Source organism: Haliotis rufescens, unplaced genomic scaffold (genome assembly GCF_023055435.1).
Source record: "Haliotis rufescens isolate VD_foot unplaced genomic scaffold, xgHalRufe1.0.p SCAF_17, whole genome shotgun sequence".
NCBI lineage: Eukaryota > Metazoa > Mollusca > Gastropoda > Lepetellida > Haliotidae > Haliotis > Haliotis rufescens.
In genome coordinates, this window is record NW_025963857.1 from 6,956,088 (window position 1) to 7,016,143 (window position 60,056).

Below are 60,056 nucleotides of genomic sequence, written 5' to 3' on the forward strand. Positions count from 1 at the left end.
AACACATCAGCACTTTATTCATGTTATTCATTGTCCACACAGTCCCATTCAGGGATTTCAGGACAACAGGATGTATCGTGTGAATGTCCTGGCACATTGCTGTAACCATGTGTCTCAGTTTCTCGTCTACACCTGGTCAAATACCACTGACGAACACAGCATGGGTCTTGTCTATAATCCAAGACTTAGTTTAAAACAAGGAACGGTCTTCTTCCTCTCCTCAAAGCACTGCGTATTGTTCCTTTCAAGTGTTCAACAACTGGTCTTCATCACTTATCATGATTATTAGTAAGTTCTTTCTATAGTGATTCTACAGAGCCACACTGGAAGTGGCAAACCACCACTCTCAATGAGTGAGTGAGTGAGTTGGGTATAACACCGTTTTGAACAGTATTTCAGTTATATATCTAAGTGTCAGCTTGGTGTGTGATAATAACCTGAACAGACTCAGTTGGGCTTGGATATGGTGCTGACATACCTACAAACAAAATCAGGGTGAACCTGGATTCAAACCCACGATCATAGGTTTCTTGATTTTCTGGCATGCCCAAGGATCATTATAAACGAAAATACATAGTCCCTCTTTCATAAATATGTCTTTCAGTTCGAACACATCTCTCTCTCTATTTGTGAGTCAACTTTAACATTATAATCAGTGAGTATGGTTTCACACCGTTTTAGCAATATTCCAGCAATATTACAGGGGGGGGGGGGGGGGGGGGACACCAGAAATAGGCTTCACTCATTGTATTCATGTAGGGAATCGAACCCGGGCCTACGTGTGATGAGAGAATGTTTTAACCACAAGGCTAACCAACCGCCCCTTACAGTATTATGAAATATATATCATAAACTACTTCCTGATTCTAGGATCAGCAGTAGAAACTAACATTTTTAGTCCACTGGTCCTTATAATGATAACATATACTATAGCAAAACTGTGGCAAATTTCTAATAGTCCTTATGATACCTTAACTATTTGGCAGTTTGGCCAGGACTATAGGACTAGTGCCAGTTTCTGCAATACAGTGAATTATCATGTTTGATTACCAGCTGTGCCACAATCAACAACCTCGTCTACTCATCCATTCAGCAACTTCTTGCTGTGCAGGTACCATTTCCTTCTAGTCCACCTGAAACTCTCACAAATTGTAGGCAAAGTGTTCTTCCCTTGCTTATAAGTATGTAACCATGGCAGACCGCAGCTCTACTGTCCTGGGAGTCCCTTCCACTGGTGCCGACCTAACCGAATATTCCTGGCCCGAGTTTTCAACCAGCTTGGCATCGACTTTGGCAAAGGAATAATTCCTGGGTACAAGGGTTTGGGTTTGTTTGGCCTGAATGGGGATATTCTTTTCAATTTCTCTTTTAAGACTTCTTCATTGATATCCTTCACATGTCTATACCGGTCTAAATATCTGAAACCAAACAACAGAATACATTAGTTCATACTTTATAATACAGATAGGGAAAAAAACAGAATTTTAATGATCGTTTCTATAATACTTAGAAGCTACTATTACTAGTACCTTTAGTCAACAATGTATAACATAACAAATGTGACATTTGGGATAACACTTTCTTGGTAAAGTAATTCTAATACTTTTTGGGGTTGAGTTCCATCCGGGATTCAAACCCACACTCTTAGAGTGAGGCACCAAATCGCCAGGACACAATGTCGCAATCTAACCCACTCAGCCACCGAGGCTTCCACAAAATGAACGACTGACAACTGGTAGTAAGTAGAGAATTTTAAGGATTCACAGTTTAAACATGTGTGCACAAAACACATGCACATCTATTGTTGCACGCTGCTGAAAGACATATACCGTATTCGACGTAATAAGCGCCCCGCTCTAATAAACGCCCACGGCGATATTTGCTAATATATTGGCTAGTGAACAATCCCAATTGGCACCCTTCCGATTGATCAATGTACACAAGACTTATTTTTTCGCTTATAATACGTACTCGTGTGTTATATGCACCCTTAATTATGGGCAATTAAATTCTGAAAAAATATATCTGTCGTATATAAACATTTAAGGCTGTCAGCATAAACCACTAAATTTATCTTTCAACTCTGTTTTTTTCGTCAAAACAATATTCTAATAAGAGCCCCCTGTTCCTAATTTTGAGAGCGCCCTGGGCGCTTATTACGTCTAATACGGTAACAGTATTTATTACGTGGTCTGAGAAGGATCCAGAGGCAGAGAATGTCCCCATCCCCGCTTACCGTACAGGACTGGGAGGAGCACCAGGTCGTCAGAATGGTAGCAGGGAATGAGGTGAAATGGGTCATGTTCAACATAACTGCACTTACACAGCAAGGGGCGTGGCTGATGGTAATAGGCTGGTTTTATAGCGCTAGCCACCTGAGATACCATGCCAGAGCTGAAGCACCTTCTTCACTTGGAATGACACAATCTTCTGGGGGCAAGGGAGTTAACTGACTGTAAAAGTCAAGTTTTCACGCTTGTCGAACTAGGCTGGAATTATGGAGTTATATTTTGGCTGGAATAAGGAGTTCAATCAAAATCGTGTAACGAATCAACATCCAGTTTGTCAAATGCCGTGCAGATTTCAGTCGATTGCCAGATTTGTCAAGCATGTGTACTGCCAACTCAGTGTATATTTTCCCAATCCTTTCTAATCAGGTGCTCACGTGATTTGAAGAACTTTGCGAAGTAAGACCTGTTTTATTACAATATAGATCTTGATTATCAATCTGATCATCTTGACTGAGCGCCGGCTTTTTGTTTGAAGCAAGTGCAATTGATATGAGAGGTAGAATCTTATTGGTCAATAGGAGGGACACAGAAGGGACATAACCCGTAATCGCCACTGGTGGTGCTATAATCGAGCCCAGAAATTCCAGCCTAGTTCGGCAAGAGTGGAATCTGGACTTTTCCAGTCAGTTAACTCCCTTGCCTTGGGAAGATGGTACAACACAGTCAGGAGATTGGACCACAAAGTTTCAGCTTTGACAAAGCATATATCGAAAATGGATGGATAGCGATTAACTGCTGCATCATTGTGATGTTCTAAGGATTGTTCGGATGAACACAAGTATATTTCAATCCATGATACCAGTGGTACGGGAGCATACTCACAAGTTAAAAGGTTCTTTGTGCGGGTATTTCACTTGTTTCGGATGGTACGGCGGTGGGTTCATGAACTCAAATACTGGTTCTGTCATTTCTGCAAGAAACATCAATCAATGAGGGACTTGCAGATGAACAATGGAATAACCTGTAAGTCATGATGCACAAACACTACAAATGTGTCGCAAGTCATGTAATTCTAGAACAAAATAATTCATGTCACCAATTTTCCAACTCAGTCTTAAAAAGTATCTCTCAGATATGCTTGCAAAGTTTCATTCATGTAACTTCAGTAATTTCGAGAAACAAGTCTCCATTTCACACAGTATGCACAAAGTTGAAAAGCATGGAGCAAGGGCGATAAATTTGTAAAACATGAATTTAGGACACCTGAATACATTTAATCCTTGCACAGCTAGCATTGGTTGCTGGGGACCTATTCTAACCCATAATCCCCATGAGCTTCAGCACAGATTGCTTGGACCTATTCTAACCCACAATCAGTACGAGGTTCAGCATAGGTTGCCCAAGACCTTTTCAAACTCATGAAATCCCCATGAGGTTCAGCACAGGTTGCTGGGGCCCTATTCTAACCCAGAATCTCCCCAAGGTTAAACACTGGTTCCCCAGGGACATATTGGAACCAAGAATCCCCACAGAAGGTCAACATCTATTGACAGAAGTATAGAGAATATCTGAGTTGTCAGCTACCTAGTTTATTTCGGAAGAAGTCCTGGACGGACGGGTCCCACTCTGACTGGAAGAAAGCCAGCCCTGCAGGCGTCAGAATGTCCTGTCTCTCCGAGTAGAAGCTGAGAGTGCTGAATGTCCTCTCCTGAAGAGAGAGGCTGAAACAGAAACAGACTGCACAGTTTCCTCCTGACAACCACACAGTAAATCAACTCACAGATGATCATCCATGCTGGTTTCAAAACTGAGAAAGTGAGAATCATATTCCTTAAAGGGAGACTACTCCATGGTTGTTAACACCTCATTCAGCAATATTCCAAACATCGGTCTGTTGGACCAGACAATCCAGTGATTGACATCATGAGCAGGGCACTGACCCACTCTGTACCATACTTTTGTTTTGAGTCCGATTCAAATAACACAACCCTAAAACCAGCCGTCCAATTTCATGATTGAAACAAACCCAGTATCATCAGTACTGGAGTCAACTTTTGTGTGCCATCTCATTTAAACAACAAGACATCTTGTCCCATGACTTCCCTCCCATCTTAATGCTCGGAAAAACCTCTTTTCCAGCTAAAAGTTCATATTCATGAAAGTCTGATTTGATTAAATACATCAAGGAATCACTTGGACGATTTAGACTAGATTTATGCCGACCTTACATTTAGAAGAAGGCATTTGATTGGTTTTTTATTTCAAGCTCTTGAGCAACAGAAATTTAGTGGCAAGTGGGTCCACTGTATTTATCGTAATAGAACAGAGATATGGGACACTGGGCAATCCAGGATGAAGGGGAATTTCGAGGTTGTGTGCTTCTAAAAAAATCCCAATATGATAGATAGAAACATGATACATCAACTGTTGTTTTCCCAGCAAATCAATTTTGACAAGAAATGGCTGCTTGGGACTTATTCTAACCCGGGCTTGTCAATTTAAGACAACTTACACAGCGGATCATGAATATTGTCCAAATACAGCCCCTTTTATCCAGTCCCCTTAGAACAACAAATGAGTATTAAACACCATATGTTACCCATTTAGTTACATGTTTTCAACACAATAACATTATTACTACACAAGAATTTACAAAGCCAAATCTGTATCCCTGATTTTTTCTAAAAGCTGTATCAGCACTTGAAGCCCTAATTCTTACCATCTTGGTGGCTTCTGTATACGACTCAGGTCAAGTCTTTCTGTTTGTTTGTAGAGAATGAACACATAGCGGAGATGTCCAGTGCCCTTAGGAGGGAAGGGCTGCATGTAGTCACAGATTACCTCCCCTTTCTCTACATCATTACCTGGGATGTTAGCACTGTAACAATGGATGCATGTGATGTACATTTATACAAACAACATATCAAGCATAATCAGCTAATTATGCTTGACAACTTGAGACAGTTGTGAGAATGGTTGCAAGTCTGTCTTTGTTTTGTGTGTTGTTTAAGACCCCAGTCCTTAAGACTCAAGTTATATCACAAAGTAGTAAATAGTAGTCTTGATCTGAAAAAGCAGGGATTGATAACATGAGCATTCCACAAGGGGTGCGATCACACGCAAGTCAACGAGTCTAACGATTGAGGGCTATTGAAGGTAGACCTCAGCATGTGGTCCTGTGCACAGCACACTTGTCACAAATCAGATGAAGTTAAGCATAGTTGGTCGCGGAGAGTCCTTGGATGGGTGACCGCGTTTCAGGAGCTTGGCTCCTGAGAGTTTCTAGGGCTTCGGTCATGCCCCACACTGAAGCACATGTACCACATGTGGTGTCTCCTTGGGCAAGTGACTTTATTCGAAATGTGCCTCTGTTCACCCAGCAGTGAATGGGTACCTGGTAGGATGAGATGGTAATGTGGTTGTTAACCTTCTAGCGCCTCACAGGCAGCTTGGGTTGTATTCTCCCCAGGGAGCTGAGAATGATTCTTAAGTACACACTGATCCAGTGACCTGGGTAATAATAGCGCTTTGAGCATGTCACTAAGTGGTGTGGAAATATGTGCAATATAAATGGCCTATTATCATAATTATTATCCAGTGTCCGATACTCACACCATCCAGTGCAGACACTCCTTGTCGTCGTCCTGAAGATGACCGTCAGGGCTGGACATCACCAGAGTCCACAGGGTCTTGTCATCAGTTTGGTAGGTCACATGAGGGCACACTGCAGCCTGGACAACACCACCAACAATTCAACCTCAAAACTCCTTTGTGCAAGCAGGTCAAATGTACTCATCATGATACGTATGTAAATTGTAATAGTAAAAATATCATACAAAAATATCAATCCATATGTTATAACACAATATCAATTCACTATGTAGAGTTGCGTCCCTTGGAAACACCAGAAACTTATGATGAGTTCAAATCCCAGTTCGGCCTGTTTATGTTTCTAGGTTTGTCAGCACTATACCCGTGTTTGTGGGTTTCACCAAAGTGGTAAATGTCTGAGTCCTGCATCACTTTTCCTGCAGGGAAAACATGTGATTCAAACCCATGGTTTCTGGGACAAGGAACTCAACTCTCCACAGCGAATTGCGGAGTCTCAGATGACTGGACCATCCGTGCCCTCAACATTATCATCATCATTGACATAATATTATGAAATAATGAATTTATCGGACATCTTACATCTGCTGGTGGTATCTTGTTCCCTGTGCAGACCACTGTGACAAAGTCGTCATCGTAGTCGTAGCTGATGTCGAGGTCTGTCGCTGGGTGGAAGAAAGCATGGTCAAACATGTCCTGGTAAATGCCGTAGTGTGTCGCTATCTGGTGGACATGCTTGCTTCCTTGTTCTTCCTGCCATTTAGCTTTCACATCCTCCAAGGAGATAATCACTGTCACAGAACAAAAAACATAGTAATGCAAGTACTCAACCGTTTTCCGAACCCAGATGTTGATTTTGTTTTATCAATAGGTGCGATAGTCCTCTCCCAAGCAAGTCTGTTTCAGCACAGAAAAGTTTTGAAAAGGCAAGGGCAAGATAAAGCTCCTTAGGCCTTGTAGTTTCAGAGGAGATGTTGAAAATGCAGTTACACTATTAAAATATGAATAAGAGAAAGTGAAAAAAGTACTGAGAAAATAATCAAAATATGCCATAAAATGGAGTTATATGTTTTTCCAAAAGCCACACATTTGCTGCATTTCAAACTTCTTAATGATATGCGCAGAAATGAGTTGGTCAAAAATGACATTATCAATATGTTTAAAATCATGTTTAAAATCGGATCGGAATTTTATGAGCAAAAGTTCAAGACACCTTGGCTGGCATCATTTATTCACAGTTTCAGTACCGTAGGACCTGTAGTTTCAGATGAATGTCCAAAATGCACAAGATAACGACGGATGGACAAAATGCCATGATGTAAGCTCACTTGACCAGTTGCAGACGTAACGTGTCATGTCATGTCATTTGATAACTAGTAGAATGATCAATAACTGTACTTAATTTTGTTTTATTATTTTCACAAATAACGCTTGTAGGGACATTTTTGTGCATAATTTTTGTGTGTGACGGTCCACTGACAGGCCGTCACGCATACGAGTGACCCCCTCTCAGGTGGTCACTTGTACGCGAGACAGGAGAGCCGTCTCGCCACTCTCGCGTACACGTTACGTCCTCTACTGTTGACTTTCAGTCAGGTCAGCTGAAAATATGTATTCTTACATTCTCTTTTCCGAGCTTGCTGTTCTTTTCCTTGTCTCTTCTTCAGCCAGACCTTTTGCAGATGGTCAGGGTTGAAACTGGCTGTTCTTTGAGGAAACCCAATGTTTATACCTTGATTCAATATTGGTTCTTGACTTTTCAGCTCTGAAACAATAGGTATCATGTTTCCCATTGATATTGTACTTATTTTCAAAGCAAATTTATTTTACATTGAGCCTTCTATTGTGCTTGACATTCTCCATGCATCAAGGCTGACAAGAGTGAGTGAGTGAGTATGGTTTTACGCCGCTTTTAGCAATATTCCAGCAATATCACGGCGGGGGACACCAGAAATGGGCTTCACACATTGTACCAATGTCGGGAATCGAACCCGGGTCTTCGGCATGACGAGCGAACGCTTTAACCACTAGGCTACCCGACCGCCCCCAAGGCTGACAAGAGGATATGTTGCTGTCAACCATTTCTTGCTTAATTTGTTAAAACAAGCACTGATTACATGTGATAGTGCTGGTGGTCCAGTGGTAGAGTGTCAGCTAATTAATACCTTATGTAGCCAAGCACATTTTACCGGCGAAGCACGTTTAAGCCCCCACAGCCCTAATTGGATCTGAAACAGTGCACCCGGTAAAGTGCACTACTCCCCTTGTAAATAGATATAGAACTAATGGTGCATGCTGTACGTGTATCTCATCGTCATGTGTAAATTTGCAATGCACTGATACATCAATGGATCGCACCATGTATACCACGCTGCAAACAGACCAATCATGCCCATGCTGGAAATCGAATCTTGGCCTTAGACGCGATGAGTGAGAGGGTGATCTAGGTATAATACTGCTTTGAACTGTATTCCAGCTATATTGTGGGTGATTGTCACTTGCAATTGTCTACAAACTATACATTTGGTATCGAAAGGGGGGGGGGGAGCTCTGGATCTCCTATGTTATACCTGCAATCCTGTCTTCGTAACTTCTTGCATTTTCGAAACTTTTTCCATAGGCCCTCTTCGCACGACGGAATCGTACAGTTTGGTAGGTAACGCTGGCCCTGTTTGCAAGTAATTTTACTGCATTACTTTGCACGAGTGACACCAAGGACGTCGCCATATTTCCAAGGGATGTCACTCTAAAATACTTCCTGTTCGGGAAGTGTGCTTGCTCCAAACAGCGTTCCTAAAGGTTCAAGAACACGGCGGGTGTTAGCACGCGCTAGTTGGAGCTTTTTGCGAAAGGCAAGACGGCAATGATTTTATCGACTACCACTCCAATAGCTCGGTACTCACGCTTAATGCTACATTTAAAATGCAGTTATGATGAGGATGTAATGAACACTTGGAACACGAAACATTTAATTAATACTTCGTTTTGTATGGACTAAGTGAACTAATCACGATGGTTTGAATCATCTGTGAGGAGACACTGTTTCCTTGTCGTTTTGGCTCAGTTAGCCTTATACGCGAGACATCTTTCAAATTGTCTCCCTTTGAAGATTACTTACCAGTCGATAAACTCGTCATATTCCATAAACACTATCACGTGTTTTGAATGTCACTTCGAGCAGTGAAGGACCGTAGAGAAACACTTCTCAAAATGTAAGTGGTGGAAATTAGTATATTCGTAGCCATGGTGACGAAACCATGGCCTCGGTCCCCGGTCTCATATTTGTATAACGGGAAGTGTTGATCTAACGAGTTGAGGGGCATTAGGGTAGCCTAGTGGTTTAAGACCAAGCTCGGCAATCCGGAGAACCAAAGTTCCATTCTCCACAAGTGCACAACATGTGCATCTATTTCTGGTGCCTTTCTCTCTCTAAATCAATTTAGAATTTCTTTCATACAGTGTATCATAATTGCCATTCCACTGATGGTATGGGAAAGCTGTCTGTTAAAAAGGCAAAGAGCGAATTTAACAAGTACAGATCTGCAGACATGGTAAATTGCAACTTGTAAAGTTACTGGTATTAAATCTTATCACAGTAACTACACAATTTATTATAATTATGATGAACGAATTACAATGAAATTGTATACGATACTTAACCTGATTATTACCTGCATTACCTTCATGTATGCAAACTTGCCTGTGCAAAAAACAAGGACAAACTATTCCAGTTAGTATCAGTCTTCTCACCCGATGTATTAGTTTGATAAACTCTCACAGTTTCATCAACAGCTACAATTTTTGTTCCATGTGCTGTACAGAGTTGCGTCCCTCTGGCACTCCAGAAACCTATGATCATGGGTTCAAATCTCAGTTTGCCCTGATTATGTTTCGGGTTTTGTTGGCACCATACTTCAGGCTTTTGTCCCATATTAAGCTGAGTAGAATACTGTTCAAAGCGGTGTTAAACCCAACCCATTCACTGACTTATTTCATATTATGTAAATGAAGGTACATATTTATCATGTGTTTAGTGTGTGAGAATTTTATAGTGGAAAACATTTTCCCGAAGGTTTTAGTATATATGTCAGGTCTGTTACGATTCACTTGCGTTTTTGGTGAATCGAACCATTTCCATTCATGAATACATGAATTGAATTCATTATTCACGGCAACTAGAATTAAATATTTATGAATATGCAATCATGTGCCTAAAAATATCCAAATGGAGATATTATATGCATAGATTTCTTCAAAGACAACACTCTTATACTATTTAATTTGACAGTATTGTGGTGACTGGTCATTGTCACATTTGAGCAGATCCTTGTACCTGGATAAGTGCAGTATATAAATGTATAATATATTAATAATTAACAAACCATGTCAAGTAATTTATGTTATTATTGTTTCACTTAATTTAACAAGTAATACATCAACTGCTGACTTGTTATTGTATTTGTGAATTAATATTCGTATTTGTAACCCTATATTCATTATATGAATCGTATTCGCCTCATAGTGTATTCATTGCAGCCCTAATATATGTCATCTTATTTTGCAGGTACAGTGAGAGGGGTTTGTGCTGGGGGGTGTAAGAGGCATTAATGCAGAGTTCCATACAAGGGTCCTGCTCCCTCCACCCAAACAATAACCCCCTCCTTGAAAGCTAGCCCCACCCACTGCCTGAAGGGTCAACTCCTCTACTCAGGCGACATGAACTGCCTGTGTCGCCTTCATCGGAGTTCCGATATCAAAGCTCTGATAAGGATGTGTGGAAGATACAGACTGTCACAATGTCACGTTAATATTACGAAAGAATTGTCTCCCTTTGGAATCAACACAAATCAAACTGCAAATGTATCAACACTACAGAAAAGGCAAAAGGTGACAGCTAACCAGGCGTCTGTGTTTCAGAAACAACATGTTTTCAGGGAAGCTACAAGTGATGCAGTAACAACTGATCCTAATTTTGAAATAGAAAGAATCTTTCATTATGTTCAAAGAGAACTGAAAGCAGGTAGGCTTACGGGGAAGGACTTCTCCAGTATCATTGAAGCCATACAAAAAGCCAGATACAGAGAGCTGTATAGTGTTCCTTGGCTCTACTCCCACTCCCCGGATGTAACATTGATGCAGATAGTTTTAAATAAGGAAGTGAAAGCGTTCCTCGGTCCTGTGCGTGATCATATGACTATGCAAGAGTTTCTGAGGGAATTGACTCTACGATCGTGTGAGATTCCTCATGAGGACTGCCTAAGTTTGTTGTTGCATCTGAAGTATTTGGGCATGGAGAAAAACGAGGTTGTGAGCAAGCTTCTTGATAGGATTCAAACCAGGATAGGACAAATGGACATTGAAAGTTTAGCCACACTTGCTGCGGGCTTGAGGAGTGTGAATGATGTAGATGAGGAAATACTTAAAAAAATGATGTCCAGAATACAAGAACTGCTCGACGAAGGGTTCGAAAAGGTTGATGAGCAGCTTGTGAGGAATATGTGTTTGTTTCACATCTCTCAGACTCCTTGGTTGAGCTCACAACTGTCCAGCAGAGTACTGTTCAGTGTCGTCGATATGCTTCAAAAGTTACCAAATGTGTCCAACTCTGACATTTTAGGAGATCTTCTTAGATATGCGAAGCGTCTTTTCCTAATGCATTCCATGCCAAAAAAGACGATATTTCAGTTGGTGGACTATGTTATTTGTCAACTTCCAGATCATATTGATAGACTTGACTCTGGTGATATTGCATCTTGTTGCAGATGTTTAAAGTCAGTTCATAGGTTTGACGGAGCAATAGCCACCGAATTGCAGAAAAGGAGCATGGAGCTCTTTGAATCATCATCAGCCACGATAGAAATCCGGGATATCGTGCAAGTGTGTCAGTCTTTCACCGCTCATACACCTCATCGAGTGAAAACTCGCATATATCCTCTGCTGTTGAGTAAAATGAATGATGCAGATGTCTATGCTCTCTCTTCTCTAGCGGAAATATTCCTTTACGCGGAGATAGATGACAAGAATGTAATGATGGCCTTTCAAAAACAATCTTTGCTTCTGTTTGACAATCTGGCTACTTTCAAGTCAAGGTTTCTTAAAGTTCTCCGACTCCTAGTAAGGAGGGAAGCTGAAAATGAAACTATTCGAACCGAGCTTGTGGAGAAACTTATTCAGCTTCAGGGAGATGAAGTTCTCTTTAGACGGGCACTGATGTACTCCAGCACGCTAATTATCCTTTCAAATCTCAGGGATGACTTGCCGGAAAAGTTTGTCAGAAATTTACAAGCCAATATTTCTTGGTTGCATCCAGAACAGATATGTTCAATAATGATCCGGATAAAAAATCAACCATTTGTGAAACAAAATCCGAACCTGGTGCTTCAACTCCACCTGAGTCTTCAGAAACAATTATCGGAAAAGTTGGAGACTGTGAGAGAGTTTGATATGATCAACCGAGTCATTCAGGGATTGTACCTTGACAGCTCTACCAAAGATATGACGCCTCTCCAAGTACTGATGCCACACTTCGGTCAGGTGACCAAGTACCTGACCTCGACGCAGGTCTCCCCTCTTCTGGACACCCTTGAACAAGTTCTGTACTACGATCCCCAGGTGTCGGAGAATCTGGAAATGTATTTCCTTGACTATGGGTGGAAAATTAGCCCTAGTATCGCTAGCAGGATACTGGACTGGTTTGTTGTCGTTGGGTATAACCCAAAGAACATAGAGGCTTTCAGTGGAGTGTGCTGCGAGATGATGGATACTGCTCTTCGGAAGAATGATGTTCATGTGCAGGTGTCTCTGGCTCTGAACCTCTGTCGGTACCAGATCTACCCCGAGGTGCATCTCTGCCAAATGTTCACTCTGGACTATCTGCACATGTTTGACAAGATGCGAGAGGGTAAGTGGTACCATTAAGGATGCTATCGATATAGATCATAGACATGATAGAGACCGATAATCACTAACTAAATATACCGCCGTCATATAGCTGGAATATTGCTGAGTGCGGCGTTAAACAACAAACCAAACCAAAAAACTAACTAAATATAGATCAATTATCAATAAATATTGGAGAAGGAACTGTCAAGAAACAATATGCAACAAAGTCCAAAGGAAATCAACAGATTTCACGCCACTGGAGAGCAGTGAGACATTTATGCATAGATTACTTTGTGGACATTTGAGATCTTACAAATACACCTGCTTTCCGTCTTCGACAATTGCCTTTTATTGACAATGACAAGTCTGTTTCGGTAAATCTAAACTTTATTTCATCACAATAGTTTATTTGTCAATTATTGACAAGTTATTGTAAGTTATTGTCAATGCCAACCGTTTCATATCGATAATCGTTAATATTTCTTCCCATTGACGATAATTGTGATTATCGATCTTCTTAGCCAGTCCTAGTTACCTGTGTTCAAAACTAAGCAAAGGGTCCTTGTCATAGCTTTAGTCTTAAATATTAAAGATTTAGGGATCCTTAGACGATTTGTAGACCCTTAGGACCCCAGGACCTCCTTATTTGGCACACTGGTTACCATGGTTACACTGGCAATGTGCTCCATCCATCTTGGACACATGATTGACATTTATTGTTCCCCATTTCTTACCATTGATTACTATTCCCAGAAATCATTTAAGATAATAATTATTATTGATTATTACAGTCGACAAATCAGGCTAGTCTAGTTCCTAGCATCATCATGATCACTGGTAGAATTAATCTGGGCAGTCTACCATGGTCATAAATGGAATTTTTAAGTCCGCAGTCATGATGTTGTCGTTGGCTGATTTGTTTTAAAAGTTCAAAGACAGGGCCACTGGCATTAATTTCATGACACTTTCTAGACCAGGGGTCACACTCGCATGAACTTGTTGACGCATTGATATCATGCTTGACAGTACATGATGTGGTCAATGCCTGAACAAATTGTGAACATGGGCCAGATTGCCTCTGGAGATTGACAAGTGTCTAACATCATGAAGTTTCACCTTGAAATGAAATCAGCATGCATATCTACATTTCCCAAGGGTACTTTTAATGATGGCCTCATGGTAATTAAGAAACAACCTCTGTCTGTTCCCAGTGGCTCTAGACATGGTCGTGGTATGAGTGACAGGGTGATGTTATAAGCAGCATTAGAAATGTTAAACGTCCATCACTTTGTCTGAATGACCCATGAAGATCCAGGTCAGAATAGGTCTTCAGCAACTCATTCTTGCCGTAAAAAACGACTATGCTTGTTGTAAGAGTATCAGGATTGGGTTGTCAGGCTCACTGACTTGGTTGATGCATGTCATCGTATCCAAAGTGCATGGATGGATGCTCATTTTTTTCACATTTTTCTCCGAATTTGACCGTTTATTATTTTTCTTATGACATTTTTTTCATGTCATACGATAACTTGTATGATTATCAATGACTCTACGTAATTTTGTTTTATTATTTTCACAAATAACACTTGTAGAGACATTTATGTGCAACATGCAGAAATCCATGGTCCACTGACAGACCGTCACGCATACGAGTGACCCCTCTCAGGTGGTCACTTGTACGCGAGATGGGAGAGCCGTCTCCGGTACACGTTACGTCCTCTACTGTTGATGCTCATGTCATTCACTGGATTGTCTGGTCCAAACTTGATTATTTAGAGACTGCCGTCATATAGCTGGATTATTGCTGAATGCAGCGTTAAACAAAAAACAAATCACATGATTAATAACAATTCCACTCATCAAAGCATGTTATACACAATACCTGACTTCATTAACGCTCTCAAGGGAGTTAAACAAACAAACAAAACTTTGTTTGACCCCTTCAGGTGCAAAGAAAAGTCTCGAGTCTTCAATGATGCTGCTGAACCGACACCTTGTGCTTGACTGCCCACACCTTGACATCCCCTGGTTCCACGAGGACTTCTACGTCCAGTATGAAAGTCGTGAGTAGCAAAGTACACACTACAGATGCAGGACATCCCCTGGTTTCAGGAGGACTTCTACGTCCAGTATGAAAGTCGTGAGTAGCAAAGTACAAACTACAGATGCGGGACATCCCGATGGGGATTCTGGGTGAGAAGTGATCCCCTTTAAGGCATGCTGGTCACAAGAGGAGACTTGACCAATCGGTTGGTCAGGCTTGTAGAGGTGTAACGATACGGTGGGGTCGCGAAACAATACGTATCCCGATACGATTTGTATGCGGATACATTGCTCTAATTTTATAAAGTTGGAATGGTACAGGAGCTGACTCGCCAGGTGGTCACAATGTGGACAGGTTGATGGTGTGTCATCTAGGCCTGACAGTGTGGATGTGTTGCTCCAGTCGTGTACTGATTGCCATGATGCAGCTGGAATAGAGCTGACTTTAGTGGGGGGAAATGAGTTTTAATGCGACGATACGTTTTTTCTCTATCGATACAAGATAATACACTGCTTAAAACAGATTACTTACTACTCGTTAATAAAGATGGAAGATGATGAATTCATAAACAGGACGAATACTTCTGATTTCTGTAAATCATGAAATGTGTATGTGTTGTAGACTACAACCGGTATCCACGGAGACTGGAGTCAATGGTTAAAGGTACCGTGGGAGGAAGGGAGTACTACAACACCAAGGTCTACACGCCCTACCATCACTGCCTCGGTACGGACACCATGACGCCTTAGACACAAACGTGTTTTTGTTTCCAATTAAGAAACCAATCTGTTTTTCGCGTTCCGGTAACCATTTTGTTTTTCTCACATGTCTTCATCAGGAGGTATTGGTGGACAAGTTGTGGAAGGTAACGCAGTTAGCTGTGCAGAGTTGCGTCCCTTAGGCGTGCCGGAAACCTATGATCATGGGTTTGAATCCCACATTTGTGTTGCTTATGTTTCACCAAAGCATTAATCACCAGGCCTGCACACCAGTGAAGATCCGGGTTAGAATAGGTCTTCAGCAACCCATGGTTGTCGTAAGAGACGACCACGTTTGTCGTAAGAGGCGACTAACAGGATCAGGTGGTCAGGCTGGGTGACTTGGTTGATGCATGTCACCGTATCCCAATTGCATGGATCGATGCTCATGCTATCAATCACTTAATTGTCTGGTCCAGACTTGATTATTTACAGACCGCTGTAGTACAGTTTCATAAAACTCCAAACAAGAACCTTCAACTCTCAGCATTTTTTGCAAGACTGAGGACATGTGATATGTTTGTTTCAAAATCATTGGTAGGGTTGGTAGGGTAGCCTAGTGGTTAAAGTGTATACTTGTCATACTTAACTTTCGGGTTTGATTCTCAACAATAAGTGAAGCCCAATGTGTAAAACAAACCTCACTCGGACATGAGTCGTCATGTTTAGACATCAAGTAATATGCCAGTTTTTGTAATTCAGATTTTGAGGTGTTGCTAGATTCCAGTGGTCAGCCTATGAGACACTCATCCCCTGAAGATGGTGAAGACCGAGAATATCAGAGGTATACAGGACAACTCATCAAGTCTTTTCAATTTTTTAAGTCATGTGAAGTCTGTTGAGACTTTAGTTTAGTTCTGAAGGCATTGGTTATTTAAGAGATTCAATCAATTTGAATCAATTTTTTTCCAGTCATTTTTTATACTACAAAGTACTTTAAAAGAATTTTTGTGGTTTATATGAAATAGCAAAATTATTTCATTTCATCAAATTTAATAATCACTCATCAGAATATCAGTGGAGTTATCCCCCTTGTTCAGAACCAGCATCATATTTTCTACACTTGGATTTTCTTTGTTGTTTTAATTATTTTTCAAATAATGGCTTTCTTACCCTATTATTGGAATATTTATTACTCTACCATGAATTTGGAAAATACTCGAGCTTGATTGGTCAATCAGAGGTTTCAAATTACAATAACACTCTTTGAGTTGATTTCCTTTCAGTTTTCTTTTCAACACCTATTGCCACACATACTTCGAATATTGTAGTGAATGAAACTGCATTTTGTTACCTATAACTGAACATATCATTATCATTATGATTATTTAAAAATGCCGTCTGACAATTATTGAAAAATAAGTTCTTTTCTACAAATAGTAGCTTCCACAGTGATGCAGTTGTCAAATCAGCTCTTTCAATCTAAGGTTGTTTTTCAAGTTGTTTTCATTTCCAAATTCAATTTAGTTCCATTAAATCTACAGGTAGCATAGCTCTACATTAGAAACATTGTATGTTTATCTCAAAATTGACTCCACCGTCAAAACCCAAAGTAAATTTTTGACAGTATCATCTCAAGTATATGTTGTTTTTTCAAGGTTGTTGTATATTATTACTGTCCACTGACTTCAGAGTTGCTATACTGTGGTATGGGAAGGACAGCTATCCCCTGAACAGCTACACGTTGGGCCACGACAAGACCAGCAAACAGCGCCACCTGGAAATCCTTGGCTACAAAGTTATCCCTGTATGTGTTGTATCAAGAGTGTGTAACGATGCATCGTGAAATTACCCCACAACACAATATGCCTTTCCATGTTCTGGTAGATATGTAATTCTGTATCACAAAGTAATATTGACAAAGTCTTGCAACAACCCATCCTGTCAGTTGAGGTGGAGTTACTTGTACCTCATCTCCAGACAAAATGCATGATCTGATGATATAATGACATGAGACCAAACTGGTGGCCTCTTCACGAAGTTGTCTTAGCTCTAAAATTGACATTAAGGTGTCGTCCTGAAAAAAATCTTAGCTGAGTCTATTCTTGGAGCTGTCTATGTTATGTTATGATGGTTATGTAAGTTTACGACAAACATTTAAGACAGGGATGGACCTGTCTAAGCTCAGGACAGGTAAAATGGTGGCCAAAAGATGGCATGTAGAGAAAAAAGAGGCAACAGTATGGGTCTACTGTATCGTTTCCTACCTCAAAATTGGGTGGTCTCCACTTGTATTTTCCAAACACAAACAACAGATACTAGCATACATGTCTGAAACATTGTTTTACCGATTATGACTTGTGCCTAACAGTGTCAATAACAAATGATAGGTTAGCAATTATTCCGTACAAAATGTTACATGAAACAACGCACCATTTACGTTTATTTCAGTTGAAACACAAGCAGGGTGTTTGCATGCTATTGCAATGAGGGGCGGTCGGGTAGCCTAGTGGTTAAAGAGTTCGCTCGTCACGCTGAAGACCCGGGTTCGATTCCCGACATGGGTACAATATGTGAAGCCCATTTCTGGTGTCCCCCGCCGTGATATTGCTGGAATATTGCTAAAAGCGGCGTAAAACCATATTCACTCTCACTATTGCATTGACCATGTGACCTTTTCTTGTCAGGTCAAGGGCAGTTAATTTATATAGATAGTGAGTGTGGTTTCCCTTTGATGACGAGTACTCTGTATGAAAGATATGGTGAGTGAGTGAGTTTGGTTTAACGCTGCTTTTAACAGTGTTCCAGTTATATCGCGGCGTGTCAGCTTAATGTGGGAGGAAAGCCCGAAGTGATGCAGGTCGCAACGTTTACTACTTCGGTGAAACCCACGAACAGGGGTATGGTGCTGATAAACCTAGAAACATATTTGGGGTGAAACGGGATTCGAACCCACAATCATAGGTTTCTGGCGTGCCGAAGGGATGCAACTCTGCACAGCGAATCACGGGGCCTTAGACGACTGGGCCACCCATGCCCCCTGAAAGACATAAAGTCTAATGGAGTGAGAACCTTGTCGAACCTTATAAATGGCTGAGTGATATTGTGTTGGTTGAGTGTAATGAGAGATATCGCGTTGGTTGAGTGTAATGTTTTTGCTCGTGTTTGTTCACAGGTGCCCTATTATGAATGGCAGTCGATGGGAGACAACAGAGAATACCTCCCCAGGAAGATACAGAAGTAGACATGTCGTGTTCCTGCATCTGTGAATTCAAACAACTCTACATCATGCCCGATGATCAGATTCAAAGCAAAATTGTAGAAAATGGCCTGAAGATGACATCCTTTTCTGCATGTATTTATATACAATTGTGTTCATATGAATATGAGTGTCTAGTCAGTGGCCTGTTCATGTGTGACTGCCTCCATGGTCTATTGCTAGAGCATCCGCCCAGAGAGTGAAAGGTCCGGGGTTTGACACCCCGGCCTCATCATATTAAAAGACAATAAAAGATGGTACCTCGGTACTTGTTGTTACCCTGCCTGGTGCTAGGCCACTCTGTACCATACTTTTGTTTTGAGTCTGATTAAAAAACACAACACTAAAACCACCCGGCCTCGTCATATTAAAAGACAATAAAAGATCATACTTCGGTACTTGTTGTTACCCTGCCTGGCGCTAGGCCACTCTGTTTTGTTTTGAGTCTGATTCAGATAACACAACACTAAAACCAGCCGTCCAATCCATCTTTTATGATTTAAACAAACCGCGATATCATCAGTACCGGCGTCAACTTTTGTGTGCCATCTCAAAACAACCATCTTGCCATATGACTTCCCTCCTATCTTAGTTCTTGGGGAAACCTCTTATCCAGCTAAAAGTTCATATTTATGATTATGTTTCTAGGTTTGTCAGCACCATACACGTGTTCATGGGTTTCACCGAAGTGGTAAACGTTGGAGACCTACATCACTTCGGGCTTTCCTCCAGCATTAAGCTGTCACGCAGTGATATAACTGGAATAATGTTAAAAGCAGCGTTAAACGGAACTCACTCACTCACTCATATTTATGAAAGTCTGATTTGATCAAATACATCAAGGACTCGCTTGGAAGATTTAGAGTAGATTTTAGCCAACTTCACATTTATAAGAGGCATTTGATTGGTTATTGATTTTAAGCTCTTGAGCAAGAGAGTGAGTGAGTGAGTATCATTTTACGGTGCTTTTAGCAATATTCCAGCAATATCACGGTAGGGGACACCAGAAATGGGCTTCACACATTGTACCCATGTCGGGAATCGAACCCGGGTCTTCGGCGTGACGAGCTAACACTTTAACCACTAGGCTACCCGACCGCCCCTTTGAGCAAGAGAAATTTAGTGGCAAATGGGTCCACTGTAATAGAACAGAGATTTAGGAAACCAGGCAATCGAGGATGAAGGGGAATTTCGATGATGTGTGCTTCTAAAAAATCACAATGTGATAAAACGTGATAAATCTACTGTTGTTTTCCCAGCATATCAATAATTTGAACAGAATAATGATGCCTGGATTTACACAACTTGCCATTGCTGTTTTATATATACTGTCAAGTACAAATGCCATGTGAAGTTTTAGAAATAAATACCATTTTATTTCTTAACAACTTTGTTTCATTATTGCACAAGAAAGATGATCTTTCAGATGGAGTCATTTCTAAGGCAAAAAAAAATAATAGTCTTGGTTCTCAGGCGCCGCTGCTTCATCACAAAGTCTGCCGCATCTTTATTTCCATTTTCAATTTTCTTAAAAAAGACAAATACTTAACACAATGCGATCCAATATAGCACGCAGTTACTTCCCTTGACATTGCTTCACTGTACATCTCGTGTTATGGTCATGGCGGCAATAGGAGTTTGAATGCTTGTTTATGTAGAGAGCCTATTTCCCAGGTTGATGGAACACTAGTGTTTAAATCGTTACATGCTAGTTTGAACAAGCAAACAACAAAAAAACACCACCCAAACTATATTTTCATAAGTCATTGCCTGAGCACCAATTCTTTCTCTCTTTTTTAAGCCTGAAATGAAAAGCAGCAATAGAATATGGTGGGCAAAGTAGCCCAGTGGTGTAAGGTGCCCGGTTCCTGGGCTCACCGAGCGGCTTACATCCACCATCTCCCCAAGGCAAGTGAGTTAACTGACTATCAAAGTCCAGTTTCCACCCTTGCCGAACTAGGCTGGAATTAACTCTCTTGCCACGGGAAGATGTACATCCACAACCTGCATCCTTTAACACTATGCCAAAATGTCTGCAATATTCCAGTTCCACCATGGTGGTCTGCAATAAGAGTGCCGGGACCAGGCAAACACATCACTGAAAGCATATGCACCCATGTGTTAGAATGTGTCTTCAGCAACTCATGCTTGTCTAGGACCGGCCGCGTCATACCAAAAGACGTTAAAAGATGGTACTTGTTGTTACCCTGTCTGGCATTAAGGGGCTAAAACAAGGACTGGTCGGCTCGGAGTCAGTATGCTGTGTCTGAGTGGGATATTCATGTTACACTGCGGCATGGTATCTCAGTGAGCTAGCACTATAAATCGGCATCAGTCCGGACTAGTACAAGCAGCCAAACAAACACACACACGTACATGCACGTCGCTATATAAGTGCAATAATCTTGGACGCGACGTTAAACCCCATTTCACCTCACCTCACCTCATGCTTGTCGTAGAGGCGACTATCAGGGTTGGGCTGAAATGGTTGTTAGCATGTCATTGTATCTCAGTTGCCTAGATTGATGTTCATGATGGCAATCACTGGATTGTTGATTTGTATTTACAGACTTTCGTCATATGTAGCTGGATTATTGCTGAGTTAGGCATTAATTTGTTTGTTTGTTGTTTAACGCCGCACTCAGAAATATTCCAGCTATATGATGACAGTCTGTAAATAACCAAGTCTGGACCAGACAATCCAGTGATTGCCATCATGAATCCATACAATAAAGGCCATCTATTAACCATTCCAGAATTTTCTTTTGATCAGTTTTCAAATTATGAAATCGAAAATGTTTCGTAGAGTAGTCGCCAGTTTGAAACTAATGCCGTAAAGCACACAAGAGCTGCCTTTTGATTAGACCAATGTCAACTTCTTGTCAGTCACTCCATTGGTCTGTCAAAATTCGCGAAGGGTCGGTCTGACGTGACCCATAATGGGATGTCCTCACATCTTTGTTTAGCGGTAGCGATAACAAAGATATGATTTTAATGAGATTGCCTTTTGGGTATTGGTATTGATTATTGCCTCGATAAACTAAACAATGTATATCTCTACAATATAAACCTTTATTCACATATTCATGTTCGTCAACAATCATAATTAGTCTTGAGGGTGCCATGGTACCAATGCACAGATTCTACATTTACACATTTTCATCATCTGCTGGACCAAATGCAAGTGACTGCAAAAACACCCCTGTTTGTGTGAATGGGCTGTCCTCCTCTCTTGTCCATCCCAGTCTACTTGAGATCCATAGGGGTCGGAAGCATGCTGGCACCCTTGACCAGTCTGGGAGATCTCCAACGAATTACCATGTGCTCCACAACCTACAAAACAGATCTCAGGATGAGTAAGTTAGTGAGTGGGCAGGATCTGACAATCATGATATTAGTAAATACAGTGTTCCTGTTTACCGGTAATTACCAGTTTTTGACCAGTAAAATTAGGCTTGGACTGTTCATTCTTGTGAATATTCAGACCTGTGAAGATCCGGGATAGAATAGATCTTCAGCAACCCATGCTTGCCATAAAAGGCGACCATGCTTTTCGTAAAAGGCGATTAATGGGATCGGGTGGTCAGGCTCGCTGACTTGGTTGATGCATGTCATCGATCCCAATTGCGTAGATCGATGCTCATGATATTAATCACTGGATTGTCTGGACAAACCAACCAAACCAACCCTGTGTAAATCTTTGTTGTTGAACAAAACATTGTTGATAGTCAAAAAGTAAATTTTTAGAAAGAAGTCAGCTTGCCTGTTATCATCAGGGCTTCCCACTGCCTATTTTTAGTCCAAGGAAATAATATTTCGCTTGTTTAGAGATTAATTATCTATTTGTAGTGACTTAGTCTTCAATCAAAGTGAAATATTTAGAAAAAATGATAAAATTGTGATTGAACTTTGTGTGAATCTTAACAAATTACTTCAGAAATGACGTCACTGAATTTGTCAGCCATGAAAGTACATTTAATTGAAACTGATGTTGAAAGAATTACAACTAGGTAACTTCATACAATTTTCACTTGTTCAAAGTTGGGACTGACAAAAATTGGGTGGGCCTGGTATTATTTAGAGTTGCCAGTCCACTGGCAGTTTCAAAAGCCAGCGGGAACACTGCACATGTGCAGCAGATCCAGGAGTGAACGAAAACCTATGATCTGTCGATGCACTTCCTGCACACCATCTTCCTGAGGCAAGGGAGATAACTGATTATAAAAGTCCAGTTTCCACCCTTGTCGATCTTGGCAGGAATTTCTGGGCGCAATTGTAGCGTCACCGGTGGCTATTAGGAGTTACGTCCCTTCTATGTCCCTCTTATTGACCGATTCCACCTCTCATATCACTCACATTTGCTTCAAACAAATTGGCGTCGCACAGTCAAGACGATTTGATCGATAATCAAGATCGATATTGTAATAAAACGAGTCTTACTTTGCAATGTGCATCAAATCATGTGAGCACCTTGATTAAATACATGAAAAGATTTGAAATGTATCCCTTAAAAGCCGAGCTGGCTGTTCCAGTACACATGCTTTGCAAATCCAGCAATTGACCGATTGGCAGTTTACCAACCGGATGTCTTGTTCGTAACGCGATTTTGATTAGACTATGGATAGACTCGTTACTCCAGCGAAAACATATCTCCATAATTCTAGCCTAGTTCGGCAAAGGTGGAAACTTGACTTTTACAGTCAGTTAACTCCCTTGCCTCAGGAAGATGCCTGCACACTCACACACTCTCTGGATCCGCCAGTGGAGTTGTGGTACTGTAGCTTGCTGGAGTTATTTCTATCTTTTTTTTCACAGTCTTATAAACTCAGAGTGACATCATCCAATTGTTCTTAAGGTTTCTCCAATAGTGGAAAACTAGTTTTCTGTACAAAAGTTACCTGTACTTAGACCATCAGATGTCTCTGGGAAGGTTCAGAACATCTCCGGCCTCTTCTTCATCTCCTCTGTAATGCGCTTCTCCACGACGGGCATGGTCAGCTGATCGTACGCCAGGTTACAGCTCACAAACACCTGCTTCCCAGTCTTCTTAGCTGCAAGAGGAACGAACAAATCATTAGTCCCACCACGATCCCCGCCACACTGCAGACCCTGCCACACTGCAGACCCCACCACACTACAGACCCACCACACTACAGTCCCCAACACACTACAGACCCCACCACACTACAGTCCCCACCACACTACAGTCCCCACCACACTACAGTCCCACCACACTACAGACCCCACCACACTACAGTCCCACCACACTACAGACCCCACCACACTACAGACCCCACCACACTACAGACCCAAATACAGACACTACAGACCCCACTACAGTCCCCATCACACTACAGTCCCACCACACTACAGACCCCACCACACTACAGTCCCCATCACACTACAGTCCCACCACACTACAGACCCCACCACACTACAGTCCCATCACACTACAGACCCCACCACACTACAGTCCCCTCCACACTACAGTCCCACCACACTACAGACCCAACCACACTACAGTCACCACCACACTACAGTCCCACCACACTACAGACCCCTCCACACTACAGTCCCACCACACTACAGACCCCACCACACTACAGTCCCACCACACTACAGACCCCACCACACTACAGTCCCCACCACACTCACCACACTACAGACCCCACCACACTACAGTCCCCAACACACTACAGTCCCCACCACACTAGACCCCAACACACTACAGACCCCCAACACACTACAGTCCCACCACACTACAGACCCCACCACACTACAGTCCCCACCACACTACAGACCCCAACACACTACAGACCCACCACACTACAGTCCCCACCACACTACACTCCCCACCACACTACAGACCCCACCAACCTGAAGACCCACAACCCTATAGTCCCCACTACACCACAGTCCCCACAACCCTACAGTCCCCACAACCCTCCAGACCCCACCACACTACAGTCCCCACCACACTACAGTCCCCACCACACTACAGTTCCAATCAAACTACAGTCCCCACAACCCTACAGTCCCACCACACTACAGACCCCACCACACTACAGTCCCCACCACTCACCACACTACAGACCCCACCACACTACAGTCCCCAACACACTACAGTCCCCACCACACTAGACCCCAACACACTACAGACCCCCAACACACTACAGTCTCACCACACTACAGACCCCACCACACTACAGTCCCCACCACACTACAGACCCCAACACACTACAGACCCACCACACTACAGTCCCCACCACACTACACTCCCCACCACACTACAGACCCCACCAACCTGAAGACCCACAACCCTATAGTCCCCACTACACCACAGTCCCCACAACCCTACAGTCCCCACAACCCTCCAGACCCCACCACACTACAGTCCCCACCACACTACAGTCCCCACCACACTACAGTTTCAATCAAACTACAGTCCCCACAACCCTACAGTCCCACCACACTACAGACCCCACCACACTACAGTCCCCACCACTCACCACACTACAGACCCCACCACACTACAGTCCCCAACACACTACAGTCCCCACCACACTAGACCCCAACACACTACAGACCCCCAACACACTACAGTCTCACCACACTACAGACCCCACCACACTACAGTCCCCACCACACTACAGACCCCAACACACTACAGACCCACCACACTACAGTCCCCACCACACTACACTCCCCACCACACTACAGACCCCACCAACCTGAAGACCCACAACCCTATAGTCCCCACTACACCACAGTCCCCACAACCCTACAGTCCCCACAACCCTCCAGACCCCCCCACACTACAGTCCCCACCACACTACAGTCCCCACCACACTACAGTTCCAATCAAACTACAGTCCCCACAACCCTACAGGCCCTAACACACTACAGTCCCCACCACACTACAGTCCCACCACCACACTACAGTCCCCACCACACTACAGACCCCACCACACTACAGTTCCCATCAAACTACAGTCCCCACCACACTACAGACCCCACCACACTACAGTCCCACCACCACACTACAGTCCCCACCACACTACAGACCCCACCACACTACAGTTCCAATCAAACTACAGTCCCCACCACACTACAGTCCCCACCACATTACATTCCCCATCACACTACAGTCCCCATCACACTACAGTCCCCACCACACTACAGTCCCCACCACACTACAGTCCCCATCACACTACAGTCCCCACCACACTACAGTCCCCATCACACGACAGTCCCCATAACCCTACAGGCCCCAACACACTACAGTCCCCAACACACTACAGACCCAACCACAGACCCCACCACAGACACTACAGTCCCCACCACAGACCCCACCACACTACAGACCCCACCACACTATAGTCCCACCACACTACAGTCCCCACCACACTACAGTCCCCATCACACCAAAGTCCCCATCACACCACAGACCCCACCACACTACAGTCCCAACCACACTACAGTCCCCACAACCCTACAGTCCCCACAACCCTACAGACCCTATCACACTACAGACACCACCACACTACAGTCCCCACAACCCTACAGTCCCCACAACCCTACAGACCCCATAACACTACAGTCCCCACCACCCTACAGTCCCCAAAAACCCTACAGACCTCACCACACTACAGTCCCCACCACACTACAGTCCCACCACACTACAGACCCCACCACACTACAGTCCCCATCACACTACAGACCCACCACACTACAGACCACACTACAGTCCCCACCACCCTACAGACCCCACTACACTACAGTCCCCACCACACCACAGACCCCACCACACTAGTCCCCACCACACTACAGTCTCCACCACACTACAGACCCCACCACACCACAGACCCCACCACACAACAGACCCTAACACACAACAGACCCTAACACACTACAGACCCTAACACACAACAGACCCTAACACACCACAGACCCCACCACACCACAGACCCTAACACACAACAGACCCTAACACACAACAGACCCTAACACACCACAGACCCTAACACACCACAGACCCCACCACACCACAGACCCCACCACACAACAGACCCCACCACACAACAGACCCTAACACACAACAGACCCTAACACACTACAGACCCCACCACACCACAGACCCCACCACACAACAGACCCCACTACACTACAGTCCCCACCACACCACAGACCCTAACACACTACAGACCCTAACACACAACAGACCCTAACACACAACAGACCCTAACACACAACAGACCCTAACACACTACAGACCCCAACACACTACAGACCCCACCACACAACAGACCGACCACCCTACAGACCCCACCACACTACAGTCCCACCACCCTACAGACCCCACCACATTACAGTCCCCACCACACTACAGACCCCACTACAGACACTACAGTCCCACCACACAACAGACCCCACCACACAACAGACCCTAACACACAACAGACCCTAACACACTACAGACCCCAACACACTACAGACCCCAACACACTACAGTCCCCATCACACTACAGACCCCAACACACAACAGACCCCACCACACAACAGACCCTAACACACAACAGACCCTAACACACTACAGACCCCAACACACTACAGACCCCAACACACTACAGACCCCAACACACTACAGTCCCCATCACACTACAGACCCCGACACACAACAGACCCCAACACACTACAGACCCCAACACACTACAGTCCCCATCACACTACAGACCCCAACACACTACAGACCCCAACACACTACAGACCCCAACACACAACAGACCCCAACACACTACAGACCCCAACACACTACAGTCCCCATCACACTACAGTCCCCATCACACTACAGACCCCACCACACTACAGACACACCACACTACAGACACACCACACTACAGACCCCACCACACTACAGTCCCCACCACACTACAGTCCCCACCACACTACAGTCCCCACCACACTACAGACCCCACCACACTACAGTCCCCACCACACTACAGACCCCACCACACTACAGACCCCACCACACTACAGACCCCAACACACTACAGTCCCACCACACTACAGACCCCAACACACTACAGACCCCAACACACTCCAGACCCCATCCCCAACACAACAAATACAGCCCAAGGCATCAATACCTCACACTACATTCACAGCCCGGAGCCCTACATATCCTGTACATTGATGTCCAGTATTGAGAGATAACAATTCGAATGAGATAACCAAGCTTGATATAATAATAGCCAAGTGTACCGACAACATGTATACACGTTAGCGAAGGGCCTGTCTGCAGGTCAGGAGGGGGTTTTCAAGGCTATTTCCCAACACACCATCTGCCTGCTGCATGTAGGAATACTTGCCAGTTTATTTTTAGAATTTCCCAGACCTTCAGTCTGAAAATATCCTCCATTTATAGAATGTTGTTGACATGCATGTTTTCAGCATCAGGAGCAGAACTAATGCCCCACAACAGGTATTCGGAGATTTCTTCAACTTTCTGTTTAGTTACCTCATAATCGTTTTTTTACCAATATTTGTCAGTGGTTCAAAGGACCAGCACATAGAAAGTCTACAGGTCCTGGTGGATCTCCATTAGACACAATGGTGCCGACCAAAAAAGGTTATAAATTGTATTATTTCATTCCAAATCTAGAGGCTCAACATGTACTAAATTTCAGTAATAAAATAGGAGTGGGCAACTACTGAGGAATGGTACCTGTGAAGAGTAGGAAGAATAGGTCTACAGCGACCCATACATGTAAGAGGCGATTATGCTTGTAAAAGGCGAATAACAGGATCAGGTGGTCAGACTCGCTGACTTGGTTGATGCATGTCAACGTATCCTAACTGAGTGGATTGATGTTCATTATGTCAATCACTGGATTGTCTGGTCCAGACTTGATTATTTTCAGACAGCTGCCATTTAGCTGGAATATTGCTGAATGCAGCGTTAAACAACAAACAAACAAACAAATTATATGATTACCGGTAATAACAATTCCACTAGTCAAAGCATGTCAGACGCTATGCCTGACTCAAGCTGTCAATGCTACTGTCAAACCCATTTGGCAGGCGAACAGCTTAAGGACACGCCCCAAATAACAGCTTAAGGACACGCCACAAATAAAAGTCGCATTAACTATTCACCAAATAGGCTTTGCATATGATCATCTAACTTGCATATGATATGCATATATCTCAGCTTGCTAAAACTTTCAGTAGCTTATTATTGTGGACTTTAATGAACCAAAACACTTGAATTAAGAGTTGTAGATTGTCTTTTATTGTATCCTGCATATTTAAAGATTTGATACATAAGAATAAACCCAATATTTTTTTTAATAATAATTTATTTCAAACATTTATAATTATTAATTTCAAGAAATAGTTCATATTTTACCAGTTTGCTATCAATGAAAAAAAGAAGGATTTAAACAAACTCAGTTAAATTTAAGATATCAGAGACGTGACTAATAAAATCAGTTGCACTTAGAACGTTCCTAATATGAAAAGCATTCCACCTTCAGTTATGTAATTCAGGTGAGACCAAGAAAATTTACAAATGTTACGTTTGATTTCGTTTTATTTTAACCTCTGGATGTTTGAAAATGTCAGGATATGTTCTGGGATAATAATGTGTATTTTTCTATCAAGTATTTAAATGTGCAAAGTATTGGTTCAATCGTCTTTCTTAATGAAGTCTTAACTGTTTGAAATCACCCAGCCTCTTTACAGCGCCCAATGCCAAAATAAACCCAGCAGGCAGAGGAGTGAAACAATTCAGCAGGCTAAAGGTTAAAGCCAAACTTGACTGAAAAATCAAACTGTTGTTAGACATCTTAGTTGATCACATCAATATGCTGTTGATTATGCTGATAGTGTCATGCACCGGGTACACCACAGTACATAAGCATTCTATAACAATATCACAAGGAGTGGTTTTGAGATAGTCCCTACCAGTGTATTAGTCATATGTAACACATAGTTATCATTGTGGTGACGTGGCTATCATATTCATCCAAACACCTCACACCCAAGTACAATGTATAACTTTTTGACCTAGATATCTAATTCTAGGCACCATCCATATCAGAGCAGACACCATCAAGAAATTTCATTTATTTGTTTTTGTTTGTCATTTATTAACGCCTCACTCAGTAATATTCCAGCCATACATGGTCAGTAAATAATCAAATCTGGACCAGACAATCCAGTGATTGACATAATGAACATCGATCTCGCAAGTAGGATAAGATGACAGTAAAGTTTACATTGCTTGTGTCAATATCTGTGACATATAGTTTCATGACAGGCCTTGCTTGCATTGTGGCCATCTGTGAAGTTGGTTGGTTTGTTGTTAAACGAAGCACTCAGTAAAATTTCAGCTATATGACGGCGGTCTGTACATAATCGAGTCTGGACCAGACAATTCAGTGATTAATATCATGAGCATCGATCCACACAATTGGGATCAATGACATGCATCAACCAAGTCAGCGCGCCTGACCACCCGATCCTGTTAGCCGCCTCTTACGACAAGCATAGTCGCCTTTGACGGCAAGCATGGGTTGCTGAAGACCTATTCTACCCTGGATCTTCACTGGTCCCATCTGTGAAGTATCACCATTAAAGCAATGGTCATAGTGACCTCAATATAATTCAACATGGACCTGGCCAAGACGGCTGACAGAATTAAATCCACAGTAGCCTGTAAATAATCATGTAAATACCTGGTAAAATTGTTTGTATGCAAAGAACAGTAGCAGTGCCCATCCCAACCAATTCCTGAATGTCCTATAACCATCCCACCTAAAACATGTTGGTTTCTTTGTTGTACGCCGCACTCAGCGTCTTTAAATAATCAAGTCTGGATCATGAGCATCGATCTACGCAATTGGGATATGATGACATGCATCAGCCAAGTCAGTGAGCCTGGCCACCTGACCCTGTTAGTTGCCTTTTACAACAAGCTTATTTGCCTCTTAAAAGCATTTTTAGCTAAAGACATGTTCTAACCCAGATCTTCACAGATCCAAGAAACATGTATCATGAACCAATTTGACATCACCACATCTGGTAACAGTTGAACTCAAACATGCCCAATTTCGTGAAATTTGCACCACGTTTCATATTTCACCTCTATTGACCTTGACCTCATGCTGAGCTCAACCCAAATGTTGATAACATGAAGACTCTGGCACAGAGATCATAAATACTGGTTTCATCAAGTTCCCTTCATAAATACTACAGTTATTGTGAGCACAAGATCTTTTAATGCACAGTTCATACTGAGTGACTTCGACCTTCAAGGTAATCCAATGAAATGCAAGAACAATACTTTATGCAAACTTTGTGGTCATAAGGAGGTACGAGTGGCTCAGTCTTAGGCACCGCGTGCAGAGTTACGTCCCTTGGTCACACCAGAAACCTATGATTGTGGGTTCGAATTAAGGGTTCGCCCCTATTATGTTCCTAGGTTTGTCAGCACCATACCCATGCTCGTGGGTTTCACTGAAGTGGTAAACGTCCGAGACCTGCATCACTTCAGGCTTTCCTCCCACATTAAGCTGACAAGCCATGATATAACTGGAATACTGTTAACAGCAGCGTTAAACCCAATTCACTCACTCATTCACCTAGTGGTCATACAGATATGAAATTTTCATATCAAATTGCCAAAACCTTCTGAATGAAACTGCTTACAAGACATTGCATGAGAGTATGACCTTCAAACTGACCTTGCTGAAGACCTATTCTCTACCTGGATCTTCACGGGTCCGGTTATTATAGATCTCAATAGGCAATTACAAAGGCATTCCAAACAGGTAGCAATGTAACTGGTAACATTGTCTGTAATGCGTTTGTGCCAATAGCTTCCACAATCATGTTAACACTCTCAAAGAACAATAAAACAAGAGATTGTATATCATCTATCATGTCTGTGGAAAGTGATATTTCATATCCCACACAATTCGATTTCAAGTGTGATCAGAGTGTTGAGAAAAGCTTTACACAAATGATCCATCAGGAATAAGGAATTCCAGGAATGTTCCCATATGTGATAATTCTGTGTGTTAATTCTAAATGACCAATCAAGCCATTAGCCACAGTCATGACAAATAAAGCAATTAGCAAGCAACACAGCCAAATGTCAGTCTCACCCAGCCTCTGTGCCAGACTCGCTGCAATGGGGTTGGAACTGTCTCCAAACAAGTGGGTTGCAAGTGGCAGAGATTCCTAGAAACAAGGAAATAAACCATGTTAACATCCTCAGCGGTAGCCAGAACTTGTATCTGGTTTTATTGATATTGAGGTAATCCAAGCATGTGATTAATCCTAATGTGTTTATTTAAAGCATTAATTGTTTATTGTTAGGCAAGTTTATCTCTGTAGCCATTGTAATATGTAGCTACCAGTGGACTTGTCTTGCATCAAAACACGGGCTGTGTACTCGCGGGCAGATGACAACAGAGTACGCTGATCACTGTGTCGGATTAACGAGACTGATTAATGAGTGATTTCGGTAATTCATAATTTGGTGTGTTGGAGTCGGAGTACGAGACTGTCAGATTAACGGGTCTAAATAGCACTGATTTAATCAGTTCCCATCATTAGTGTCGGATAAAGCCGATTGTCAGATTAACGTGTGTCGGATTAACGAGACTTGACTGTATATCACATGGAGGCTGAGGTGAAATTGGGTTGATCAAAGCATTCAAGAATATTGCTCTTACTCCGTTTATAGTGATGGGTGTGTGTGGCTGCTTGTACTAGTCAGGACTTATGCCAGTTTATAGAGCTAGCCACTGACATACCATGCCGCAGTTTAACATGGATACCTCACTCAGACACAGAATACTGACTCCGAGTCGAGCAGGCGTGTTTCAACCCTTTAATGCCAACCACCGAACAGGGTAACAACAAGTACCATCTTTTAACATCTTTTGTTATGATGCGACGTTGGGATCAAACCAACGAACCTTCTGCTTTCCTATTCAGGATGAATCAGTGATTAAAACCACCTATTATCAGATCCTGGCAGCCAAAGGGAAGCAACTATGCACTGTGAAATACAGATCCTTGACAACCCAGGGCTTGATTTACGAAACTTGATTTAACTTGCACCAGGTGCATGTTGACATGAAAACCTAGTTGCACTGGCCAAAACCAGGTTGCACCCTGGTACCATAAAATTATCAAAGTAAAAACATGCACATAATTTTGAAGTACAAAGTCTGACGTCAAGCCAAAAATAGCATGACAAATAACACAGGGACTAGTGATGTATGGTAAATAAAGTTGAGGTATTGAGGGTGTTCAAAGATTGAAGTTGTGTGGACAAGTAAGCGACAAATTAGGGTAAGGGTAAGCGACAAATTTGAAATAGTTTGTAGACATGAATAGTAGGTAGCATTTTTCAAAAATAGGTTGCAATCACTATATCGAGTCCTGTAGGAAATAACAGCATCTTGTTTTACTGCCTTTGATCTTGGCGTGTGTCATGGCAATAATCTAACAATAACATTATACATCAGCTGCACAGAGTGGCACCTTCATCTTGCCATCAAGCATTTTAGAATTATAAATTTAGGTATTGGTACTTTTTATTTGATCCTTGCACTCAGGTCTCATTAAAGGAATATGTCTAAGTGTATATAAAACTAATTACCTAAGTGTATATAAAACTAATTACAGATACTAACTGCCGACTTGTAGGGTAGATCAGTTTAGATCTCTTATCATGTTTATGCATGTCTACACATTCCAGTGAACTTGGCCCAGAGCTATATTACCTGTAGATTAGATAGACAACATTAATCTCGCTCAATGAAACCTGCAAAGGAACATATACCTGTTCAGAGGCCAATATTCGACCCAAAATCTGCAGCAACTGTCAGTAAAAATTCCCAAACAGAAAGAGTGAGTGAGTTAGGTTTAACGCCGCTTTTAACATTATTCCAGTTATATCGCGGCGTGTCAGCTTAATGTGGGAGGAAAGCCCAAAGTGATGCAGGTCTCAGACGTTTACCACTTCGGTGAAACCCACGAGCACGGGTATGGTGCTGACAAACCTAGAAACATAATCGGGGCAAACCGGGATTCGAACCCACAATCATAGGTTTCTGGCGTGCCCAACGGACGCAACTCTGCACAGCGAATCGCTGCGCCTTAGACGACTGGACCACCCGTTCCCCCTCCAAACAGAAAGACAGAAATTCCCAAATCATGTTAATATTGTTATAACTAATGTGTCAGCTTGGTCAAGGTGATTTGTATTTTATTGATAACAGGACCAGTAGTGCATTGAATGTAATCTCAAATTACCTTGGAAATTAAGAAAATAAGATCCTTGCAAAAATCTCAATATTAACTAAATATCAATTTATGCTTTGTTTGAAATCCTATAAAAATTCCTGATATTAGTAGCACACAGGCAACACTCGTCATTTTTTAATTTATAGACTTGACAGACCTGAGCAAAAATGACAACCATCTTAGATGTTTTACTCCTCTTTTATACCTCTCATTCATAGGAGACAAGCAAGAAATGAATACATGTAGTATTACTTCTATTTGTCTGACCTCAATATAACTTAATTTCATAATATTTAACATACACATTTCATTTATAGATTCTCAACTTAATTTCTTATATAACACTTAACACATGCATTCTATTCATAGACTGGACACTGCTAACACTTAAAGAGAAAGGAGTCATGTCTCTGACGAAGGTACTGCATATGGATATTTACTTTAAAAACGGCAAACATCCTGCACAGATTCAGCAATGTTTATTCAAAATATAAAAAATATTGAGCTCCACAAATGTTATTTGTATCATTTTCTTTTTTATCTACACAAATATTAGGGTAAGCAAACTTTGGCCTTACTTTCCCTTGTAACCATGGTAACTGAAGTGTGAAGTTGCTGACCATTAGCCCTGTGGCTAGAACTGTTTACAATGTATCCCCCACAGCTAACTACATGGACAATTGACTTCTGTGTTAGGTGATTGTGTTATGTAAGCTGTGGTTGTTGGTTGGTTTGTTGTTTAACGCCGCACTCAGCAATATTCCAGCTATATGTGTAAGCTGTGGAATAACAGGAATAATATACACAATGAAGCATTATATGCTGACAAGCTGACTTAATAAATGTATATTATATGTTTGTTTGTTGTTTAACACCGCACTCAACAATATTACAGCTATATGACAGCAATCTCTGTAAATAATCGAGTCTGGACCAGACAATCCTGTGATTGACATCATGAGCATCAATCAGGAACACTTCCGCCCGTACCCCCACCCCTTCCAAAAGTTATATACATTTACAGATAGCTTTTTTTTCCAACAAAATAATTGTTTGTTGTTTTAGGGTTTGTTCGGTTTTTGTTGTTTTTTTGGGGTTTTTTTGTTTTTGTTTGGGTTATTATTATTTATTTTATTTTATTTTATTTTATTTTTTTTGTTGGGGGGGGGGGGGGGGATACGGGCGGAAGTCTTACCATACAATATCCTAAAATGTCAATTTTCACTACAAACATTACTGTACACAATAACATTATTTATACACCTCCCAAAATTTGTCTCCCGAACGCATGAATCAGTAGTAACTCATAATAGTAATTAACACATATGATGTTGCCTGTATCGTAACAGTTTTCCTTTTTCATATTGGAACGTTAACTTACAAATCGGGTGTTCATTGCAAGTGCCATATTTTCGAGGGACGGTTTCGCTCCAACCCAAAGATGGAAACTGTCGCTCATTTTGATAACTTGATAAAACACGGTGGTATCCGTGACGCTTGCAGTAAATGTGTGCACTGTCACTTGGGGCTGTTCTGCTTTAATGTCTGAATCTGTCATCGTTTTAGTAACGAAGAGGATGTTCTACACAAAAATCTAACGACCGTCTACGACTCGTCGCTCTTCCGCCTCAATGAAAACACATGTTCACATAAATGGTTGTCTGTACAACTAGTTCCATGTCATGTGTAGAAATGTAAACTCGTGGTGTTGGAAAAAAGGGAAAAGGGAAAAGGAAACGCTGTGTATTTGCAACAATTTCATACTACTGACAGACATAGAGACACGGTTCGAACTGTTTATAAATACAAGGAGATGTGTAAAGTAATTCTTAGAAATTGATTCTTTTCCTCAAAACTAGCCATACATTTGTCAGTATACATTTGTGTGAATTCAAAAAAGTTATATGCATTCAACATGCTATCTACAAATATATAAACCATACGATCAGTCGCACAGATAATTACATTAATAAATGGTCGACAGAGGGATATTTTAAGACATCATTCATAGAGCGTTCGTATGATAGTAGTATATGGGCCATAATCACACAACACAAAGGTTGGCAGGAGCGACCAACCAATCGTCAGCGAGTTCAAATTCTCATGACGTCACGCTCAACGAAGAAGTATTATTACGCTTAGTTCGGTCAGACATAATAATTATGCAATAAAAATGCCGATATATACAAATACATCAGTGCATATCATCTCCATGAAACAACATAACTCTTAACTTAAGATTAGTAAAGATGAGTAGCCACGGATACAAATACCATAAGTAACGTTTTGGCTGGCGAATTAGTCCCTCAATCCTGTTCAACCAATGAAAAGCGAGAAAATTGCGGAGGAATTCCACTTTGCATATAAATACTCGTCCCGAACTTTCGAGGCCAGTTTCAACGGTTAAGCCGTCGGGAAGCACTGTGTGCAATACACATTAAACTGTTATCGCCTTATTACAACAATATGCGTGAAATCGTTCATATCCAGGCCGGACAATGCGGCAACCAGATCGGTGCTAAGGTAAGCCATGGACAAATATTGCAAGTTTTAAGGATTTACCATTATACAATTCCATGGAATAGGAGATGCTCCCTCCCACTTTGACATGCCAGATGGGTGCGGTATAGCTCAAATATCGGTAGATGACAACATAGAAATTAAAAGACCAAGTGCCTTCCACCTTATTCGTTTGTTTAATCTGGCCAGAAATAAGTAAACGTGTTTCATGCAGCTAAAAGGTATGAAATACGGTTCTAGTGGTCCATTTAAACACCCATCGCCTAGCTGTGACCTATTTTCATGTGTTCGTTCATTCTGTAACACATATTGAGGATGATATTAATATTAATGTGATGCTGTCTGACATAAATTATCAATCCCCGAATTAGAGATAAGATTCACCGAATAATCATGTTAAATATATATCAACATTTATGCGATCATTCAGTACTGAGTCAGTCCTAGGCGTGCTATCTTGCTTATCCTCATAACTGGTACAGTTTAGTCAACATGTACGACATTTTGATAGGAGTGATAGTAATGATAAGATGGCTGTTTATCATACTTGTTACTTAAGCAGCTCAAGTTTCGTGATTCAGACCAGTAGTGAATAATTAAGAAACAATAATTTGGAGTTTGCGCATTAGGTGATGTTGTGATGTTCGCAGTTAGGTCGACTGCACCAATGTAGATCTGGGGCTTAATCATCGCGCTGTGTCAGTTGGTTGTGAAGGATGGCCTTGTTAGTCAACTGTTTCCCTCCAGAAGGTTGATAATACATTACATAGTTTGAAGTACTAATAACTAGGAAATATATCATCATTATTTACGCAAGTTTCTAACCTACGTAGTAGTAAAGTACAGATTCTTTTACTTTAGGCTTTTACAAAAATGAAAGTCCGACAACTGGTAGATAGTGTACCCCTCTAAAATTGTAAATTTAAAATACATTATCACAGATATTTCTCTCTCTCTCTCTCTCTCTCTCTCTCTCTCTCTCTCTCTCTCTCTCTCTCTCGATCGATCGACCTGTAACGTGGGATACTCTTAGTGTGAGAACTGCGTGGCTATTATGACATCACAATACTCCGTGTGGTCTATAAACCCATTGTGACGCCACAAAACTGACGTCATTCTAGCACCGTTTGTAGACAGGGCAAATGTCATCAAGATTAGCCAATGACTACACGCACCTGCTCACACTCTCCTTCCCAGAGTTCCGTGCGACTAGCATAATACCTCTGCCACAGGCCAGCGCCATATGACGATTCTTCACATTTTACTCAATCCATTCAAGATATTGCAGGGATGTGAAATCTCCGCGGAAAACGCGGAAATCGCGTTTTTAAAACAGTAGTTCTCGTAAGAAATGATCGAAAACCGGAAAACCGTCGCGGATTGTCCTGTTTTCGATCGGAGCTTTCAGCAGTATAGGTTTTCGGACATCAAACGTTTTCTACCACGAATACTTGCTCTATAACGTGGGGTGTGGCGTCACACAGAAATTGTAAATACTCAGAGTCTGACGATGGCTTGTTTTTAAGATAAAGTTGTCTTTTAGCCTATAAGTGAATGAGATGTTTTACCGTTGTTCGTGTGATTAGCGAGAAAACTATGAATGTTTCGTCAGCGTCCGAAAACCCATAACATGGGGATATATGTTGTATTGATGTCTTATATTTGCAATGGAGTTTTGTTTTTTGTTTTTTTTCAACAAAAGGTAAGTAAGTACAAGGTAAGTTGCTTGTCCCCAGACCCCCCTAGACTTCTCCCGTTTTCGGAAACCTACTCACATCCCTGATATTGCATATATGTTTAACCTCTTTCATGTTTGACAAATCTACACATTTAGATAAACATAATTATGTCATAGAATGGTTTGCTTTCACTGAGAAAATGTCCTAAAACGTGGAAAAACTATTTCTACATGCGTAGTTATCAGTGCTTTACAATGGTTGTACGGCCGTCATCGAAGCCACACCGAGAGCTAGCGATGCGGGCACTTTGATTTATAAAGATATATTGTCATGCACCTCACTGTCGCAGTTGTAGTAGCATATCTATGTAACTATGCAAAACACTATGTGAAGTGCACCGAAAGGCTTGCATAAGCCCAGTCGGTTCTGATTTCGGAATAAGCGCGTTTGTTTATGAAGAGAAAAGTCCGGCCACGTGATATGTAAATTAGCCTGTGGTAGCGGTGCAATGCTGTCACCAGTGCGCCAGAGTGTGACCTGCTCACTGACGACGAACGGACTACATTTCGGAGTCAATGATACAACAGATCGCTAAGGTAGCCATACAACCGAAAAACACCGCTTGCTTACATTGTAAAAAGTTGTATTTGGATACTCCCAAACTGAAAACAAGTGTTTGTTTTTTTATCGGCACCAGGCTGCAGAGAATAACCGTAAATTAACGCAAGCTTCGTAATTAAATACAAGAAAAAGCCAACGAATAAGGTTAAAGGAATTATGTAGAAGAAAATGTAACGTAAACAAGCAGATGTCTGGAAAGCTCTTAAAACAACATTACAAGGAATAAGATTAATATAAAACTGCCTAACATAAGAAAAATACATGTATATGTAAATTCCAACAAATAAGAATATAAACGCACAGAAAATGTCAACGGTATGAACATGATTCATTTATTGTTATATTATTATTTTTTAAATTACTTCCGGTTTATCTTCATATGGAAATTTAATAGATGATCAGCAATTCCTGGTTACTTTTAAAACTGGACCTGGCACTACTTTTTTGGCATAGTGTAATAATACATGGCACTATACATGAAAACAAACCAATTTTAAAACAACATTGTCATATAGAAAGTATAAAATGATTGTAAGTCAGTTGGGATACATTAATGTCCTCGGAATGATTTTCATTTTGATTTTTTTCACTAAGTTATTACTGCTATTTTCCAGTTCTGGGAAGTGATATCTGATGAGCATGGCATTGACCCCACCGGCACCTACCATGGGGACTCTGATCTTCAGCTAGAGAGAATCAATGTGTACTACAATGAAGCCACAGGTCTGTACACAGGGCAAGCAATACATATGGTTAATGTGTCACCAATGTGGAATTGTTGAGATAAATATGAAAAGTTTTCTTTATGACATATTCAGAAATAATTGTCAGTGCAAATGGTAACTCCTTTTACACTTGTATATCCTTGGAAGACCATGTACTAATTTTATGGTCTCCAGCTACAGGTAACTCAATATATTGTCAGTCTTGTAAAGTCTTAATTTTGATTTTGATAAATTCTAGGCGTTTTAATTTAAAAAAAGACTGGTTAAGTCTTAATATTGTTTTTATTTCTCAGATTGATTTACCTTTTGTCCAAACAGTGAATCATTTACGTATGAAAGGTTTTATGGTCACTATACTATGAACAGTGTTAACACTAGGTGAATACGAATGTATGTTATATTGGGGATACGTTATTTGTTAAACATATGTTTTTGCAGGAGGCAAGTATGTCCCCCGTGCTGTGCTGGTCGACCTGGAGCCAGGCACCATGGACTCTGTCCGATCTGGTCCTTTCGGACAGATCTTTAGACCCGACAACTTTGTGTTCGGCCAGAGCGGTGCTGGTAACAACTGGGCAAAGGGTCACTACACAGAGGGTGCCGAGCTGGTAGACTCCGTGCTGGACGTGGTCCGCAAAGAGGCAGAGAGCTGTGACTGTTTACAGGGCTTCCAACTGACCCACTCTCTGGGTGGTGGCACTGGGTCTGGCATGGGCACACTCCTCATCAGTAAAATCAGGGAGGAGTACCCTGACAGAATCATGAACACATTCTCTGTTGTACCATCACCAAAGGCAAGTGCCCTCTAAAAGTCATATACTGAAAGGCTGATTGTGCATGTTAGTATTCATCTTCCCGAGGCAAGAGAGTTAACTGACTTTAAAAGTCCAGTTTCCACTCTTGCCGAACTAGGCTGGAATTCATGGGCTCGTTCGTTGTGGTACCAGTGGCTATTATGAGTTATGTCCCTTCTAAGGTTCTCCTATGGACCAATCAGATTCCACCTCTTGTTTCACTTGCATTTGCTTCAAACAAAATGGAGGCGCCCAGTCAAGACCATATGTTCGATAATCAAGATCTATATTGTTATAAAACGTGTCTTACATCGTGAAGTGCATCAAATCCTGTAAGCATCTTGATTAAAAACATGAAAAGATTTGGAACATATCTGTTGACAACGAGTTTTGCGAAGCACATGTTTTCAAATTTTGCAATCGAACGAAATCTGCACAACAGTTCACAAACCGGATTTCGATTTCATTGCGCGATTTGGAGTAGTATATATTAAAACATCATCAAGGTACCTTGCTCTATCTGTAGATCACAAGACGATTACCCAATGTTTTTCATCAATAGTATCAAAAACGTTCAGTTATAAACAAATTCATATCAACAAAGTTACCCACCTATTGACTACAGAGTGGTTGATAATTTCACATAATAAAACACATTATGTGCAGTCTAAAAATGCTAGATCCGGAGTGCCTATCAGCCCTTTGTGGTGACAATGGTTCTATTGTTGAAGAGAAGCTTGGCCTGCTGGCAGTCAGAGCATAATTCAAGTTTTTCGCATTTTATGATGTACCCAATGTTACACAGACAATGTCTAGGTAACACATGTGACGCTTATTACAATGTTAAGTTTGAAATGACCCCAGACAGTGTAGCATTGTAGGGTCCGCTTTAAGATCACCAATAAAAGCATTATCTTTTGAGGAATATAACGGTGATAGACTAGTTTCTCGAAGCATGGTAAAACGTGTTTTAATTCGTTTGTTTTTCACTGCAGGTGTCCGATACAGTGGTGGAGCCTTACAACGCCACCCTCTCTGTACATCAGCTGGTTGAGAATACTGACGAAACATACTGCATTGACAATGAGGCCCTCTATGACATCTGCTTCCGAACATTAAAGCTCACTACGCCTACATACGGAGATCTCAACCATCTTGTCTCCGCAACAATGTCAGGGGTGACAACCTGCCTCAGATTCCCCGGTCAACTGAACGCTGATCTCCGTAAACTTGCAGTCAACATGGTGCCCTTCCCCCGTCTTCACTTCTTCATGCCAGGGTTCGCTCCCCTTACTTCCAGAGGAAGCCTACAGTACCGTGCACTCACCGTGCCCGAGCTCACCCAGCAGATGTTCGATGCCAAGAACATGATGGCTGCCTGTGATCCCCGTCACGGTCGCTACCTGACTGTGGCTGCCATGTTCCGTGGACGTATGTCCATGAAGGAGGTTGATGAGCAGATGCTCAACGTCCAGAACAAGAACAGCAGCTACTTCGTTGAATGGATCCCCAATAACGTAAAGACCGCTGTCTGTGACATTCCACCAAGAGGCCTCAAGATGTCGGCTACCTTCATCGGCAACAGCACCGCCATCCAGGAGCTGTTCAAGCGCATCTCCGAGCAGTTCACAGCCATGTTCAGAAGAAAGGCTTTCCTCCATTGGTACACTGGCGAGGGCATGGATGAGATGGAGTTCACTGAGGCCGAGTCCAACATGAACGACTTGGTGTCCGAGTACCAGCAGTACCAGGAGGCTACTGCAGAGGAAGATGCAGAATTTGAGGAGGAGGGAGAAGAAGAAGCTGAATAAAGCTGAATTGCTTTCAGTCCTCCAGTTCCACGACCAAACTTACAAGGCTATCCAAGCTTCATGTGACAGTATTACGAACTACTTGCTTTCTTCTTGACATTTCTTGTTCTATTATTCTTCCTGTACTCCTTGGTCACATTTTACTATATGTGTGTGTCAGTTTACATTTTTTGTGTAAAGAACACAATCTTTGAAGATCTTTTGTCTTCCGTCTCCATGAAATGTTAAGTTGAAACTAATTTGAATAAAGCTGTCAGTATTGCAAGTTATTCTATCTGTTGTATTTGCATATGACTAGCGTCCTGGTGTAATAAGTCAGATCCAGGGTGTTCCTTTTGGGCCAAGTCGCCTAAGGCGCTGCAGTTCGCTGTGCAGAGTTGCTTCTCTTTGGCATGCCAGAAATCTAAAATAGTGTGTAAGAATTCTGGTCCACCCGATTTTGTTTCCAGGTTCTCAGCGCCATACCCAAGTTTCACCAAAGCTGTAAACGCCTAAATAACGTCGGCTTCCTACGACATCAAGCTAACACCGTGATATAACTGAAATACTGTTTTAGTGGTGGTGTACCAACCTACTCATAGGGCACATGAAATACATTCGATTCGTTAACCAAGCATACAATGGATACGGTATAGGATGAGAATGCTATATCTATTACTGGGATGCAGTTTGGGGTTTCATACTTCCTAGAGCTGAAAATTAATCATTTCAGGTGAATGGTCACACAGGTTCATGAACGGACCTGACTCGGCTAAGGGAGGCAATTCAGCTGACCACTGGGTCACCTGTGGTCTCTTTGAGATCTTAATTGCTTACCACAGACCATGTGATTGAGAAGGCAAGTAATGAAAACCACACTTGTTTCAGCCTGTGATATAGCTGTTACAGTTATTACAAGAATCCGCTTCCCATGGGTTCGAATCCCATATCCGCAAACATATTGATCTTTGATATGTCAGCACCATGCCTGTTTCCGTGGGCTACGAAGTCAATGTCAACAACTACTGGATCCACCCGTGAAGATCCGTTCAGGAACCCATGCTTGTGGTAAGAGGCGACTAACTGGAACGGGTGGTCAGGCTTGTTGACTTGGTTGATGCATGTCATCGTATCCCAATTGCGTAGGTCAATGCTCATGATGTCAATCACTGGGCTGTGTGGTCCAGACTCGATTTCTTACAGACCGCCGCCCCCTTCTTTCCTAATTCTACTGACGCATTTACATCAATGGAAACTGTTGAAAGCGGCGTAAAACATAACTCACTCACTAGCCTACTAACATTACCACGTGACCGTAAGGAAGCTGTAATAGCCCAGTGGATAGCGTGTTCGATGTGATTCTATTGTCCACAATGGTTGGAACAGTGAGGTTTATCCCCTGATTACTTGTCAGCCCCACTACAGGACCGCTCCTGGCTTCTGATTGGTCGGTGGGGTCACGTGACCTCTGATGATGTCACTTCCGGTTTGGTTTGCGCAGGGCATTGTTGGTCATGCGTGCGCATCCAAGATGGCGGCACATCCGTTTCAGGAGGCGCGCACATCCAAGAGGACGGCACATCCGTTTCCGGGGAGGAGGGGGAAAAACCCAGAGAAGCGCTCGTAAAAGGTGAAAAAGATCGACATTGAAAGAAGCGCGTATAAAATCCTGCATGTGTACTGTTTTTTGTTTGTTTTTTCTTTCTAAAAAAAGAAGTGGCGGTGGTGGTGGTGGTGGTGGTTGGAGGAGGTGGGCGGCGGGGGAGGGCGGAGGCGAAGGGGGAGGGCGGAGGCTAAGGGGGAGGGCGGAGGCTAAGGGGGAGGGCGGCGGCAGCGGAGGGGAAGGGGGAGGGCGGCGGTTGCGGGGGAGGAGGAGGATGTAGGTTCTTTGTTTTGGTGTTTTTCTCTGGGGTGTGCATTTCGATCGTGTTTTGTTTTTCTTCATCCTACAGACAACACAACACTTATGTTTGTTCAAATTTTTTTTTAATCCCCCGCTCACATGAACCAACACAACAAAACAAAAGCAACAGGATTAGGGGCGTCCCTGTGACTTTTGTGAACATAAACGTATCTACACGTATGTGAACGTATGTACACTCCTAAAATGCAGTGAACAGGAACTTTTGCCACTTTGATAGTGAACGTATGTACATTCCTAAAACGCAGTGAATGTATGTACACTCCTCAAACAGGAACGTTGACAGTCAGGTGATCGTAGGTTAAGTGAACAAGTGTCAGGTCAATAAGGGCAGAAAGGTTGGTTCTTTTGATGTAGGGTACGCGTCTGGGCACTCAGTCGGAAGGCAGGCATCTCATCCACAGGAACGGAGGAAGACACTTTGGTATGAAACCACGCTAATACCGTGGCATACTTCTTGGCGGTGTCCTTCCAGTCCAACGTATCTAACACTTGATTAAAAGTCCACCCACGCACGCGATAGGTCAGCATGTAGAGACAGAACACGCCACACAACATGCTGTATCCATGTTGTAAGGGGTGTGTATTCCATCCTTTTTTGAATCTGACCCATGCGATTCAAAGTCTCTTTAAACAGGGGTAATGAATACAGTCCATAGCTATCCATCATCTCCACGGATCCAGGAGCTTGACGATAGATGCTCACCCAGTGTGTGCCAGGTTGATCGCTTAAATCTGTGTTGACCATGTAGGCTTTGGGGTAAAAGGGGTCATCCTGTTGCCATCCCAGTCTGGCAAAGTCATCTCTGGCCAGGGTGCCCCGGTAGATGGCATGAAGTGGTTCGTCATCAGCCACGAGGGCTTCTAAATCCAAGTTGCTCAACCCAAGTGGTTCATCCATGGTCCTTGTAGGAGGGGGAAAAGTGTGCCATGACCGTCTGTTGCCGCTACTTTTTATACCATCATCGCATTCCGGAAACGATCTATTTCCAGAACATTTTCGTATTCCTCATAGCATATCAGGGTGACTGGGTTCTCGAGAGCTTGTCCAAACTGGATTTCCAAACCAAACGTGCCAGTGTGTCGAGGGTAGTTGATGCCTTCATCAGCGCCAAGGTCTGGGGTGAGATCCACCACCCACAAGGTGTAACCTTGAGTAAAGGCATTGGGAGTCAGTTCACAGGTCTCAGGTCGCCATAGCTTCGGAACAGATTCATGTAGACTTGTTTCAAATTGGCACTGTTGTTGCTGAAGTCGCTTTTCATTTCCGTGCCATGGACTTCCTGGCCGTTGACTTTGAGCTTCATCATGGTGACATGATTGTGTTTGAAGTTGTACGGATTCTTCTCTTTGCTTCCTACATAGGCACTATTGTCCACCAGTCCCAGGACCACACGTTTTGGTAATTGGCCACCGATGAGGTGATCCTTGTGAAAGTCTCTACCGCCTCTCAGGATGTCATGGGCAGTCACATGCACACGTGAAAGGGGATACTTGGCAGTCACCCCAGCTTTCAGACTGGACACGTGTGTTTTTCGGACAGCAGGATCGATGTTGAGTTGACGGACATAGAATTCGGCTTTGGTCAGGGCTAGTTTGTAGACACCATCAGCAGCACACATGAAGAAGAACTCATCGAGACTTCGTAGCAATTCCAGTTTCATAGGGACACCATCCAGCAGATAGCGTTCTTGAAGAAACAGGTCACAGTGCAGACGTCCTGTCAGTTCCACTTCTTTGGTGGGCACGATAAGATCGCATCGCGTTCTAACACTTGTGTTTCTTGCGTTCGCCTCTGCATCAGCATTGAAGGCGTCCATTTTACCAGCACTATCGGTGAACCATCCAGGACATTGAAGGTGAGATGTTTTGGCTCCTGTCCCATAACTCAGAAGGGTTTCCAAGTAGGCTCTGTAAGGGTAAGTGCCCATGGAGGGCGTGATCTCCAACTGATTGTGTCTCACTTGCAGCCGCACTTCGCGAAACAGGGAATGCATCACGTTGTTGACTGTCGATACAGGGTTATCCGCTAGAACGTTATCTTTGCCATCATCTTTCGTCACACGTAGACATACTCTTAGGTAGCACTGTTTCAAATCAATGTAAGCCTTCACGGGATTGGAAATGTGAAACTGGAGTGGTCCTGCCACAGAGGGTGGTGCCAAGGGACTATAGCGAATCTACTGACCCTCTTGCACAGAGGTGGACACAGGAGGTACAGTAAAGAGATCCAACTGGGCCTTTGAACATTCGCAAGCATCTCGGCGCATCATGATGATGGATGTTCCTCCCTTTTCTCTGCCTTGAAGGACGTCTCGTCAGGTTGAAAGTCTGATGAGGACTGGCCTTTAAACCATTTTTCTTTTCCTTTTACGCTGTTTATTGTGAGTGGTGGTGGTGGTTGGGACGACTTTACGTCTTTTAGGGGGTCTCGGCTCCTCACCTTCCTCCAAATATCCATCAGGGCTGCTGTGCCACGATGTTTCAGACTCTGACCATTTGCGTTTGCCTCCAACCACATCACACACCAATCCAGGCAGGATCTTTTTACCCATCTTGAGCACCGATGTTCCGGCAGATTTAAGGAAAGGCAACGCCATCTTCAAGATACCTCCGAGACCACTGCCACGTTGATGATATCGACCTTTGTATACTTTGATGCCACTCCCACGCTGGCCGAAATGTCCTCGATTCATCTGGTGTGCCAATGCATGTCCCAACATGTTGCTTTCTGCGTTAGTAGCAGCGTCTGAATTGAAGTGTCACGATGGCTTTCCCCATTTGAAATGGCACGGGTCGCCCCGTCAAAGGAACCATGATGCAGTCCGAGGTAGCGAATGTGCTGAGGGCTTTTAATCACCACACTGTCTTGCATCATCTCCTTTGACACAGGCACATGGATCAGCAATGGGGCCATCGTATTGCCCACAATTTGATCTTTGACCAGGTTGGTGTAAATGTAGACGGTATCAAATCCTGACAGGCGATTCGCTTTGGTATCACCTTTGATTTGTTTAAATTCACCTCCCCCCACTGTCATGGGTTGAGCCCCTACTTGGCGCTGGGATAATACACTAAAGGGAACAGCAGTCTCTGTGTAGCTTTTGTATTCCTCATCATCGAGGATCGGTAGTTGAACAAATCCAAGCATTCTCGAGAGTTGACTTGGTAAGATCACTTCTGTTGCATAGAGTACCGTGGCATAGACTAGAGGGGTTTGGAATCGCACCTTTCCATCTTCAAGCATGTCAAATCGAAGACTATCTTGGGGATACTTGACATCAATGTCAAAATCGTCTGCCATCACTTTGGATTTTGTCTGAGGACTGTTCTTTCAAGACACCCATAATATGCTCCTGAATCAAACGGTTGAGGGTTTTCACCAAATGAATAGACTCCTTTCTCGATAGGAATCTTCTTGCTTTAGTAATGGACGACACCATGCTGTGTCTGGGGTACAGTGGGCAATGCACTTTCATACACATGGGTGTCTTTTTTCAGTGAGAGGTTCAGCGCAAACCAGTCAAAGGGTGGGGCGACGTTGTACCATGTCATCGGAAAGTTAATTTCGCTGACGCCTACCTCCCACTGTTGACGGTCCAGATGCAGAGGATAAGGCAACTTGATTTCATACGCATTGACGGTGTTGTTTGGATAGATGTCTATGGAGGCATCACTGGGCAGGGTCATGTAAAAGTCTTGTTTCGAAAAAAAGGTGGCAGCCATGATGACGTGAGTTAGGGTAGAAAACTCTGGGTGGATGAGGTATCAAGTTGAAGTCTTCTGGTGGGCGGGGACGTCGTGGGTATGCCTGGTGAGGCGGCCAAGGTGGGTGGTGGAAGTATGTATCCCAAACAACTGGAGAGCAGGGCTGTCCACATTTGTTTCTCTCCACTGCGTGGTAAAGTCATGCCAAAACAACACCAAGGTGAGTGTCAGCGCTGGTGATAACGTGGTGCATCAGCAAGGGGTGGTTCATCGGTACCCACGGATGCTGAGAGGCTTCTCTGCAGAGGTGGTGACGGTGGTGGTGGTCGCGGTTCTGTCATCGCATATGTCCACCCTCTGAATGAGTCTGAGAGACAGCATGCTCCTTATTTTATCTGTAAATGATCTGCAGGGATCCACGAATTAAAACTGGCAGGGTAGCCAGTCCATTTCACCAAGACCTCTTCTTGACCCTGTTTCGGTCCTGGACGTCTTTTCAGCACGCGATCCACGGCATACACATCGTCTGTTTTCAAGATGGGTTGTATTTCTTCAGGGTAAAAGGTTCCTTGGAGGACTTCACCATGATCATCTTTGATCCAATACACAGGAGGTGTTCTCCCTGTCACCAACCGGTCCACCGTAAACAGTTCAGTGGTCCAACTGGGGAGATAACCTTTCTCAAAGGTGCCTTTAGTTTTGTTCAGACGTACACGGGTGCCCGGCAGTAAAAGAGAGGGGTCTTTGTGTTGTTATTTTCTTTTTGCGCTGCAGCAGTTGTTGTTGTTTTTCCTCCATGTAGTCTAACACCCGAATTTCTGACAGGGGATCTCCTGGGAGGACGTCCACAGGTCGCTGGCCAATGGTTCGATGCACACGACGGTTGTACGACTTGATCAACTGGGGTAAGACTTTCAAATAGTGTCTGGTCCCATGCTGTGTAAAGTACCGCCACGGTCCTTTGAAACCGTTCCACCACGGCTGCTTTCGTTTCAGGATTTTGACTGGTGTAGAAATGAATGCCATGCTTCGTCATGAGAGCCTGGAAAGGACGGTTGACAAATTCTCTGCCTTTGTCTGTTTGCAATTGAGCAGGGAGTCGACCTTTGGCTTGTTGCATCAGCAAGGTTTGAAAACCTTCAGTCAAAGCAGAACTGCTCTTCAGGGGTTGCACCCATGCCATCTTTGAAAACACATCGATCACACACAGCAGATATTTGAATCCTTGGTTGTCGTCTTGAAAGGCAATCATGTCACTCAAGTCTGCTTACCACAGTTCATCGACCCCTCCCACACGATAGTGGTCTCTCTGAAAGGAGCGTCTGGCTGATTTGTGCAAGGTGTAGGTACTTTTGGTTTGCAACCAACGCTTGATTTGACTTTGCGATGGCATGATTTTCTTCTTGCTTTTACTGGTTCTTGCATCTTGAGCGTGGATGCGTGCTGCTTTCCACAAAGGTCGCCAGCCTCCAAAACTTGCAGGATGTTCAGGATGAAAGTAGGTTTTTTCCAACCAGGCCGTCCAAAGGGAAGTAGGAAATCCTTTGTTTTGTTTCCCTGCGGCAGCAGAGGGAAGAATGCGCAACGTGGTGGGCTTCAAATCCAAGAACAGGTAAGTGTAAGGCTCTTGGGTAGTGCCTTCATAGGCTTCATGCAGAAAAGGAACTTTGCCTGGAAACACCTGGCGAGCCAGACTGTCGATCTGCGATGCATCTCTCGGATTTTTAAAGAGGACCATGTAGTGAAACAAGTTCTGGGTGAGATACAGCACGGATGTGTTTCGGTGATGACTTTTCTTGGTGAACCATCGCAGCACTTCGGTTTCTTCTTCTTTCGTATTGTCCCCCAACACATCATCGATGACCAGCCAATGCGGGGCCACCCCTTTTTCGGGCAAGGCACGATCCGCTTCCTTCATGCTGTGCACAAACTCAAGAGTGACCCCTAAGCGGTCTGCTATCTCTTCCAGCTCATGATGAAGCGGTTGCCATTCACTGTACACCCACACGATGCGATGGGGTGGCGTATCCAATACCTCGGGGCAATGCATCTGCTCCATACATGATTTCACAAAGGAACTTTTTCCTGATCCCGTGGGTCCCGCAATGAACATCGTAAAAGGATGGCGTAGGGTCAAAGGGGTGGTCATGACCTCTTCATCATCATGTGACGTCATCCTGTGTTCGGGCTGACTGACACATGGCAGTGGCGGTGACGGCAGTGGCGACGGTGATGTCACAGGTGACGGTGTTGGTGATAAGCCATGGACGTGTTTTTTATGACGAAGTAAGACATCTCTTCTAGAAAATGTCTTCCCACAGTCTGAACACGATGTGGACTCCATGACGTCTTACAAGGCAACTCATCCTTCAAGCATGGCCTTTCTCTTTTATCTATTTTTTTCCTATCTCTCCCATGACCCATACAATTTCTTATGAAAAAGAAACACAACGGTCGGTCCAATTTAGAAAACCGGGGCTCAGACCAGGTGTCGGAATGGACCCATCAGCACGATGCGTTTTCGACCAATCAGGAAGCAGGGTGTCAGTGCCTCTCCTATAAAAAGAGCGAAGCCACACACACCGTCACAGTGCAAGCACTGAAGGAGAAATCAAGTCTCGATGCAGCTGTCTGACGTGCCAGATCAACAGTCAACAATGCCTGCGGAGGAGGAAAGTCTATTCGTGGACAATAGTGGGCTACCCACGGGGTGAATCGGAGACGATCCTATCGCAGAACCCACACTGGTTTAAGAACAAGTCTGAGGCTATGGCAGCATTACAACGAACTATTCAACACGGAATTGACATACACGACTGTTGGGGTGGTCCGTATTATTATCTAGTATTGAGATCAAGGAAAGTAATGTAATCAAGGAGACAACTCTTGTCCAGCTTGTTTCCAGTTTGTTTTCCAACGGCCCTTTTCAGGGCCACCCATCTCTCCCGAAAGAACGTTTTTCATCCTCATGCTTTGACGACCCTCAACCCGTAAACAAAGAACACACATCCACCTCCTCCTCCCCCCTCCACCGCCGCCGCCCTCCCCCTTCCCCTTCCCCTCCGCCGCCGCCACCACCACTTCTATTTTTAGGAAGAAAAAACAAACAAAAAACGGTACACATGCAGGATTTTATACGCGCTTCTTTCAATGTCGATCTTTTTCACCTTTTACGAGCGCTTCTATGGGGTTTTCCCCCTCCTCCCCGGAAACGGATGTGCCGCCCTCTTGGATGCGCGCGCCACCGGAAACGGATATGCCGCCATCTTGGATGCGCACGCATGGCCCACAATGCCCTGCGCAAACCAAACCGGAAGTGACATCAGAGGTCACGTGACACCACCGACCAATCAGAAGCCAGGAGCGGTCCTGTAGTGGGGCTGACAAACTACTCCCCTGAACACAACTCAGCACTACCCCCTATCATGAAGCTTGTTTGTTTGTTTGTTTGTTTGTTTGTTTAATGTGGCAATCGGCAATATTCCAGCTGTATGACCGCAGCCTGAGTCTGGACCAGACAATCCAGTGACGGGGTACGATGACACACCATCAATCAAGTCACGGCACCTGACCTCCATTCAGTCGTTGCTTACGACGAGCATAGGCTGGTGAATGTATGTGACTGGGTTTTATCAGTTCAACTCGCTATGTACTCGTATATATCAGGTAAATGTTTCTCTCCCTATGAGAGTTTTTTAATCCTTGTGGTTATTTTAACATATTTCGGGAAGAACGCTGTTGCTGGTCCCAGACTGCATGTCGAAGCGAGCTGTGAACATTCTTACCGGCCATGACTCATGCTCCCCCGTCTAATATTACACGTGGATCTTCGGAAGCTCGCTCTTGTACAGCCGTACCCTATGCTTAACTCTGTAGCTATTATTATTTTAGCTTGAAACTTCAGGGCAATCGCCCTCTGCTGTCATGGCAAAAAAATACGAAGTCGTGGGTTCTACGCCGCTTCTAGCAATATAATTATATATAACATTTTGTCATTCTCAGGGAGCCGTTGATTAGTGCGTTAACTTCACGTCACAAGGTCGGCACAAAGGTCTCTTAGTTAATATAACAACCTTCTTAAAGTGACATTTAGAAGTTGGTATAATGTCTGTCTGTTTGTGTTTGTAATATATATGGCTATTTGACGTCGGTCTGTAAATAATCGAGTTTGGACCAGCCATTCAAATGATTGACATCATGAGCATCGATCTACGCAATTGGGATACGATGACATTCATCTACCAAGCCAGCGAGCCTGACCGCACGATCCCGTTAGTTGCCTCTCACGACAAGTATGGGTTGTTGAGGACCTATTCTAACGGGTTAGTTGGTATGAAGAACAAGAGAGTTAGTTCTATGGGTATACATCTTTTTTTTACAATGAATGCCACGTTTAGGTGTCGATACTAACACCGTTACAAACGTGGCAATCAATATAATAAATAAGTTGGTATTCATAGAACTATCTCCCTGGTTCAATATAACAACCTACCTGAATGCAATTGATAAATAATGACCCAATCATCTATGGTTACAGCCCATACACCACTGATGCTGTGAAAGATATAGGCATACCTAATCTTTAGTTATGTAACTTATGAAGGTCTGAGTATTATATACATGTATACGGTTGTCGGTGGTAGCTACTTCACTCTGCCTCCAACAATTAAGCGCTAACAACTCAGCAGGCGTCTGTTTTTCAAGGTGGTACTAATATAGCCAGTTTTGACTGCTCAAGAAGAAGAGAAGTAGCACTTCGCCCAAAAGACCTCTGCGTGGCTGCTACTGGAGACTACCGATTCAATCACACATTTAGGGACCGATCATTTGATATTCTGTCCCCGAAACTTTTTGAAAACAAAATTATGGTTCAGACTGTTGAAAAAAAAACTGCCTGCCACACAAATGACATTGTTGCAAGCTTATTTATTTGGTAAGCGGATATTAAAAAATCACTGCTTTCCATTTCATTTTTCATATTTCATACTTCAGTTATTTGGAGTCGGCGGGTTGGTAAAAAAGGCAGTCCTTAATTGAATATCAGCACGAACTTGAGGTTGTAGTGTTTTCATTAGCAAAATAAATTAAATCCGTGGGTCTGGTAATCATCCACTGAGGATGTGTCTGAGTTTATGTCCTTTGTATATGCAGGAAATGACATGACATTCTTGATATTGTGAGTGAGTTGGGTTGAACGCCGCTTTGAACAGTATTCCAGTCAAATCACGGCGTGTCAGCTTAATGTGGGAGGAAAGCCCGAAGTGATGCAGGTCTCAGACGTTGGCCACTTTGGCTAAACCCACGAGCACCGGTATGGTGCTGACAATCCTTGAAACATAATCGGGGCGATAGTGGTATATATTTCAATTATATACTGTATTGTTATTAAAAGTTGTATTTCTGACATGTATTATGACCGAAGTTGTCGTTGTTCTCGCTGCTAGAGAGGTGTTATGGTGGTTCTCGTGCTGTTCCTCTGACCGGGGTCATAATTTAATTAACCAGTGGAATGGTCTGTCTTTCGACATATTGTCTTATGAAAGAACCAAACGAATGTTACGTGGGAAGCTAATTGATTACATGTTGCCCGCAGTACTAATGCAGGATATTGCTAACAGAAGTGTAAAATAACACTAGATCACATACATTGTAGGTAATGTAATTTTATAATTTTATATATAATGGGTAGGTTTCTCGGCAGGATAATTAAAGGCAATGGATAAGCAACAACATCCGTTGGGGTCATATATGGAAAAAGGTGCAAATATGAAAGGTAAATTTTTTAAGTAGGTACTAGGCCTACTTTCAGTGTTTACATACAAACGGACATAGCGTCGCCATCGGGAATATGGAGAAACTTCTGGGATAATTGTTATCATAATCATAATAGTCTAAGATACTGAAAATCAGTGTCTAACTGGGACGTAGCTGAGGCATTTTAAAAGGTTTGGCAACTTTGGAGATATAAATTGCGAATCAATTTAGCGAGGACATCAGCCTAGCGAGATCAGTTTCCATATCCGCGCTTGTAGACCTCTGCGGCTTGGGTCCTTTTCCCCAATTAAAAACAGATGGACATGGCCGAAATATGGCCGAATTGTTACCTTGTTTCATTTTGCGTGTTGTCTACATCTGACTCTGCACTTCGTGTACGTCATGAACAGCTGATGACGACGACTCTAAACAAAATGTGACGTCTCATACATTAGGGTTAGAGTAGCTTCCCTTTGATAAAGGGCAGTTACTCCAGGGGGCGGACCGATGGATTGCCGCGAATGGCAAATAGCAACAACTTGTGTTATTCTGCCTATGTACATAGTTACGCCACTGTCTAAGAAACAGGCTTCAGTTGGAACTATACTGACTGTTGTCACCGTCCGAATTGGGTCAACTGCAGTATTTGGGTCCCCACTTCGGGGGTTTCCATAAGGAAACTGCTGCCTTCGGCAGCCTCAGTACGGAAGCTGCCGAAGGCAGCTTTGCTTATAAACAAGCGCGCACGAGCAAGCGTGCCGAAATCCGTTTGGGGGGATTTTTTAGCAAAATGGACCCCAAAAATGAGCTGGACGTGAAAAGTATGGTCTAATAGTCTGCCCCTGTGGGGGCCGAGAGTTTTACGATAGAAAGTGAAGCCGAATTATATGATATGACCTGATATTTTAGCATTTTATTTTGCTGGTAGGTTACAAATCTATGAAAGTAAAATGGACTCAAATATACACCGTAACAGTTAGGGGGCACTGCGACTTGAAGTATGAAGACATTATAGGGGGCACTGCGACTTGAAGTATGAAGACATTAGGTGACACTGCGACTTGAAGTATGAAGACATTAGGGGGCACTGCGACTTGAAGCATGAAGACATTAGGGGGCACTGCGACTTGAAGTATGAAGACATTATAGGGGGCACTGCGACTTGAAGTGTGAAGACATTATAGGGGGCACTACGATTTGAAGTATGAAGACATTAGGTGACACTGCGACTTGAAGTATGAAGACATTATAGGCGGCACTGCGACTTGAAGTCTGAAGACATGATAGGGGGCACTGCGACTTGAAGTATGAAGACATTAGGTGACACTGCGACTTGAAGTATGAAGACATTATAGGCGGCACTGCGACTTGAAGTGTGAAGACATGATAGGGGGCACTGCGACTTGAAGTATGAAGACATTAGGGGAGACTGCGACTTGAAGTATGAAGACATTAGGGGGCACTGCGACTTGAAGCATGAAGACATTAGGGGGCACTGCGACTTGAAGCATGAAGACATTAGGGGGCACTGCGACTTGAAGTATGAAGACATTATAGGGGGCACTGCGACTTGAAGTGTGAAGACATTATAGGGGGCACTACGACTTGAAGTATGAAGAGACGTTGTGGCCACGAGTTGGTTCCCCTGCGAATCCGACACGCACTTTATTAAGGGCATGTACAAAAAGGTGGAATCAGGTGCAAAAACGAAAATGGTACCGGAAAAGTCGTTTCTCGACTGTGCAAGAACATATTCGGAGTAGCGGCAATTTTATGGGCATGAGAAACAAGACAATATGGCGGAACTGTCAGCGGTATTCTCCTGCGCGTGTAATTTGATTGTTTCCGGTTAACGTGAATCAACCCGGACTCATACGGCAAATATTTGAAGAAATATTTCCGTTCAGGGATACTTCTCGGCGTTTTAGGTCGAATTTGAGAAGCTGTATTTAACAAGGAACACGGTTTTATTACAACCCAGATGTAGATGTTATCATTTGAGAATACTGAGTGTGATGATGTTGTGAGTTGAGTGTTACTGCGCCTCACGGCCGCCATCTTGTTACAGACATATTGTTTGCCCAGGATGAAATGAATATCTGCCAAAAGCAAAGTCGATAGTACGTTCCCGACTATATTTGAGCATGTGTTTATGAAGCACTATCAAATAGTGATGATACCAGGTGTTCGCGAAAAGGTGAGCGTATCTCGCGGCCACCAGCGGCACCTGTCACAAACACACGCAAAACCAAGTCAATTGTTCACCTGAAATATATACGGTAACATATGGTACAAGTCAAAATAGGGAATTGCATAGGCGTCATTTTTGTCACTGATGTGTAAAATTTGGTCCACGTATAAAACTTTTGTAACATTGCAACCTTGATCAAAATACTCCTGAGCAAAAGTCGAATGAAATCTTTGAAATCTCGGTAGAAAGACTAAGTGAAATGTAGACACAAAGGCTGGAGCTGTAGGAATATTGCTTAACATAAAGGGAAAGTTGACTATTGGACATTTGAAGTTGAAGACATGTTATCTTTGACAATATGTAACCTACATAAGAAAGATGGAAAGGAAACCCTCTGTTTGTTTTCTGAATTGCACTAAGTATATGTGAAGACAAGCAGGTGTTGTCAATCGTATGTGGTAGCGTTTTGATAGAATGCACAGGTGAGCAAGCTTATGAAGCGGCTGTATAAGAACATAATCCACGTACAAGCCAGAAACCGACATTCAACGCTTATTGTTTTATGAGCGAGTGAATGTTGTTCAACGCGGAATTGAGACATATATTCTACGACTACTATTACTACCACCACCACCATCGCCACTACAACTACTAATATACTACGAACACTACGACTACTACTGCTACTACCTGTACTAATAGCACTACCACTACTACTGCCACTACTACCAATAGTGATATCACTACAACCTACAACAACTACGACCACTACTACTACTACTGCCACTACTACCGCTACTACCAATAGAGATATCACTACAACTACTACGACCACTACTACTACTTCTGCCACTACTACTACTACTACTACTACTACTACTTCAACTACTACTACTACTACTACTACTACTTCTGCCGCTACTACGACCACTACTACTACTACTGCCACTACAACTACTACGACCACTACCACTACTACTACGACCACTACTACTGCTACCACTACGACCACCACTACTACTACTACTACTACTACTGCCACTACAACTACCACTACTAATATTACTACTACTACTACGACTACTACTACTGCCACTACAACTACCACTAGTACTACTACTACAACTACCACTATTACTACTACTACTACGGCCACTACTACTGCCACAACTACGACCACTACTACTACTACTACTACTGCCACTTATAACTACGTAATTACGTTTACTGCTATTAAAACACTTTATACTTTTATTGCCTCTGATACTACTATTAAAGCTGGTCTGATATACTGCTACCATAGAGTCTGTTCCTATAACTACTATTAACATAAATACGGCTACTATATAAGTTCCACTACCACCACCTATTCTACTATATGATAGTATATGTTCTTTTCTCGTATGTTCCCAGACCAAACTGCTGACAAAGAAACACCGACTTTACAAGAGGGAATACGGTATACACGCGTCAGCCGCATGATACTATCCAGGCCCACGTGTCACTCGACAGGTACATTTCACCCGATGCCGACATCTGCCGATCAGACATAAGTCACATAACAAGCGCTGATGACACAAACAAGCAAACATTTAATCTCTTTAGAACACCAGGGGAGCGGGTGACCCAATTGTCAAGGGCCCCCCATTTCGCTCTGCAGAGTTTCGTCCTTTGGACACACCTGATAATCGATGATTGTGGGTTCGAATCCCGGTTTGCCCCAATTATATTTCTCGGTTTGTCAGCACCATACCCGTGCACTGAGCAGCCGCGCCGTGATATAACTGGAACACTGTCAAAAGCGGCGTTAAACCCAATTCACACCCACTCACTCACTCATTCACACACTCACTGACAACACTCACTCACTGACATCACAATTCACTCACTGACATCACTACTCACTCACTACTCACTCACTCACTGACATCACTACTCGCTCACTCACTCACTCACTCACTCATACTACTGCAACTGACCCTCGAGCAGATCCTGACATATAAACGTCGGAAATTCCCAAGCAAGTCTACAATATTTTACTAAGTCTGTACATAGATTTCATGAAGAGAATCTCAGGATTCTTTTTCTATTTATGTTAAACGTTTAACATGATAATCTTATTCATTTTTCGCATTTCAGATACATATACACGTTGGTCTGATATGAAATATTCCCCCGTGCGCGATGCTTAAACAGGACATTGATTAGGTTTTTTATAGCCGATACAGGTGTTGTCTCCGAATGGTATCACATTCCATGGTGTGTTTATTAGTTTCGGACCTATAATCATTATCCCACTCACGTGTTTCATCAGTATCATGCTTGACTGTGTGCATGAGGATTGCAAAACTTACAAAGATTAAACAATTATTATCACGGTATATCTACGTTCACGCCGGACCCGTGACGATCCCGGGTAGAATAGGTCTTCATCAACCTATACTTGTCGTAAGAGACGACCAACGAGATACTACTCAAAAGAAGTTAGGGATCACCCAATTCTTTCATATTGGTAATGTTAATCTGTCATGGCATGAGAGATTAACTATTGTAATATGAAAGAATCAGGTGATCCTTAACTTCTTTTGAGTAGTATATTCCAATTGCGTGGATCGATGTTCATGATGTCAATCACTCGATTGCCTGGTTAAGACTCGATTATTTACAGACCGCCGTCATATAGCTGAAATATTGCTGAGTGCGGCGTTTAACAACAAACAAACAAACAAACAAACAAAACAACCCTTTACTCTGCGTACAGGTTAACAACACACTCCCATTTCTAGTTCATTACAGTGATACTATTACCAGTGCTTTACGCGAGTTGCCCAACCTGAGTTCATTATACGTCCTTAAATGACATACATATTTTCTGAAATATTTGGAATGTTTTGACGATATAAAATGTGAAGACAGTTTAACATAGCCTTCAAACAACTAGTAAGTATACACTCCGAAACGTTGTATTCCTCATAATAAAGAAGTTGACATCCATAAATGCTCTACCTTAGTTTGAATGTATTTGGATTAATTCTAGAACTTAATCTTCGTTTGATTATATTTGTTATCAAACACGAAACATATTTAAAATTCATTCAAGATGCAACTAGATGGCGAAGTGTCAACGAAACAATTATATAAATCACTTGCATACTTATCGGATTAATTACTCGATACCTCTCGCCTTCAGAAGGGGCGGCCTCCAAATCGGAGTACAAAATCTGATTGTAAGATATCGAGAAACAATTCACTGTAATTGCTGACCCCATTTATATAAACTACCGGAAAAAGAAAGTAAACACTTGAAAATTGGATTTCACAACAACAAAATTACAAACCTTATCCAAAACCAGTCGCCGAAAGACTTCGAACATAAGGTCCAAAACATAACTATCATTCCCCCTGTCAAATATATCACCATCGAATAATCATTTCTTTTTAGTTTCGGGGGCACGGGTGGCGACACCTCGGCTACTACTACTACTATTACTACTACTCGACACTACTACTTCTCGACACCTCTGCCACTACTATAACTACTACTCGACACTACTACTACTCGACACCTCTGCTACTACTACTACTATTACTATTACTCGACGCTACTACTACTACTCCTCGACACTAAAACAAATACTGCTACTACTACTGTTGCTACTACTAGCCTTCTACTGCTACTACTTCCCCCACTACTATTACCACTACGTATACTACTATCTCTACTACTACCACATATATAACACTACTACTATCATCCTCATATTACATATACTACTACTACTACTACTAGTAGTAGTAGTAGTAGTAGTAGTAGCAGTACGTCTACTACTACCGGGGGCACGGGTGGCCCAGTCGTCTAAGGCGTCACGATTCGCTGTGCAGAGTTGCGTCCCTTGGGCACGCCGGAAACCTATGATTGTGGGTTCGAATCCCGGTTCGCCCCGATTATGTTTCTAGGTTTGTCAGCATCATACCCGTGCTCCTGGGTTTCACCGAAGTGGTAAACGTCTGAGACCTGCATCACTTCGGGCATTAAGCTGACACACCGTGATATAACTGGAATACTGTTAAAAGCGGCGTTAAACCAAACTCACTGACTTTTTTTAGTTTCATTTTGAACCGCCATCATAGGTGTATACCTTCATTTGCCAGGCAGTTTATATGCTGTGATAATGATGTGTGATCCAGCTGCGACAGCCGTGTCTCGGTCTGTGTTATTTAGTGTTTGTGCGAGAGACCCTGACATGTTCTGCCTGTCTGACAGCCCCGACTTTGATGAGGCTGTGGTCGTGACGGGCTGGGCCAA

The 60,056-nt window shown here is 42.8% G+C and overlaps 4 protein-coding genes across 4 annotated transcripts; 2 read left to right on the forward strand and 2 right to left on the reverse strand.

The window, feature by feature from the left end:
* Positions 1–721: 721 nt before the first annotated feature.
* Positions 722–8,685, reverse strand: LOC124139497 (39S ribosomal protein L38, mitochondrial-like). Its single transcript, XM_046506645.2, has 8 exons — positions 8,411–8,685; positions 7,462–7,605; positions 6,423–6,631; positions 5,844–5,962; positions 4,951–5,109; positions 3,816–3,952; positions 3,114–3,201; positions 722–1,418 (listed from the first exon to the last, which is right to left on the reverse strand). The coding sequence occupies exons 1-8, from the start codon at positions 8,565–8,567 to the stop codon at positions 1,208–1,210; spliced, it is 1,224 nt and encodes a 407-aa protein (XP_046362601.2). The 5' UTR covers positions 8,568–8,685; the 3' UTR covers positions 722–1,207.
* A 265-nt stretch (positions 8,686–8,950) lies between these two features.
* LOC124139436 (FAST kinase domain-containing protein 1, mitochondrial-like) lies at positions 8,951–20,106 on the forward strand. Its single transcript, XM_048397466.1, has 7 exons — positions 8,951–9,052; positions 10,405–12,741; positions 14,669–14,785; positions 15,388–15,492; positions 16,227–16,308; positions 17,157–17,271; positions 18,640–20,106. Exons 2-7 carry the CDS (start codon positions 10,557–10,559, stop codon positions 18,706–18,708), a joined length of 2,673 nt encoding a protein of 890 aa, XP_048253423.1. The 5' UTR covers positions 8,951–9,052; positions 10,405–10,556; the 3' UTR covers positions 18,709–20,106.
* A 1,673-nt stretch (positions 20,107–21,779) lies between these two features.
* Positions 21,780–35,701, reverse strand: LOC124139355 (proteasome assembly chaperone 4-like). Its single transcript, XM_046506402.2, has 4 exons — positions 35,429–35,701; positions 31,893–31,968; positions 23,622–23,774; positions 21,780–22,056 (listed from the first exon to the last, which is right to left on the reverse strand). The coding sequence occupies exons 1-3, from the start codon at positions 35,603–35,605 to the stop codon at positions 23,656–23,658; spliced, it is 372 nt and encodes a 123-aa protein (XP_046362358.1). The 5' UTR covers positions 35,606–35,701; the 3' UTR covers positions 21,780–22,056; positions 23,622–23,655.
* A 711-nt stretch (positions 35,702–36,412) lies between these two features.
* Positions 36,413–42,462, forward strand: LOC124139283 (tubulin beta-4B chain-like). Its single transcript, XM_046506277.2, has 4 exons — positions 36,413–36,570; positions 39,482–39,590; positions 40,031–40,386; positions 41,382–42,462. The coding sequence occupies exons 1-4, from the start codon at positions 36,514–36,516 to the stop codon at positions 42,195–42,197; spliced, it is 1,338 nt and encodes a 445-aa protein (XP_046362233.1). The 5' UTR covers positions 36,413–36,513; the 3' UTR covers positions 42,198–42,462.
* Positions 42,463–60,056: the final 17,594 nt, after the last annotated feature.

Coding starts and splice junctions, on each gene's coding strand:
- LOC124139497 (XM_046506645.2), bottom strand. CDS start 8,567: ATGGCGACGTCCTTGGTGTCACTCGTGCAAAGTAATGCAGTAAAATTA. Junction 6,632..7,461: donor GCAAGCTCGGAAAAGAGAAT/GTAAGAATACAT, acceptor GTTCTGTGACAG/TGATTATCTCCTTGGAGGAT. Junction 3,953..4,950: donor ATACAGAAGCCACCAAGATG/GTAAGAATTAGG, acceptor TTTCTGTTTCAG/CCTCTCTCTTCAGGAGAGGA.
- LOC124139436 (XM_048397466.1), top strand. CDS start 10,557: ATGAACTGCCTGTGTCGCCTTCATCGGAGTTCCGATATCAAAGCTCTG. Junction 12,742..14,668: donor GTTTGACAAGATGCGAGAGG/GTAAGTGGTACC, acceptor TGACCCCTTCAG/GTGCAAAGAAAAGTCTCGAG. Junction 16,309..17,156: donor GAAGACCGAGAATATCAGAG/GTATACAGGACA, acceptor CACTGACTTCAG/AGTTGCTATACTGTGGTATG.
- LOC124139355 (XM_046506402.2), bottom strand. CDS start 35,605: ATGACAGATTCAGACATTAAAGCAGAACAGCCCCAAGTGACAGTGCAC. Junction 31,969..35,428: donor TTGCAATGAACACCCGATTT/GTAAGTTAACGT, acceptor CCTTGTTTCTAG/GAATCTCTGCCACTTGCAAC. Junction 23,775..31,892: donor GAGTCTGGCACAGAGGCTGG/GTGAGACTGACA, acceptor TTCCTCTTGCAG/CTAAGAAGACTGGGAAGCAG.
- LOC124139283 (XM_046506277.2), top strand. CDS start 36,514: ATGCGTGAAATCGTTCATATCCAGGCCGGACAATGCGGCAACCAGATC. Junction 36,571..39,481: donor GCAACCAGATCGGTGCTAAG/GTAAGCCATGGA, acceptor GCTATTTTCCAG/TTCTGGGAAGTGATATCTGA. Junction 40,387..41,381: donor CTGTTGTACCATCACCAAAG/GCAAGTGCCCTC, acceptor TTTTCACTGCAG/GTGTCCGATACAGTGGTGGA.